This window comes from Salmo trutta, chromosome 19 (genome assembly GCF_901001165.1).
Source record: "Salmo trutta chromosome 19, fSalTru1.1, whole genome shotgun sequence".
NCBI lineage: Eukaryota > Metazoa > Chordata > Actinopteri > Salmoniformes > Salmonidae > Salmo > Salmo trutta.
Genome location: NC_042975.1, coordinates 52269324 through 52341412, shown reverse-complemented (window position 1 = coordinate 52341412; position 72089 = coordinate 52269324). Strand labels below are relative to the sequence as shown.

The window sequence follows — 72089 nt, the reverse complement described above, 5'->3', positions numbered from 1 at the left end:
GGTGACACTCTAGACCCAAACTGTTACAGACCTATATCCATCCTGCCCTGCCTCTCTAAAGTCTTCGAAAGCCAAGTTAATAAACAGATCACTGACCATTTCGAATCCCACCGGTCCTTCTCCGCTGTGCAATCCAGTTTCCGAGCTGGTCACGGGTGCACCTCAACCACGCTCGAGGTACTAAACGATATCATAACCGCCATCGATAAAAGACAGTACTGTGCAGCCATCTTCATCGACCTGGCCAAGGCTTTCGACTCTGTCAATTACCGTATTCTCATCGGCAGACTCAACAGCCTTGGTTTCTCAAATGACTGCCTCGTCTGGTTCACCAACTACTTCTCAGACAGAGTTCAGTGTGTCAAATTGGAGGGCCTGTTGTCCGGACCTCTGGCAGTCTCTATGGGGGTACCACAGAGTTCAATTCTCTGGTCGACTCTTTTCTCTGTATATATCAACGATGTCGCTCTTGCTGCTGGTGATTCCCTGATCCACCTCTACGCAGACGACACCATTCTGTATACATCTGGCCCTTCTTTGGACACTGTGTTAACTAACCTCCAAACGAGCTTCAATGCCATACAACACTCCTTCCGTGGCCTCCAACTGCTCTTAAACACTAGTAAAACCAAATGCGTGCTCTTCAACCGTTCGCTGCCCGCACCCGCCCTCCCGACTAGCATCACTACTCTGGACAGTTCTAACTTAGAATTTGTGGACAACTACAAATACCTAGGTGTCTGGCTAGACTACAAACTCTTCTTCCAGACTCATATTAAACATCTCCAATCCAAAATTAAATCTAGAATCGGCTTCCTATTTCGCAAACAAAGCCTCCTTCACTCATGCCGCCAAACATACCCTCGTAAAACTGACTATCCTACCGATCCTCGACTTCAGCGATGTCATTTACAAAATAGCTTCCAATACTCTACTCAGCAAACTGGATGCAGTCTATCACAGTGCCATCTGTTTTGTCACCAAAGCCCCTTGTACCACCCACCACTGCGACCTGTATGCTCTAGTCGGCTGGCCCTCGCTACATATTCGTCGCCAGACCCACTGGCTCCAGGTCATCTGTAAGTCGATGCTAGGTAAAGCTCCGCCTTATCTCAGCTCACTGGTCACGATAACAACACCCACGCATAGCACGCGCTCCAGCAGGTATATCTCACTGGTCATCCCCAAAGCTAACACCTCCTTTGGCCACCTTTCCTTCCAGTTCTCTGCTGCCAACGACTGGAACGAATTGCAAAAATCGCTGAAGCTGGAGACTTATATTTCCCTCACAAAATTTAAACATCAGCTATCTGAGCAGCTAACCGACCGCTGCAGCTGTACATAGCCCATCTGTAAATAGCCCACCCAATCTACCTACCTCATTCCCATATTGTTTTTATTTACCTTTCTGCTCTTTTGCACACCAGTATTTCTCCTTGCGCATCATCATCTGCTCATCTATCACTCCAGTGTTAATTTGCTAAATTGTAATTACTTCGCTACTGTGGCCTATTTATTGCCTTACCTCCTCACGCCATTTGCACACACTGTATATAGACTTTCTTTTTTTTCTATTGTGTTATTGACTGTACGCTTGTTTATTCCATGTGTAACTCTGTATTGTTGTTTGTGTCGCACTGCTGTGCTTTATCTTGGCCAGGTCGCAGTTATAAATGAGAACTTGTTAAAATAAATAAAAAATAACGCAAAACAAAGTCATAGAATAAAAAAGAAAGCAGAGGGTGAATTTAACCTTCCAGACTTGGAATTGTATTATCTCGCCACCCAGAGTTTTTACTTGCGACATATGCACCAAAGAGGAACAATGGGTTTGTATTGAAGATGCTCATCCCCAGAATCTTTTAACATTTTCATTTTTTAAGAATAGAGCTAAGAACCTTAACAATGTCATAGTTAAGAACACTATAACAATATGGAAGAAAATGAAATGTAATCTACAAGAACATATATCACTCCATAAAAACACAACCCTATGGAACAATCTTTGGATAGCTTTTCAGAATTCACAGCTAAAGTGATATACATGGAAGACTAAAGGCATATAAACCCTAAATAACTTGGTGATAGGAAATAAATGTAATTACATGACAGAATTAAAAATCAATTTTGGACTGACCTATGTAGATATTTGTTAATACGTCCAACTTAAAAGTTTCAGATCAAGAAATGTCTATTTGAAATCTTTTGGACATCAGTGTAATCTCTATTTGGGTCAGAAAAGGATATTCATATGATAGGTAAGATATACAAAACCTTGCAGAGAGCCTATCCAACTTGGAACCAAGACTTAAAGAACTGATATTGGCACAAGATGGAGGGAATGTTGGAACTAACTAAATTACAGTTAACTTAAATGTACGCTTAATCCAGTATAAATGAATGTACAGAATTTATAACACGAGACAACATTCACAAATTCTACAGCACAATGACAGAGTAAAACTAACAATGACTCAATAATCCATTCCTTCATGGAATGCTTTAAAGTCTATAAAGTTGGCTTTCAGAAGTTTTACAATGTAAATTAACTTTTAATCTGTCTGTCTGCATATTTCAAGACATGGCATATGAGGGCAGTGAGATAACCGATGGGTTGGACGATACTTTTGTTGTCAATTATCTTTAAAAAACGTGTACCTAAAAACTGGAAATCAACCAATCCTCCATCGTTAACATAATGGAAAGGTCAAATGCTTTATTATCTAAATGTTGAAAGTGCGTGGGCAATGGAGAGAAACAAAATGGTGCAGTTGGATACTGGAAACAGGAGACACAGGACTGTGAGACATGAGTTTGATCTTAGACACATGAAAAGTGGGATGTATACGGAGGGTACGAGGCAACAGAAGACAAATAGCAGAGGGGCCAATGATCTTGGAGATGGGGAAAGGGATGATAAACCGGGGGGAAAGTTTGCGGGACTCCACCCAAAGGGGCAGATCTCGGGTGGACAGCCATACCTTCTGCCTGAGACAATACCGGGGTGCCGGGGTCCGGTGGCAGTCCGCTTGTCGTTGATACCTGGAGGTGGTCTTGAGAAAAGCCGACCGGGCTCTCTTCCAGGTACGTCGACAGCGGCGGACAAGCATCTTGGCCGAGGGTATGCCAACCTCTTCCTCTTGCTCCGGGAAGAGCAGGGGCTGTTAACCCAGGGAACGCTCAAAGGGCAAGAGACCAGGTACGCTAATGTTTCATCCCTTCTCGACTGAGGTGAATTAATAAGTTATGCTAATTAGTAGCTACCACAGCCAGGTCAGCTCTAGCCTCTAGTTATCTGGCTATTATTACTATCTAACAGCAGTTGTTTGTATGGAAATTTGTTCTAGCCATTGTTTTGTTACGTTTCAGAAGTACATTTGCTGGAAGAAGAAGAAACGGTGTGACCTAGCACACCTAATTAGAAGGTACGGAAGAAATGTCAAGTTATGTACAGTATCACTAGATTTGTTTTAAGATTAAGGGTATACTGTGCAACTTTCATAAGGTCTGGATGCCTTATATGGAATACTGTATAACAAAAGGCGTCTGTATTGAAAACATGCCCGGGGAGATTCCTATTTAATTTTGTTATATAACTAGGGAAGTCAGTTAAGAACAAATTCTTATTTACAATGACGGCCTACACCGGCCAAACCCGGACGACGCTGGGCCAATTGTGCACTGCCGTATGGCACTCCCAATCACGGCCCGTTGAGATACAGCCTGGATTCGAACCAGGGTGTCTGTAGTGACGCCTCTAGCACTGAGTGCCTTAGAATGCTGCACCACTCGGGAGGCAATCCCTAGCTGCTGGGCTGCTCAGTCCTGGACCTGGGGATATGCTGTACTGTTGTCACTCTGGCCTTGGCCTAACACACCTGAAACCCATAATGAATGTTTCACTAAGATTCTAAAGCTGAGTGGGGTGTGTTGGGTTGGGGCACTACAGGGCAGTGGACCCCTATGGGCAGGGCGGGGTGACCCAGATATATTGTGTGCAAGTAAAAATAGCTCTACAGTGCTATTAGGCCTATGATATGAATTATATGGTGGGTGTACTGTTTTTGTGGGCTAATGTGTAGGTGTATGTGTGTTTTCATTCAACTTTTGTTTTCCAAACCTTTCCCTTGAGACATTAAGAAAGATGGGTAGGAAGTTGTGTTGGGGAGAGATTTGACTAGACTAGTGGGGGTCGGGCGTGTAGGCGGCTCAGGTTGGCTGTGTGGTCTGGCTGAAAGACAATCAAAAGTTGTCTTTGTACTTTATTTGTAAGAGTTGTTCAGGCTATTGGTTAAAGGTGCAACACAATATTGATTATTGAATTATCATGGATGTAGTTCAGTCTTATCATTCACTTAAATATATTTAATAATCTCTTACCTAGGTTGATGACTGTGGGCATTTTTGCTTACTTTTTGTCGTTGTAAATAGAGAGGGCTAGAAGGGCCATGGGTCATATTAGATTGTGTAGAAATGCAGGAAATGTGCTTTAGATGCCCCAAAAAATGGGAGGGCCCCCAGACCCCTGCCAAGTTATGTCCCAATCTGCAAATAGCACTGCTGGGTGATTTAATAAGTCATAGTCAATCGATCGAAAATATAATAATAATCTTAGCAAAAATGTTTATATTTAATGTACAATATGTAGAATCTATAAGAATAGAAAGGTTCAGAACTTTTGTGAAACATCACAGCACAGTTGGAAAATAGAAATCTAAACTGGATGGTGTTCAGAGATAGATGGAAGTGGTTGAGTGGAGCTGAAAGATGGGACTAAAAACAAACAAAAGATAACTCTTGTAAAATATACTGTGTCCATAAAATGGATATAAACTCAGAAAAAAAGAAACATCCCTTTTTCAGGACCCTGTCTTTCAAAGATAATTCGTAAAAATCCAAATAACTTCACAGATCTTCATTGTAAAGGGTTTAAACACTGTTTCCCATGCTTGTTCAATGAACCATAAACAATTAATGAACATGCACCTGTGGAATGGTCGTTAATACACTAACAGCTTACAGACGGTAGGCAATTAAAGGTCACAGTTATGAAAACTTATGACACTAAAGAGTCCTTTCTACTGACTCTGAAAACACCAAGAGAAAGATGTCTAGGGCACCTGCTCATCTGCGTGAACATGCCTTAGGCATGCTGCAAGGAGGCATGAGGACTGCAGATGTGGCCAGGGCAATAAATTGCAATGTCTGTACTGTGAGACGCCTAAGAAAGCACTACAGGGAGACAGGATGGACAGCTGATCCTCCTCGCAATGGCAGACCATGTGTAGCAACACCTGCACAGGATCGGTACATCCGAACATCACACCTGCAGGACAGGTACAGGAGGGCAACAACAACTTCCCGAGTTACACCGGGAACGCACAATCCCTCCATCAGTGCTCAGACTGTCCACAATAGGCTGAGAGAGGCTGGACTGAGGGCTTGTAGGCCTGTTGTAAGGAAGGTCCTCACCAGACATCACCAGCAACAACGTCGCTGGGCACCCACCGTCGCTGGACCAGACAGGACTGGCAAAAAGTGCTCATTACTGACGAGTCGCGGTTTTGTCTCACCAGGGGTGATGGTCGGATTTGCGTTTATTGATGAAGGAATGAGCGTTACACCGAGGCCTGTACTCTGGAGCGGGATTGATTTGGAGGTGGGGGTCCGTCATGGTCTGGAGGGGTGTGTCACAGCATCATCGGACTGAGCTTGTTGTCATTGCAGGCAATCTCAACGCTGCGCGTTACAGTGAAGACATCCTCCTCCCTCACGTGGTACCCTTCTTGCAGGCTCATCCTGACATGACCCTCCAGCATGACAATGCCACCAGACATACTGCTCGTTTTGTGCTTGATTTCCTGCAAGACAGGAATGTCAATGTCAGCCATGGCCAGCAAAAAGCCTGGATCTCAATCCCATTGAGCACGTCTGGGACCTGTTGGATCGGAGGGTGAGGGCTAGGGCCATTCCCCACAGAAATGTCTGGGAACTTGCAGGTGCCTTGGTGGAAGAGTGGGGTAACATCTCACCGCAAGAACTGGCAAATCTGGTGTAGTCCATGAGAAGGCGATGCACTGCAGTATTTATTCTTAGGGCTAGGCCCTTTTTTCTCCACTTCCTGCCTGAATGACGTGCCCAATGTAACCTGCCGTAGCTCAGGCCCTGAAGCCAGTATATGCATATAATTGGTACCATTGGAAAGAAAACACCTCGACGTTTGTAGAAATGTAAAAAATTATGTTGGAGAATATAACACAATAGATATGGTAGGAGAAAATCCAAAGAAAAACCAACCAGATTTTTTGTTGTTGAGAGAGACCATCCTCTTAGAAATGCAAGAGAAATGTCATATTGAGAATTAGCTCCCTGGATGCAATTCCTATGGCTTCCAGAGAGTGTCAGCAGTCTATGTTCCAAGTTTCAGGCCTGTAACTTCAAAAACGAATAAGAAAAATCAGTTTAGCAGAAGGACACAGTCTTGGAAATTCGTGTTTGCGTGCATCATGAAGACATTACGCATCTCCTAAAATCGGTTTCCTATTGAACATACTTCTTTCCATAAAAAATATTCTAGTTTGATTACATTTTAGGGTATCTGAGGAGTAAATAGAAACTAATTTTGACTTGTTGAAAAACAAGGTTTAAGGGTAGATTTTCAGATTCCTTTCTCTGCACATCGATTACTTAAATCGATGGCGCCAACTAAACTGACTTTTTGGGATATAAAGAGGTAGATTTTCAAAAAGTAAGTGAATATTATATATACTGCTCAAAAAAATAAAGGGAACACTTAAACAACACATCCTAGATCTGAATGAAAGAAATAATCTTATTAAATACTTTTTTCTTTACATAGTTGAATGTGCTGACAACAAAATCATACAAAAATAATCAATGGAAATCCAATTTATCAACCCATGGAGGTCTGGATTTGGAGTCACACTCAAAATTAAAGTGGAAAACCACACTACAGGCTGATCCAACTTTGATGTAATGTCCTTAAAACAAGTCAAAATCAGGCTCAGTAGTGTGTGTGGCCTCCACGTGCCTGTATGACCTCCTTACAACGCCTGGGCATGCTCCTGATGTGGTGGCGGATGGTCTCCTGAGGGATCTCCTCCCAGACCTGGACTAAAGCATCCGCCAACTCCTGGACAGTCTGTGGTGCAACGTGGCGTTGGTGGATGGAGCGAGACATGATGTCCCAGATGTGCTCAATTGGATTCAGGTCTGGGGAACGGGCGGGCCAGTCCATAGCATCAATGCCTTCCTCTTGCAGGAACTGCTGACACACTCCAGCCACATGAGGTCTAGCATTGTCTTGCATTAGGAGGAACCCAGGGCCAACCGCACCAGCATATGGTCTCACAAGGGGTCTGAGGATCTCATCTCGGTACCTAATGGCAGTCAGGCTACCTCTGGCGAGCACATGGAGGGCTGTGCGGCCCCCCAAAGAAATGCCACCCCACACCATGACTGACCCACCGCCAAACCGGTCATGCTGGAGGATGTTGCAGTTCTCCACGGCGTCTCTGTCTCGTCTGTCACATGTGCTCAGTGTGAACCTGCTTTCACCTGTGAAGAGCACAGGGCGCCAGTGGCGAATTTGCCAATCTTGGTGTTCTCTGGCAAATGCCAAACGTCCTGCATGGTGTTGGGCTGTAAGCACAACCCCCACCTGTGGACGTCGGGCGCTCATACCACGCTCATGGAGTCTGTTTCTGACCATTTGAGCAGACACATGCACATTTGTGGCCTGCTGGAGGTCATTTTGCAGGGCTCTGGCAGTGCTCCTCCTTGCACAAAGGCGGAGGTAGCGGTCCTGCTGCTGGGTTGTTGCCCTCCTACGACCTCCTCTACGTCTCCTGATGTACTGGCCTGTCTCCTGATAGCTCCTCCTTGCTCTGGACACTACGCTGACAGACACAGCAAACCTTCTTGCCACAGCTCGCATTGATGTGCCATCCTGGATGAGCTGCACTACCTGAGCCACTTGTGTGGGTTGTAGACTCCGTCTCATGCTACCACCAGAGTGAAAGCACCGCCAGCATTCAAAAGTGACCAAAACATTAGCCAGGAAGCATAGGAACTGAGAAGTGGTCTGTGGTCCCCACCTGCAGAACCACTCCTTTATTGGGGGTGTCTTGCTAATATCCTATAATTTCCACCTGTTGTCTATTCCATTTGCACAACAGCATTTGCACTGTCCACTAAGTGGACAGTTTGATTTCACAGAAGTGTGATTGACTTGGAGTTACATTGTGTTGTTTAAGTGTTCCCTTTATTTTTTTCAGCAATGTATTATATATGCATATATATATATATGTGTGTTATATGTGAATTTATGAAACCTGTGCCGGTGGAAAAATATTTTGATGTGGGGCGCCATCCTCAAACAATCGCATGGCTTGTTTTCGCTGTAATAGCTACTGTAAATCAGACAGTGCAGTTATATTACCAAGAATTTAAACTTTCAGCCGATATAAGACACTTATATGTACCTAAATGTTTAAAATCCATAATATGTATGATTATTTATTTGAATTGCTTGCCTCCAGTTTCACCGGACGTTGTCCCTCTAGCGGAACCACACCAGATACTGACTGTTACTTTTGATGACTGTTACCCCCCTTTGTTCAGGGACACATTATTGCATTTCTGTTAGTCACATGTCTGTGGAACTTGTTCAGTTTATGTCTCAGTTGTTGAATCTTTTTATGTTCATATAAATATTTAAACATGTTAAGTTTGCTGAAAATAAACGCAGTTGACAGTGTGAGGATGTTTCTTTTTTGCTGAGTTTAGCACTCTATGTATAAGAAGGATGTAGAAGCCTACAGTTTGTTGTCCATTAGTTTACTCCAATTAGGGGAGGGATGGTAGGGTTAGGGGAAAATAATAACTTATACAGTATACACTACCGTTCAAAAGTTTGGGGTCACTTAGAAATGTCCTTGTTTTTGAAAGAAAAGCACATTTCTTGTCCATTAAAATAACATAACATTGATCAGAAATATAGTGTAGACATTGTTAATGTTGTAAATTACTATTGTATCTGGAAATGGCAGATTTAAAAAAAAAAAAGGAATATCTACATAGGCGTACAGAGGCCCATTATCAGCAAACATCACTCCTGTGTTCCAATGGCAAGTTGTGTTAGCTAATCCAAGTTTATAATTTTAAAAGGCTAATTGATCATTGGAAAATCCTTTAGCAATTATGTTAGCACAGCTGAAAACTGTTGTTCTGATTAAGAAGCAATAAAACTGTCCTTCTTTAGGAATCTGGAGCATCAGCATTTGTGAGTTCGATTACAGGCTCAAAATGGCCAGAAACAAAGACCTTTCTTCTGAAACTCATCAGTCTATTCTTGTGCTGAGAAATGAAGTCTATTCCATGCGAGAAATTGCCCAGAAACTGAAGATCTGAAGAATTGCCAGTAGAAAGGTGCTGTGCAACCAAGTACTAGCAACGGGGTGACAATAATTTTGTCCATGCCATTTGTCTTTATTTTCAAAATTTAAATTGGTAACTTAAGTTTACAAGTATAAATTGGTTCTGCAATGTTGAAAATCCAAAAACAAGGAGTGAAGACCAGACGTCTTTTTCAATTTAAACTTATTTTAGAAGAAATAGGGATTTTTTTAAATTGCAACGGTGCCAATATTTGGCTTCAACTGTACACTTTTTAAGATCTGATCATTTAATCATGTATTCACGTTACTTGATTCATGACATATGCAAAGAAAGAAATAAACAGTAACCCCATGTGTCCAAAGACTAAATATAGAATGATATGGAAATGGCTGTAGTTCACAAAGGAACATTTGTTGAATCATATGGTCTGTGTACATGTGGTTAAAATCAAATCAAATTGTATTTATCACATGCGCCGAATACAACAGGTGTAGACCTCAAAGTGAAATGCTTAATTACAAGCCCATAACCAACAATTAAGTTTTAAGAAAATCCCCCCAAAAAGTAAGAGATAAGAATAACAAATAATTAAAGAGCAGCAGCATATAACAATAGCGGGGCTATATACACGGGGTACCGGTACAGAGTCAATGTGTCAATGTCTGGGGGCACCGGTGTCGAGGTAATTGAGGTAATTATGTACATGTAAGTAGAGTTATTAAAGTGGCTATGCATAGATAATAACAGAGAGTAGCAGCAGCGTGGGGGGGGGACAATGCATAGAGTTTGGGTAGCCATTTGATTAGCTGTTCAGGAGTCTTATAGCTTGGGGGTAGAAGCTGTTTAGAAGCCTCTTGGACCTAGACTTGGCGCTCCGGTACCGCTTGCCATGCGTTAGCAGAAAGAGCAGTCTATGACTAGGGTGGCTGGAGTCGTTGACAATTTTTAGGGCCTTCCTCTGACACCGGTGATGTACTGGGCCATACGCACTAACCTCTGTAGTGCCTTGCGGTCGGAGGCTGAGCAGTTGCCATATCAGGCAGTTATGCAACCCGTCAGGATGCTCTTGATGGTGCAGCTGTAAAGCCTTTTGAAGATCTGAGGACCCATGCCAAATCTTTTCAGTTTCCTGTGGGGGAATAGGTTTTGTCGTGCCCTCTTCACGACTGTCTTGGTGTGCTTGGAACATGTTAGTTTGTTGGTAATGTGGATGCCAAGGTACTTGAAGCTCTCAACCTGCTCCACTACAGGTCCTCATTTTCCTGTAGTCCACAATCATCTCCTTTGTCTTGATCAAGTTGAGGGAGAGGTTGTTGTCCTTGCACCACATAGTCATGTCTCTGACCTCCTCCCAATAGGCTGTCTCAATAGGCTGTCCTCCCAATAGGCTGTCTCAGTGGTAGGCTGTCCCTACCACTGTTGTGTCATCAGCAAACTTTATGATGGTGTTGGAGTCATGCCTGGCCGTGCAGTCATGAGTGAACAGGGAGTACAGGAGGGGACTGAGCACGCACCCCCGCATAGAAGTTTTTTAGCTCGTCTGGTAGGCTCGTGTCACTGGGCAGCTGTCGGCTATGCTTCCTTTGTAGTCTGTAATAGTTTGCAAGCCCTGCCACATCCGACGAGCGTTGGAGTCGGTGTAGTACGATTCGATATTAGTCCTGTATTGTTTGATGGTTCGTCAGAGGGCATAGCGGGACTTATTATAAGCTTCCGGGTTAGAGTCCCGCTCCTTGAAAGCGGAAGCTCTACCTAAAGGGTAGAGCTTCCGTGCTCAGTGCGAATGTTGCCTGTAATCCATGGTTTCTGGTTGGGGTATGTACGCACAGTCACTGTGGGGATGATGTCCTCGATGCACTTACTGATAAAGCCAGTGACTGATGTGTTGTACTCCTCAATGCCATCAGAAGAGTCCCGGAACATATGCCTGTCTGTGCTAGCAAAACAGTCCTGTTGTTTAGCATCTGATTCATCTGACCACTTTTTTATAGACCAAGTCACTGTTGCTTCCTGCTTTCATTTTTGCTTGTAAGCAGGAATCAGGAGGATATAGTTATGGTCAGATTTGCCAAATGGAGGGCGAGGGAGAGCTTTGTACTCGTCTCTGTTTGTGGAGTAAAGGTGGTCTAGAATTGTTTTCCCTCTGGTTGCACATTTATCATGCTGATAGAAATTAGGTAAAACTGATTTAAGTTTCCCTGCATTAAAGTCCCCGGCCACTAGGAGCGCCACCTCTGGGTGAGCATTTTCCTGTTTGCTTATGGCGGAATTACAGCTCATTGAGTGCGGTTTTAATGCCAGCCTCGGTCAGTGGTGGTATGTAGACAGCTACGAAAAATACAGATGAAAACTCTCTAGGTAGATAGTGTGGTCTACAGCTTATCATGTGATACTCTACCTCAGGCGAGCAAAACCTTGAGACTTCCTTAGATATAATGCACCAGCTGTTGTTTACAAATATGTATAGGCCCCCGCCCCGTGTCTTACCAGAGGCTGCTGTTCTACATTTACATTTTAATCATTTAGCAGACGCTCTTATCCAGAGCGACTTACAGTAGTGAATGCATACATTTCATTTCATTCATTTATTTTTTTTTTTGTACTGGCCCCCTATGGGAATCGAACCCACAACCCTGGCGTTGCACACACCATGCTGGCGTTGCAAACACCATGTTCTGTCCTGACGATAGTGTATAACCCTCCAGCTGTATGTTCTTAATGTTGTCGTTAAGCCATGACTCAAGGGTGGCAGGTAGCCTAGTGGTTAGAGCGTTGGGCCAGTAACTGAAAGGTTTCTAGTTCAAATCCTGAGCTGACAAGGTAAAATTCTGTCATTCTGCCTCTGAACAAGGCGATCATTGTAAATAATAATTTCTTCTTAACTGACTTGCCTAATTAAATAAACATACAATATTACAGTTTTAATGTCCCGTTGGTAGGATATGTGCTTTCAGTTCGTCCCATTTATTTTCAAGCGTTTGAACGTTAGCTAGCAGAACGGAAGGCAAGGGCAGATCAACCACTCGTCACCTGATCCTCACAAGGCATCATGATCTCTTTCCGCGAAACCTACGTTTCCTTTTCCAGCGAATAACTGGGATCTGGGCCTGGTTGGGTGTCTGTAGTATATCTCTCACGTCTGACTCATTGAAGAAGAACTCCTCGTCCAATTTGAGGTGAGTAATCCCAGTTCTGATGTCCAGAAGTTCTTTTCGGTCATAAGAAGCGGTAGCTGCAACATTATGTACAAAACAAGTTACGAACAACGCGAGAAATTTTTTGGAAATAGCATGGTTGGTTAAGAGCTGATAAGACTGCAGCCCTACCCTCCGGCGCCATCTTGTAGATCTTTAATTCCTTTTCTGTGTTAAAACAGAGCAATCGGCAACATGAAAACAACCCTTTTTTAATCAGATTTTTTATGGAAAAATGTAAAATGGTTAGATTTTTTGTTGTTGTGTCATTTTTGCATATAAACCGAAAAACAACTTAATAGTTTGACTTTCACAAGTGGGCAGGTTTAAATGTGGAATGCCTGTCATTGGCTAAATGCACAGCCAACACTTCCTGTCCTTTCAAAATAGAGGTTCACCCTTTTAACTTCATTCTATTCATTTAATATCTATTCATTTATTAATGCCAAGATAAAGTGATATTTTTCAATTTCTACATTAGATTTAAGATTATAAGCTAGTCACAGCATTGATAGTGTTAATTAACTTATTAATGAACCACTGGTGCTGTAAATGGTTAGTTAACTGATATCCTAGCTACCTAGTTAAACATTGGTAATCTGAGCATTTTAGACCATATCATTTCTGACGAGGTACCATTTCAGAATGAGGGGTGCTGTAGCTCTGCTGGTGTTGCTATTCTGTCTGTCGAGGGCATGGGCTCAGGAAAGGAGGAGTCAGAGAATGACATCACAGAGTGACAGTAAAGAGGTAGAGAGCAGGGTGAGAGTTTCAGATTAAGAGCCAAAGGCCTGAGGCTACAGAAACAACCCACAAATGACTGGCCAGGCCACCACACACACACATGCAGAACACTCATCCCCCTCCCAACCTGCCAGTTACTCATTCACATTTAGGGAAGATCTAGGCCTGTGTTCACAAAGTGTCTCAGGGTAGCAATGATGATCTAGGATTACTAGTCAGGTTCCAAATCAAATCAAATCAAAATCAAATCAAATTTATTTATATAGCCCTTCGTACATCAGCTGAAATCTCAAAGTGCTGTACAGAAACCCAGCCTAAAACCCCAAACAGCAAGCAATGCATGTGAAAGAAGCACGGTGGCTGGGAAAAACTCCCTAGGAAAAACTCCTGAGAAAGGCCAAAAACCTAGGAAGAAACCTAGAGAGGAACCAGGCTATGAGGGGTGGCCAGTCCTCTTCTGGCTGTGCCGGGTGGATATTATAACAGAACATGGTCAAGATGTTAAAATGTTCGTAAATGACCAGCATGGTCAAATAATAATAATCATAGTAGTTGTCGAGGGTGCAACAAGCACGTCCGGTGAACAGGTCAGGGTTCCGTAGCCGCAGGCAGAACAGTTGAAACTGGAGCAGCAGCATGGCCAGGTGGACTGGGGACAGCAAGGAGTCATCATGCCAGGTAGTCCTGAGGCATGGTCCTAGGGCTCAGGTCCTCCGAGAGAAAGAAAGAAAGAGAGAAAGAGAGAATTAGAGAGAACATATTTACATTCACACAGGACACCGGATAAGACAAGAGAATACTACAGATGTAACAGACTGACCCTAGCCCCCCGACACATAACCTACTGCAGCATAAATACTGGAGGCTGAGACAGGAGGGATCAGATTGTCCATTTAATCAGCAGATGCAGCTGCTATCTCAGCACTGTTCAGCACTGACCGGTCCCCTGATTGAGTTATCATTATAGGAAAAGGCACATTTAACAAATGGTTGTGTAGATGATTTCTCTTTATATTGCGTTGTTATGTCCATGTTTGACGTTTTATTACAGGGAAAATCATGGAACGTAGCCTATATTTAATGTTGTACAACATTTGCAACCACAGTGTTTTCATGAGACAAGTGCACGTGTCTCTCCCCACTATTCTATCAAGGGACACATCCTGTTATCCTGATTCAGACTCTTCACACCTTTTTCTTTATACCACAGTGCACAAAATTATTCTAGAAATGTCCAATATTTTTCATGCCCTAACCTATGCACACCTAAAACTCAGATATCAGATATGTGCTTTAATGGATAGAAACAATGGTTTTGGGGGGTTCTTATTAATAATTTCAGAAAAAGGCCTATTTAATCCATTTAAATTGTATTTAGTAGCCTGTTAAATGCCACTAGATGGCAGTAAGAGGCAGCAAATTAACCCTGGAGTTTAGTTTAACTGGTAGTTTAGCTTTATTTTTTATTTTATTTATTTCACCTTTATTTAACCAGGTAGGCAAGTTGAGAACAAGTTCTCATTTACAATTGCGACCTAGCCAAGATAAAGCAAAGCAAATGTATGTTTATGTTGGTAGCTTGAATATGTTACATTCAATACAATGATAAGTAGGAGTGACACACAAGGACACACTCCAATCCTGGAGTGTCTTAACAAAATTAAACCAACATTTTTAGGTTGACTTCATCCAGTGTCCAGAAGAATGTATTTGGTTAATACCATTTTTTGAAATATTGTAATAAAATATGCAAACGAGGCAAAATCTCATTATAAAAATACATTCTTCTATCTTTGGATTGGAGATGTTTAATGTGAGTCTGGAAGGAGAGTTTACAGTCTAACCAGACACCTAGGTATTTGTAGTTGTCCACATATTCTAAGTCAGAACCGTCCAGAGTAGTGATGCTGGACGGGCGGGCAGGTGCAGGCAGCGATCGGTTGAAGAGCATGCATTTAGTTTTACTTGTATTTAAGAGCAGTTGGAGGCCACGGAAGGAGAGTTGTATGGCATTGAAGCTCGTCTGGAGGGTTGTTAACACAGTGACCAAAGAAGGGCCAGAAGTATACAGAATGGTGTCGTCTGCGTAGAGGTGGATAAGAGACTCACCAGCAGCAAGAGCGACATCATTGACATATACAGAGAAGAGAGTCGGCCCAAGAATTGAACCCTGTGGCACCCCCATAGAGACTGTCAGAGGCCCGGACAACAGGCCCTCAGATTTGACAAACTGAACTCTGTCGGAGAAGTAATTGGTGAACCAGTCGAGGCAATCATTTGAAAAACCAAGGCTGTTGAGTCTGCTGATGAGGATGTGGTGATTGACAGAGTCGAAAGCCTTGGCCAGGTCAATGAATACGGCTGCACAGTACTGTTTCTTATCGATTGCGGTTAAGATATCGTTTAGGACCTTGAGCGTGGCTGAGGTGCACCCATGACCAGCTCTGAAACCAGATTGCATAGCGGAGGAGGTACGGTGGGATTCAAAATGGTCAGTGATCTGTTTGTTAACTTGACTTTTGAAGACCTTAGAAAGGCAGGGTAGGATAGATATAGGTCTGTAGCAGTTTGGGTCAAGAGTGTCCCCCACTTTGAAGAGGGGATGACCGCAGCTGTTTTCCAATCTTTGGGAATCTCAGACGACATGAAAGAGAGGTTGAACAGGCTAGTAATAGGGGTTGCAACAATTTCGGCAGATAATTTTAGAAAGAGAGGGTCCAGATTGTCTAGCCCGGCTGATTTGTGGGGGTCCAGATTTTGCAGCTCTTTCAGAACATCAGCTGACTGGATTTGGGAGAAGGATAAATGGGGAAGGCTTGGGCGAGTTACTGTGGGGGGTACAGTGCTGTTGACCGGGGTAAGGGTGGCCAGGTGGAAAGCATGGCCAGCCGTAGAAAAATGCTTATTGAAATTCTCAATTATAGTGGATTTATCGGTGGTGACAGAGTTTCCTATCCTCAGTGCAGTGGGCAGCTGGGAGGAGGTGCTCTTATTCTCCATGGACTTTACAATGTCCCAGAACCTTTTTCAGTTTGTGTTGCAGGAAGCAAATTTCTGCTTGAAAAAGCTAGCCTTGGCTTTTCTAACTGCCTGTGTGTATTGGTTTCTAACTTCCCTAAAAAGTTGCATTTCACGGGGGCTGTTTGATGCTAATGCAGAACGCCACAGGATGTTTTTGTGTTGGTTAAGGGCAGTCAGCTCTGGAGAGAACCAAGGGCTATATCTATTCCTGGTTGTAAATTTATTGAATGGGGCACGCTTATTTAAGATGGTGAGGAAGGCATTTAAAAAAAATAACCTGGCATCCTCTACTGACGGGATGAGGTCGATATCCTTCCAGGATACCCGGGCCAGGTCGATTAGAAAGGCCTGCTCGCTGAAGTGTTTCAGGGAGTGTTTGACAGTGATGAGTGGAGGTCGTTCGACCGCTGACCCATTACGGATGCAGGCAATTAAGCAGTGATCGCTGAGATCTTGGCTGAAAACAGCAGAGGTGTATTTAGAGGGCAAGTTGGTTAGGATGATATCTATGAGGGTGCCCGTGTTTACGGCATTGGGGTTGTACCTGGTAGGTTCATTGATAATTTGTGTGAGATTGAGGGCATCAAGCTTAGATTGTAGGATGGCCGGGGTGTTAAGTATGTCACAGTTTAGGTCACCTAGTAGCACGAGCTCTGAAGATAGATGTGGGGCAATCAGTTCACATACGGTATCCAGAGCACAGCTGGGGGAGGAGGGTGGTCTATAGCAGGCGGCAACGGTGAGAGCAACTTGTTTTTAGAGAGGTGGATTTTTAAAAGTAGAAGTTCAAATTGTTTGGGTGCAGACCTGGATAGGCTGCAGAGTTCTGTCCTACTATCTCTGCAGTAGATTGCAACACTGCCCCCTTTGGCCGTTCTATCTTGTCTGAAAATGTTGTAGTTAAGGATGGAGATTTCAGAGTTATTGATGGTCTTCCTAAGCCAGGATTCAGACACCCGGGTTGGCAGAGTGTGCTAAAGCAGTGAATAAAACAAACTTAGGGAGGAGGCTTCTAATGTTAACATGCATGAAACCAAGGCTTTTACGATTACAGAAGTCATCAAAAGAGAGTGCCTGGGGAATAGGAGTGGAGCTAGGCACTACAGGGCCTGGATTCACCTCTACATCGTCAAAGGAGGAGTAGGATAAGAGCAAGAAGATTGTTCGATAGACCTGTTCAGATAGCAGCCGATATGCTCAAGACAGCTAACGATTAGCGGGCCGCAGTTAGCAGATGGGCGTTCGGGTTACGTCACGATGGAGGGGCCAGTTGAATAACTCCCTCGGGCAGATAACGTCGGAATTCCAGTCGTGAAGGCCCGGTGGGGCTCCACATTGGCAGTAAAACGGGTCCGGATAGGTGATTGTAGCCCAGGAGTGGCTGATGGAACTTTTCAGCTGGCTAACTCCGGGATAATTGGTGTTTGCTCCGGAATCGACGTTAGCCAATAGTCACTCGGATAGCAACTAGTTAGCTGCAAGATCCAGGTGTAAATGTGCAGAGCTTGCGGTAGAAATTCGGGGATATGGAGAGAAAATAGGTCCGGTATGCTCTGGTCTGAGTCGCGTTGTACAAAACTGCCGATAGCTTTACGAGGTGAATATTACTTAAAAAAAAACCCGAAAAGATCAGCACCACATTTGTTGAGGCGGGTTGCAGGAGAATGTTTTGAAGTTGAGTTTCCAGAAAAAATATACAAAAAGATATGCGAAGAAAAAGACAAAAAGACATAAAATACATACACACGGGACAAGACGAGGACAAAGGACGTCTGACTGCTACGCCATCTTGGAAACCTTGAAGAAGCTATAGAAACGCGTTGTTTCTTGTACTATTGTCTCTTGTGTCTTTAGAGATAAAAAAATGCACGTTTAAAATGAAAGCATTACATGCATAATTGTGTTTGCGTCACTTTTGATAATGGTGTTTTCCGCTAATGGAATATTTGCGTTTATAACCTACTACCATGTGCGCATTGCTGCGTTTATAATGTGAAGAAGTAGCCAAATAGTTTATCAACATTTTAAGCTAAACGTTCTGCTATGTTGCGTCTGCTCTGTTGCTAGTGGTTGTATTAATTTGAGATCTATCCTATCCCACAACTGTCCCAGACTATGTTTGGAATATTTATTTATCGCACAGAATAGAATTTGGCGACCTTTGTACTATGGGGGATAGTAGAATGAGATAGGCTAGTGCTTTTGCTGTTCATTAGGCCTACTCGTCTTGTTGGCTGATGAAAAGTAAATATGGACAGTATTTCCAATATCTTCAATATGCACCTCGGAATTGGATAGAGAGAAAGATCCGATCACGTGATGGAGAGCCATGTGAGTGAGAGGTGACTCGGCACTTAAGAAGAAGGGCACAACTGCCACTGGCCGCAAAAGGCATGGATTTTTTATGGGATGCCACCGTGAAATTCTAGGCATTATCAAATGCTTGTCAAATTATGAATGAGTGAATGATGCAGTGTACAGCCTGCGCAAAAAACAAACCAGAGCTCATGCCTTTCAAGCAACTCTTTTCAAATCATCATTAGAGTCGCATCATGCAGATCAGGACCTAACATAAGGACAACTCAGAGTATGCTATTCTGTTCATCTGAAATAGACTACATTTTCTTCATATCATGTTTCTTTAGACCTGTCTAAAATAAATAATGGATTTATTGTGAAGGTGTAGGCTATATTAAATGGATTTTTTAGACTTTTTAAAATATAGATGTTCCAAAGGTCTGCGTCAGTGGCAGCCAGGAGATGCTAAATGTGTTTATGTTTATTAACGGTCAATTACCGTAAGACCGACAGTTATTTACTTGACAATCACCGGCTGATGAAATGTTGTGACCGCCACAGCCGTAGCTGTGGGGATGTTTTTCAGTGGCAGGGGCTGGGAGACTGTTCAGGATCGAGGGAAAGATGAAAGGAGCAAAGTTCAGAGAGATTTTTGATGAACGCCTTCCTACAGGACAACAACCCTAAGCACACAGCCAAGACAATGGAAGAGTGGCTTCGGGACAAGTCTATGTCTATGTCCTTGAGTGGCCCAGCCAGAGCCCAGACTTGAACCCAATCAAAAATCTCTGGAGAGACCTTAAAATAGCTGTGCAGCAACGCTCCCAATCGAAACTGACAGAGCTTGAGAGGATCTGCAGAGAAGAATGGGAGAAACTTCCCAAATACAGGTGTGCCGAGTTTGTAGCGTCATACCCAAGAAGACTCGAGGCTGTAATCCCTGCCAAAAGGTGCTTCAACTAAGTACTGAGTAAAGGGATGGAATACTTATGTAAATGTAATATTTCAGTTATTTTTTTAAATAGATTTGCATAATGTCTAATAACCTGTTTCTGCTTTGTCATTATGGGGTATTGTGTCTAGATTGATGAGGGAAAAAACTATTTAATACATTTTACAATAAGACTGTAATGTAAACATTTTGGGAAAAAGTCAAGGGGTCTGAATACTTTCCAATGCACTGTATATGGCAAATTATGGCTGGCCTGGCATTGGTTACAATATGCCACAATAGCAATGTTGCCAGTTATATGAGGGAATAGTAAAACTATTTGGACAAGGCTATCTTAAGGTGCACATGATGGATGTTAGAGGTAAATCAGAATTATTTCATGGAGAAAAATAAATGACTAAAATGAATGTCACTAAAACTAGACTAAAATTGTGCAGAGTTTTAGTCGACTGATAATAACCAAAACTACGAAGGATGAAATGACTAAAATAGGACTAAGTCTAAAAGGTATTTTAGTCAAAAGACTAAAACTTCATCTAAAATAGCTATCAAAATTAACACTGTTTAGCATGTCATTTGAGGCATTGGTTGAATATTTCATTCCATTTCTTGACACACACACTACACCATATTAGACTGATAGTGAAGCAGAGCAGCTCTGGATCCACCTCAGAGTATTGTTGTGAATAGCTGGAGATCTGCTGTAAACAGTGAAAGGACATAGCTAGTAGCATATCTGTAGTCTAGCAATAGATACTGTTCTTTTGGCTGTATGCCATCATTGAATATGATTACTAAGGGTTAGCTAGGTAGCTGGGATATATCAGTTAGCAGCTAACCATTTACAGTAACAGTAGTTCATTAATAAATCAATTAACACTATCATTGTTGTGGCTAGTTTACATAACTAACCTTAAATCTGAAAGTAGAAATTGAGAATGAATCAACTTATCTTGGCATTAAAGCTAGAATCTGTAGTTGAAACAATACCATAGTGACACCCCGCCTCTGTTTTGGTAAAACGCTGAGGGATGTGCCTGGAAAGATTTAACCACTATCACATTCATAGACAGAGCTATGGATGCAAGGACTGACCATCCATGATATCAAAATGATAGTTTTAACCATGTTTTGACTCTATACGGTGTTGTTGTTTACATTTACATTGTTTTCAAACATTGGAGTTAAACAATGTTCTGATGGGGTACGACAGTTGAACTAAGATCATGAGGCATCAGTTATATTCTTCAAGAATCAATGGGTATATTTAATTTAGAAGTACAACTAAGGATTTTAGCTTTACTAGATTCATTAATAGCTGGTTGTTTGTTCTATCGGTACGGTTGCTAGAGAAGCAACCCAGTCGTTCAGTTTTTTTGTTCTGTATCTATGGACCCAGTTGTTCATTCTAAATGTTCCATTGCCATACTGGCTGGCAACGTTCTTATCCCTTGCTAGCTAGCCAACTACGAGTAATTTACAGTCACGTCAAAAAGTGCAGCCAGAATAACAGCAAAGTAGCCACATTTGCATTTGTTTAAGCTGTTTTCTAGTTACATTTATTTGGATACACCCATAACAATGAGCTAATGAGGCGTGATTTCGCCGGGCATAGAAAATGTGCTCACTCAACAGGACACTGTTGTTCAGAGGAGCTACCCAACAACACAGCTAACACAATCAATAAAAAATATGCCTGCTGATTCATGATTTTGACTGGCTGAGAAACGTTGCCTGCCTGTCTGTTTCGTCCCAACTCCCGACACATTCATTACTATGGGGCAGCTGGAATCAAATTTGAACATTGAAACAATGTTGCAAATGTCGGAGAGACACACAGCAAGGTTTATATAAATCTCAGCTGTTGAAGACTAAATGTTAGTTTAAAAGAAATGTGAGATATAGTCTTGATTCTTTTTATAGTGGAGATCAAATTTATAAAGTGCCTGGCTGGGTTGATGAGACAGTGGATTGCGCAGTCAGATGGAACAGAGTAAATAGGCATTTTAACGTCATAGATTTAGCCGGTGGCAACTTGTGGAATAGATACCGGCTGGAATGCGGTTCTAACCAATCAGTATTCAGGATTAGACCCACCCGTTGTATAATAGATAATAGTTTAGTAGAGCGAAGTTAGATGGGTGAACCTTTATTTTGAAGGGACAGGAAGTGTTGGCTGTTTTTTGGTTGTTCTTTATTTGCAAAAATGAGATTAAAAAAAACAAGCAAAAACACTAAAACCCCCGAAATAATAGATTGTGATAACATTGCCGATTGCTCTGTTTTAACACAGAAAAGGAATGAACCACACGTACATGGACCTCATATATTTGGTATATTTGGTATTAGAACACGTCAAATAACAATACTATATGCTTTTAAACAATTTAATTCTGAAATGTATTTCAAAATATATACACTGATGTCATTTTATTGATTTTTTTTCACATTTTCTCAAAATCGCAAATTTGTTTGACACTGGAAGTATGATAGATAATGACAATTTTAAAATGTCAATGTGGCCTGCCTAGACACTTGTACTAACTTTGTTGACACCGCATTTTATGCATTTACATCAAACAGAATTTGTTCTGTGGCACATTTTGATATATACTTAATATAGTACAACCAAATATTAAAATAAGTTTCTTATTGAAAGATGGGAATCTGTAGGATTACCCATTGAGCACAAATTATGACCACATTTCCACTATCTTTCTTAAACTATCAGTATTTATTTATTCTATATAGCTGAGCATCTCTCTATCGTCTTCTTGAAATGCACTTTGAAGTAAATCTCAACTATTTTATTGACCACCAATATTAGACCACTATACAAAAAGCCCTAAAATTGCTGAAATAAGTAGTCAATGAGAGAATATTAGATTAACTGATAACTGACACAGACATGGTGGCGTAGCAGGAAGTTTGGAATGACGTGAACTAAGCGGTTCAAATCCCAGGTGAGGATATGCTAAATAAGAAATTCTGTATAAATTAACATGCACAATGTTATCATGTACACTGAGTATACCAAACATTAGGAACACCCTCCTAATATTGAGTTGCACCCCCCTCCCTTTTGCCGTCAGAACAGCCTCAATTCTTCAGGGCATGGACTCTACAATGTGTCAAAAGTGTTTCACAGGGATGCTGGCCCATGTTGACTCCAATGCTTCCCACAGTTGTATCAAGTTGGCTGGATGTCCTTTGGGTGGTGGACCATTCTTGATACACAAGCGAAACTGTTGAGTATGAAAAACCCAGCAGCATTTCAGTTAAGTGATGCCAGAGAAGCCGGTGTTTGGAGAATATATTGGCATGGGTGCTGTTAGGCCCGAAACGAAGTGGCAACACTGGCAACCATGTTCTGTATATTTTTTTGTGTCCTAACCCTCAGAAAACTAAATTGGTTCTCAGGAGGTTTTTATAACAGACATGTTCCCCTAACTAACGTAAAACTGGACACTCAAACATCTGGGGAACATTATGGGCTACATTACGTAAATGTTCTCTCACCCTAGAATTGTTAGCTGGGATGCCTGGAATGTTTCATGCCAGGCGTCCTTGTGGTTAGTGGAACAGCGGGGGATTGAACACAGGTTCTGTTATATTGCCATGCTGGCATTCTCTCTCTTTACGTCCTGGATTAGTGAGCTTTCTCTTGGAGTTGGAGATTTGTGTATAATGATTTATTTGACATAGGCTACGGCCATACAGTAACCTGTTTGAGTTGCATAATAAACCGTTTAATTCGAGAACACGATCCACTGTCCTGGATATTCTTTTATTCATGATATATCGAGGTCATTACATTGGTGTCAGAAGCAGAAACAAAAATGGAGGTAGTTAGCTGACTAACATTATGGTGGCTAGGTAGCTACGTGGATTACGGTAGCTGAGAAAAAGGACTGATAATACTTTGTGGTAGTCTGAGAGTAAAGGAGGAGGAGAAGGCACATTGGGAAGCTTTTCATGCCCAGTTTCAACTGTTAGCTCAATCACGCGAGTGGTCAGTTGAAGATTAGGCACTTCAGCTAGCTTTGTGCCTCATGGACGATGCTCTGTTCTGTTTGATATTAATTAGCCCGGAGGACAGACGTGATTATGGGGCTTTAGTTAGAGCACTGAAGAGGCGTTTTGGACATTGTTTACAACCCGGGCTGCTGTGCTCCGAACTGACTAATAGACACATGCAGCCAGGGGAGCCACTATGTGTGGTAGCTAATGATTACAGAATGCCTTGGAGATGTATATGAAGAGGGAGATTGTGTGGGCTGGGGTTTCAGTGGGGGTGTGTGGAGATACACCCACTTTCCACCCATGCAGAGCCGTAAAAGCCTGTATGGGTGGCTGAAATAACTTAACTCATTCGTGCTGTAGCACTACAGATGGCATGCAACACACAAACCGCACGCAACACACGCTCTGGCCCCATGGTCTGTTGGGGTTGTGGAAAAGTCAGGCCATCTGCACAGGGATTGCCCCATGTCCCCCAGGGCCCAAGGAAACGGCGCAGGGTCCGTATAGATAGTGCAGTGTGGACCCCTGGCTCTCTTTCCCAATCCCCACCATTGTCAGGAGGAGCCCAGTGGCACAGACAGGGGAGCAAGGCTCCACTTCCCCCAGATGTGTGCTGGACCTGTGTTGGGGACTTTTTTCACGTCCCTGCCACTGTGGAGGGAGTGCCCTGCTCTGCCCTGGTGGACACTGGGTCCACAGTCACCCTGGTGAGGCCAACATTGTACCAGGTTGGACACAGTTCAAGCCCACAACTGTGCAGCTCCACATAGTCACAGGTAAGCTGGCACCCATGAAAGGGAAGGGGATAATGACTCTGACACTAGGGGGCTGGACTGTGCATCATCCTGTGTGGGTAGTACCCCTGTATCCCTGGGGTTGGACTTTCTTAAGAGCACAGACTTCCAGCTAGACCTAGACAGGGGCACATTGAGCTTCCAGGGAGGGCCTGCAGTCACTATGCCCCCCCCCCCATGTCACATCCCAATAGCCCTCTAACGCAGGCAGTAAAAGCAGCAGAGACCAATGGCCCCCCCCATATCTGTGTGTGACTTTCCCCCAGCCCCTCTGTCACCTGCCCACCATAGCTGTCCCTCTCCCCCAGAGAGGGGGACAGGTGTCCTTCTTAGGGCACAAAGTGGGGGGAGAGAGCATCAGCACCATGGAGGACAAAGTGTGGGCTGTCCGAGATTGGCTCACCCCCACTGACCAGCAGCAGCTGAAGAACTTCCTGGGCGTGGCCTCATAGTACAGGAGGTTTGTAAAGGGATTATCTGGTGTCACTGCTCCATTAAACCACCTGCTGTCAAAGAACAAGACCTTCAGCATGCACTGGTCAAGGCCCTTGTGCTGCAGCCCCCCCCCCCCCCAGACCCCACCTTGCCCTTTATCTTGGAAGTAGACACAAGCAATGTTGGCATGGGTGGGGTGCTGGCCTAGGTGGGGCCAGAGGAGGAGAGAGGGTTGGTCCTGCCGTACATACCTACACGTACGCTACGGTCACAAGACGCAGGCCTCCTAATTGTCCCTAGAATTTCTAAGCAAACGGCTGGAGGTAGGGCTTTCTCCTATAGAGCTCCATTTTTATGGAATGGTCTGCCTACCCATGTGAGAGACGCAGACTCAGTCTCAACCTTTAAGTCTTTACTGAAGACTTATCTCTTCAGTAGGTCCTATGATTAAGTATAGTCTGGCCCAGGAGTGTGAAGATGAACGGAAAGGCTGGAGCAACGAACCGCCCTTGCTGTCTCTGCCTTGTCGGTTCCCCTCTTCCCACTGGGATTCTCTGCCTCTAACCCTTTTACAGGGGCTGAGTCACTGACTTACTGGTGTTCTTCCATGCCGTCCATGGGAGGGGTGCGTCACTTGAGTAGGTTGAGCCACTGACGTGGTCTTCCTGTCTGGGTTGGCGCCCCCCCCTTGGGTTGTGCCGTGGCGGAGATCTTTGTGGGCTATACTCGGCCTTGTCTTCGGACGGTAAGTTGGTGGTTGTAGATATCCCTCTAGTGGTGTGGGGGCTGTGCTTTGGCAAAGTGGGTGGGGTTATATCCTGCCTGTTTGGCCCTGTCCGGGGGTATCATCGGATGGGGCCACAGTGTCTTCTGATCCCTCCTGTCTCAGCCTCCAGTATTTATGCTGCCGTAGTTTATGTGTCGGGGGGCTAGGGTCAGTCTGTTACATCTGGAGTATTCTCTTGTCTTATCCGGTGTCCTGTGTGAATGTAAATAGGCTCTCTCTAATTCTCTCTTTCTCTCTTTCTTTCTTTCTCTCGGAGGACCTGAGCCCTAGGACCATGCCTCAGGACTACCTGGCATGATGACTCCTTGCTGTCCCCAGTCCACCTGGCCATGCTGCTGCTCCAGTTTCAACTGTTCTGCCTGCGGCTACGGAACCCTGACCTGTTCACCGGACGTGCTTGTTGCACCCTCGAAAATTACTATGATTATTATTATTTGACCATGCTGGTCATTTACGAACATTTTAACATCTTGACCATGTTCTGTTATAATATCCACCCGGCACAGCCAGAAGAGGACTGGCCACCCCTCATAGCCTGGTTCCTCTCTAGGTTTCTTCCTAGGTTTTTGGCCTTTCTCAGGAGTTTTTCCTAGGGAGTTTTTCCCAGCCACCGTGCTTCTTTCACATGCATTGCTTGCTGTTTGGGGTTTTAGGCTGGGTTTCTGTACAGCACTTTGAGATTTCAGCTGATGTACGAAGGGCTATATAAATAAATTTGATTTGATTTGATTTGGTTGTGGTGTACTTCAGCAAGACATTCAACAAACACGAGCGCCGCTGCTGTGCCACCCGGCGGGAGCTCCTTGCTGTGGAGGGGTCCGTCAGACACTTCAAGTACTACCTGGGTGGCCTGCACTTCACGGTAAGGACTGACAAGTCTGCTCTACAGTGTCTCATGTCTTTCAAAGAGCCAGAGGGGCAGGTTGCACGCTGGTTGGAGGAGTTTCAGCCATACAACTTCACAGTGTGCAACAGGCACACCACTCCAACACCGACACCATGTCCCGCAGTGCCTGTAGTACAGATGGGTGCCGCAGCTGTGAGCTGAGAGAGGCCCGTGAGAGAGAGCTGTGTGCAGAGGAGGCATTCTATGCCTCAGTATGCAATGTGTGCGTGCCTGTCTGTTGTGAGCTGCAGGCTGTAAACGTGGCTGAATGGAGGCAGGAGTAGGTCACAGGCCTACAGAATGTGCTACAGTGGGTGGAGGCTCAGCAGAGGCCACCATTGTCCCAAAAACCCTCCGCCGACTCCGAAAACGGACCTCGGCGATGGCGTTCGAGCGGCCCTCTAGTTGCCCTGCTGTTCCCCTGGGCCAGAGTACGGCAGAAGACACCAGGACCGTCTGGAGATAGCTCACACCTTCGACACAGAGCAGCTGGTAGATGCAGGTTTGAGGCAGAAAAGGAACTATGATGTGAACATCCAGGGAAGACACTTTAAGGCTGGGGAGCTGGTCTGGGTCTACAGCCCCCTGAGAAAGAAAGGCCGATGCCCCAAGCTTGACTGTCACTGGGCGGGGCTCTGCAGGGTCTTGGAGAGGATGGGGGAGGTGGTGTACGGGGTCTAGCTATCTCCCAGGGTGAGAAATATGGCACTGCACCGGGACAGGTTAGCCCATACAGAGGGGCTGCTTCTCCTCCACAAACCCCAGGGACCGCCACAACCCCTCCCTCTGGCAATGACATTCCCCAAACTCCCACACCCAGGCCCCAATGACAGGTTTCCAGATGGCCCACTCCACCCAGTCTCCACTGTGCCACTGCATGGTTCCCAAGAGCCACGGACTGTATCCCATGTTCCGACTGTAGCCCCTGTTCCCTTATCCTTTTCTCCCATGTCCCTGCCTCCACCCCCTGTGCCCCAGAGGGACAACCCCCTACATTCTGTTGTTGTGTGGTTATCAGGGCACATTTACGAGTTACTCAAGGTTTCGCAGGGTCCAGCAACCCAGACCCCTGCTGTCGGCCAATCAAAAGAATACCTGGAATGTTTTGTGCCAGTGTCACGCTCTGACCTAGGAGAGCTGTGTTTTCTCTGTTTAGCTAGGCCAGGGTGTGATAGGTGGGTGGGCATTCTATGTTTTTGTGTTCTATGTTTTGGCCGGGTATGGTTTCCAATCAGAGGCAGCTGTCATTCGTTGTCTCTGATTGGAAGCCATACTTAGGTAGCCTGTTTTTCCCTGTGTTTTCGTGGGATCTTGTTTTTGTGCAGCTGTGTTTATGCAGCCCCAGAACGCCACGTTTGTTTCAGTTTCACCTGTTCTTGTTTTGTTCGGGTTCACTAATAAAATATGTGGAACTACCGGCACGCTGTGCCTTGGCTGATTTATGACAGGGAATTCGAAGACAGCACGCATGACAGCCAGGCGTCCTTGTGGTTGGTGCAACAGCGGGGGGCTGGACAGGGGGCTAGACACAAGTTTGGTTATATTGCCATGCCGGTCATTGTTCTATCTTTCCATCCTGGATCAGTGAGATGGCTCTCAGAGTTGGTAATTTGTGATTTGTGTATAGTGATTTATTATAGCCTGTTCGAGTTGCGTAATAAACCGTTTGATTCGAGAATGCGATCCACTGTTCTGGACATTCTTTTATTCATAATCTATTGAGGTCATTACAGTATGTAATAATTTAAGATAACTATTTTGCCTGTTCATGCTCTGGTCTGAATAGTTGCCTACCCAGGGAGATAGACATTTTTTGCAATGTTACCCGTAATGTTCCCCTAATGTTTGAGTGTCCAGTTTTCCCTTAGTTAGGGGAACATCCTATCTATGTTAGAAAAACCTTCTGAGAACCTTTTTAGCATGTTTTGGTGTTAAAGTTAGGAGAACATTCCCTTAATTAAAGGAAAACTCCCCCCAAAAACGATATTTTGGTAGTTGTTTCATTAGTCCATGGTTGATATAGTCCCAAAATGTTTTGTATGTCAGCAATCAAGTTTTTAAGACATATAACTTTCAAAATACAGAAATAAAAGTGGAATGATGCATCTTGCATTATATGATGCTGTGCATTTGATCAGAAATGTGTATATTTACAGTAGCATGTCTGCACATTATTACATTTGCCATTTAAGCAATGATGATGCCAGTTATACCAAAACAATACACAAAACAGTGTTCCAAGTTTTATTGTGGAAAAATAGACAAATTGTTAAATAATGATAATGAATAATTACTTAGTTTTATACATTTTATGAGTAACAGAGTAATATAACGAGTTACTGTCTTCAAATATTGTAATATTTTTATTACGATATTGTAATATACACTGCTCAAAAAAATAAAGGGAACACTTAAACAACACAATGTAACTCCAAGTCAATCACACTTCTGTGAAATCAAACTGTCTACTTAGGAAGCAACACTGATTGACAATAAATTTCACATGCTGTTGTGCAAATGGAATAGACAACAGGTGGAAATTATAGGCAATTAGCAAGACACCCCCAATAAAGGAGTGGTTCTGCAGGTGGGGACCACAGACCACTTCTCAGTTCCTATGCTTCCTGGCTGATATTTTGGTCATTTTTGAATGCTGGCGGTGCTTTCACTCTAGTGGTAGCATGAGACGGAGTCTACAACTCACACAAGTGGCTCAGGTAGTGCAGCTCATCCAGGATGGCACATCAATGCGAGCTGTGGCAAGAAGGTTTGCTGTGTCTGTCAGCGTAGTGTCCAGAGCATGGAGGCGCTACCAGGAGACAGGCCAGTACATCAGGAGACGTGGAGGAGGCTGTAGGAGGGCAACAACCCAGCAGCAGGACCGCTACCTCCGCCTTTGTGCAAGGAGGAGCAGGAGGAGCACTGCCAGAGCCCTGCAAAATGACCTCCAGCAGGCCACAAATGTGCATGTGTCTGCTCAAACGGTCAGAAACAGACTCCATGAGGGTGGTATGAGGGTCCGACGTCCACAGGTGGGGGTTGTGCTTACAGCCCAACACTGTGCAGGACATTTGGCATTTGCCAGAGAACACCAAGATTGGCAAATTCGCCACTGGCGCCCTGTGCTCTTCACAGATGAAAGCAGGTTCACACTGAGCACGTGACAGACGTGACAGAGTCTGGAGACGCCGTGGAGAACGTTCTGCTGCCTGCAACATCCTCCAGCATGATGCTATGGACTGGCCCGCCCGTTCCCCAGACCTGAATCCAATTGAGCACATCTGGGACATCATGTCTCGCTCCATCCACCAACGCCACGTTGTACCACAGACTGTCCAGGAGTTGGCGGATGCTTTAGTCCAGGTCTGGGAGGAGATCCCTCAGGAGACCATCCGCTACCTCATCAGGAGCATGCCCAGGCGTTGTAGGGAGGTCATACAGGCACGTGGAGGCCACACACACTACTGAGCCTCATTTTGACTTGTTTTAAGGACATTACATAAAAGTTGGATCAGCCTGTAGTGGGGTTTCCACTTTAATTTTGAGTGTGACTCCAAATCCAGACCTCCATGGGTTGATAAATTGGATTTCCATTGATTATTTTTGTGTGATTTTGTTGTCAGCACATTCAACTATGTAAAGAAAAAAGTATTTAATAAGATTATTTATTTCATTCAGATCTAGGATGCGTTGTTTAAGTGTTCCCTTTATTTTTTGAGCTGTATATTATTATTATCCATATATTACATTGGTTCTTCCTTTAAAAGTTTTGAGCTTATGCCACAACCGTTTGTGGTAGATGGTGGCAGATTGTGGTAAATTGAGTCATTCTGGCAACAATGGCTGACACTTAAATAGCATGCCATAGAATTCCTCGGCACCCCGCGAGCTGTGCCGCAGTGCACCGCAACTTTTAAAGGACCTCTGTACTTTCAGAAGCATATCTTTATCTTTATGCGTGTTATATATTTTCTAAGTCTGAATTCATGCTATAGTAGACCAAGGTGGAATCCTCCAGCGGCGGCCTGCAGCCCGGATCCTTCAGCGGCGGCCTGCAGCCCAGATCATCCAGCGGTGGTCTACAGCACAGAGCTTCCGGTAACGATCTACAGTCCGATTCCTCCGAAAAGGATCCACAGGCCAGGGTTACAGAAGCGGAGGGATCTGCGGGCGGAACGGGGGTTACGCCCTGAGCCGGAGCCACCTCTGTTGCTGGAGGATCGGAGGGAGAGGAAGGGTGTAGCACGAGCCGCCATAGACGTTTGTCACCCTCCCTTCCCTCCCTTTGTGTTTGAGGTTGTTTTTGTTGTTTTTTGTTTGGGTGCAGTCGGGGTCTGCACCTTGGGGGGGGGACCTTGTAAGAGGTCATTTTCCATAGTAGAGTGGTCAGGGCGTGACAGGTGGTTGTTTTGGGTGGTTTTGGGTTTTCTGTTTATATGTGGGGTTTTTCTAGATTTCTATTTCTATGTTTTGTTTTCTATGTTTTGGCAGGGTATGGTTTCCAATCAGAGGCAGGTGTCTTTCGTTGTCTCTGATTGGAAGCCATACTTAGGCAGCCTGTTTTTCCTTTGGGTTTTGTGGGTAGTTGTTTTCCGTTTTGTCAGAGTGTACCTTACAGAACTGTTGTTGGTTGTTTTATTGTTTTGGTTCAAGTGTCTTCATTAAAAGTTTAAAAATGAGCACCATACACGCTGCACCTTGGTCTACTCATTTCGACGCCTGTTACAGAAAGGCACTATTCCCAATATGTTAATCCCAAATCAATGTAGTTCTCATCATATTTGTGCCTCTTCGATGGTCCAACGTCCCTGTCTGTTGTTCGGTGCTTTCTGGGGTAAGGGGGCAGTAGCTCTACGGCTGCATCAGATTCACAACTGTCAGTGTCCATAATAGCTGAGCTAACAACAAATGTAGAATTACTGATGCTAGCATTGGATGTGCTCGTGGAAGCAGAACAACTTGTGTCGTCGACAGGTGCAGGTGTAGTACTGCTGGTAGTAGCAGCACTACCAGTAGAGCTGGTATGTGTCCCTATGGACACAGGCCTTACTGTTCTTAACTATTTATCAATTTTCGAGCAAACAGAATGAGCAGCAGCTACGTTTGGCTACATACGGACTGTTAGTGGAATTCCTGTGAAAGAGTAACTGTTAATGTGATTGGATGTTAATTATTTAACTAGGCTACCTGTGTTTGACATTGTGTTGTTCTTTTGCTGAAACGAGGCTACTCAGGCGAGGAAAAAAAACTCACCCAAATGTATAGCCCGTTAGAAAATATAAAGGACTGTTTGAAAATGTGAAGAATTTCTTATTATTTTTTAAATAACTTTTTTTTTGTATTTGATATTTTTTTTTAAATGTGAATCACATTTTTATTTGGCGTACCTCCGACGGCATTGCGCGTACGTACCCCAGTTTGGGAATACCTGCTGTAGGCTAACTTGTTTCCAATAGTCTATCGTAAAGCCGAAAATCAAAGAAAGATGGCATCTGTGTTGTTACACTGCTTAAGGTTTTCCTTGTGGTAATGCTCCCATTATTTTGAGTTAAACGAGAAAAAATATCTCTTTGTCCAGAAACACCACATCAAACCTGAAAAAACATCTGGAGGTCACTCACAAAGGCACAATGCTGAAAGCCAAAGTTCTAGAAGTGGATGAAATAGGAGAAATCTATGCACACTATGGTAATAAACAAATATTATTTCCAAGTGTTCTAACGAAATTTCCATATGAACAGTTGAAATGTCTGATAAATGCTATTCAAACAGCAATAATGACATTAACAAATATTGCTAAAAATGTGAGAGTAGGGTGACTCCTCTAGCCAGTCTCACACCCAGGCCACCAGCACCAATGACAAACACCCTAACCACTGTCCCAATAAGGAATATCCCCAGGGTATGTGCTTATTAGGCCCTGTCCAGAAAACAATCTGTCCAGAAGTAAATCTCAGCCCTGTTAAAATATTTGATTGATCATAGTGATACAGGAGTATCATTAAAACAGCCTAATTAACATGCCACACCAACATTAGACAACTATACAGAAAGCCCTTCAATTGCTGAAATAAGTAAATAAAATCAATAATGAGAGAATAGTCAGATTAACTGATACCTGACAAAGACATGGTTGCGTAGCAGGAAGATCGGAGTCCCGCGAACTAAGATGTTGTGAGTTCAAATCCCAGGTGAGGACATGTTGAATAAGAATTACTGTATAAATGAACATGTCTGTCAAATATGTATGGTGAAAGCACTGAATTTTAAAAGCACTGTGTGCGTGAGTATCCTGAACCTTGCCAACAGGCAAAGAGCAATGAGTGGATCAGTGGTTCACCAATCAGGGCCTCGGCAAAAGACATGATGTGTAATTATTTGTTTTGCACACATAAATGTTCATGCAACGTTCCATAAAAATGTGTCTATTACTGATGCTAGCATTGGATGTGCACTATATATATAAAAGTATGTGGACACCCCTTCAAATTAGTGGATTCGGCTAGTTCAGCCACACCCGTTACTGACAGGTGTATAGAATTGAGCACACAGCCATGCAATCTCCATAGACAAACATTGGCAGTAGAATGACTTTACTGAAGAGCACAGTGGCTTTTAACACATTTATGCCCTGCTAGAGCTGCTATAAGTGCTGTTATTGTGAAGTGGAAACGTCTAGGTACAACAACGGCTCAGCCAAGATGTGTTAGTCCACATTAGCTCACAGAATGGGAGTGCTGATGCATGTAGCGTGTAAAAATCATCAATCCTTGTTTGCAACACTCACTAAGGAGTTTCAAACTGCCTCCGAAAGCAACGCCAGCACAAGAACTGTTCATCGGGAGCTTCATGAAATGGGTTTCCATGGCCGAGCAGACGCACACAAGCCTAAGATCACCATGTGCAATGCCATGGGTCGGCTGGAGTGGTGTAAAGCTTGCCACCATTGGACTCTGGAGCAGTGGACACGGGTTCTCTGGAGTGATGAATCACGCTTCACCATCTGGCAGTCCAACGGACAAATCTGGGTTTGGCGGATGCCAGGAGAACGCTACCTGCCCGAATGCTTAGGGCCAACTGTAAATGTTGGTGGGGCTGTTTTTCATGGTTCAGGCTAGGCCCGTTAGTTCCAGTGAAGGGAAATCTTAACGTTACAGCACATTATAGACGATTGACATTATAGACGATTCTGTGCTTCCAACTTTGTGGCAACAGTTCGGGGAAGGCCCTTTCCTGTTTCAGCATGACAATGTCTCTGTGCACAAGCGAGGTCCAAAAATAAATTGTTTGTCGAGATCAGTGTGGAAGAACTTGACTGGCCTGCACAGAGCCCTGACCTCAACCCCATCGAACACCTTTGGAATTAATTGAAATGCTGACTGAAAGCCAGGCCTTAGTCGCCCAACATCAGTGCCTGACCTCACTAATGCTCTTGTGGCTAAATGGAAGCAAGTCCCCTTAGCAAAGTTCCAACATCTAGTGGAAAGCCTTCCCAGAAGTGTGGAGGCTCTTATAGCAACAAAGGGGGGAACAACTCCAATTTAATGCCCATGATTCTGAAATGAGATTTTTGACGAGCAGGTGTCCACATACTTTTGGTAATGGAGTGTCCATATCCAGGCTATCTGCAACGACGTTCGAACCTACCTATCTGTTCATTTTTAAATGCCAAATCAGAACAGAACCGAACCATAAAAAGTGAACCAGTATTGTACGGTACAGTTCAGTACCCAGGTCAAAAAAACTATGATTATCCCAAGGTTGGGAAATTCATTTGGTCCACTATGTATATGTATATATACAGTACCAGTCAAAAGTTTGGACACACCTATCTTGCTCTATAGAATGTCCTTCCAAGGTCGTAATTACATGGCTTTCAGAGTGTTTCGTATCGGAAAATACCATGTATTTTATATACACAGTACCAGTCAAAGGTTTGGACACACCACCTCATTCAAGGTTTATTTTTTATTTTTACTATGTTCTAAATTGTAGAATAATAGTGAAGACATCAAAACTATGAAATAACACATATGGAATCATGTAGTAACCAAAAAAGTGTTAAACAAACCAAAATATATTTTATATTCTTCAAAGTAGCCACCCTTTGTCTTAATGACAGCTTTGCACACTCTTTTCATTCTCTCAACCAGCTTCATGAGGAATGCTTTTCCAACTGTCTTGAAGGAGTTCGCACATATGCTGAGCTCTTGTTGGCTGCTTTTTCTTCAGTCTGCGGTCCAACTCATCCCAAACCATCTCAATTGGGTTGAGGTCGGGTGATTGTGGAGGCCAGGTCATCTGATGCAGCACTACATCACTCTCCTTCTTGGTCAAATAGCCCTTAGACAGCCTAGAGGTGTGTTTTGGGTCATTGTCCTGTTGGAAAAACAAATGATAGTCCCACTAAGCGCAAACCAGATGGGATGACGTATCGTTGCATAATGCTGTGGTAGCCATGCTGGTTAAGTGTGCCTTGAATTCTAAATAAATCACTGACAGTGTCACCAGCAAAGCACCCCCACACCCTCACACCTCCTCTCCCATGCTTCATGGTGGGAACCACACATGCAGAGATCATCCGTTCACCTACTCTGCTTCTCACATAGACATAGCGGTTGGAACCAAAAATCTCAAATTTGGATTTATCACACCAAAGGACAGATTTCCACCGGTCTAATGTCCATTGCTCGTATTTCTTGGTCCAAGCAAGTCTCTTCTTCTGGGTCTGCCTTTCTTGTGGCGGTCCTCACGAGGGACAGTTTCATCATAGTGCTTGATGGTTTTTGCGACTGCACTTGAAGAAACTTTCAAAGTCTGTGAATTTTTTCGCATTGACTGACCTTCATGTCTTAAAGTCATGATGGACTGTCATTTCTCTTTGCTTATTTGAGTTGTTCTTGTCAAAATATGGACTTGGTCTTTTACAAAATAGGGCTGTCTTCTGTATACCCCCCTACCTTGTCACAACACAACTGATTGACTCAAACACATTAAAAGGAAAGACATTCCACAAATTACATTTTAACAAGGCACACCTGTTAATTAAAATGCATTCCAGGTGACTATCTCATGAATCTGGTTGAGAGAATACCAAGAGTGTGCAAACCTGTTAAAGGGTAGCTACTTTGAATAATCTCAAATATAAAATATATTTTGATTTGTTTAACAGTTTTTTGGTTACTATATGATTCCATATATGTTATTTCGTAGTTTTGATGTCTTCACTATTATTCTAACATGTAGAACATAGTAAAAATAAAAAATAAACTTGAATGAGTAGGTGTGTCCAAACTTGACTGGTAGTGTATATATAATTTATTTATTTTTAAAAGAAAACATTTTCAGGCCTCAAAATATGGACAATGAGGCTTGCAAGACAAGGGAATCCTCTTGTGTTGAAGAACTAATTGAACAAGACAGACCCAACAAAAGTGTTTCAGTCAAGAGACATCTTTATTATTAAATTATGAATCAGTCTAATTTCTTACAATTGAGGAAGACAGACAGCAGCAACGTAAAGATGAAACTGTAGTAATTAGTCTGAAAGTATTAAAAAATAAATAGCTTTGTAGGGGAGCTATAACAATAGCATTGTAAAGACCTTCATTGAAGGGATAGAATGCTTTGAAATCAGTTCTACATCTTTTTTCCTTTAAATACATTCTGGAATGCTCTATCATTACATACCTAGTGAGAGGAAATCTGAAAACAAAGCTGTTTTCAACTAACAACACATAATGGGTGGCGTAATAGCTAACTCCCCCCTTTTACTTTGTCACCAACAGCATCTTCAATTAAATAAAGCATAACACTCAGGGATTTACCTGGCAGAAATATAATCATTTTAAAATACAGTTGAAGTTGGAAGTTTACATACACTTAGGTTGGAGTCATTAAAACTCGTTTATCAACCGCTCCACAAATGTCTTGTTAACAAACTATAGTTTTGGTAAGTCGGTTAGGACATGTACTATGTGCATGACACAAGTCATTTTTCCAACAATTGTTTACAGACAGAGTATTTCACGTATAATTCACTATATCACAATTCCAGTGGGTCAGAATTGTACATATATTAAGTTGACTGTGCCTTTAAACAGCTTGGAAAATTCCAGAAAATGATGTCATGGCTTTAGTAGCTTCTGATAGGCTAATTGACATAATTTGAGTCAATTGGAGGTGTACCTGTGGATGAATTTCAAGGCCTACCTTCAAACTCAGTGCCTCTTTGCTTGACATCATGGGAAAATCTAAAGAAATCAGCCAAGACCTCAGAAAAAAGTGTAGACCTCCACAGGTCTGGTTCATCCTTGGAAGCAATTTCCAAACGCTTGAAGGTATCACATTCATCTGTACAAACAATAGTATGCAAGTATAAACACCATGGGACCACACAGCCATCATGCCGCTCAAGAAGGAGACGGGTTCTGTCTCCTAGAGATGAACATACTTTGGTGCGAAAAGTCCAAACCAATCCCAGAACAACAGCAAAGGACCTTGTGAAGATGCTGGAGGAAACAGGTACAAAAGTATCTATATCCACAGTAAAACGAGTCCTATATTGGCATAACCTGAAAGGCCGCTCAGCAAGGAAGAAGCCACTGCTCAAAAACCGCCATAAAAAAGCTAGACTATGGTTTGCAACTGCACATGGAGATAAAGATCGTACTTTTTGGAGAAATGTCCTCTGGTCTGATGAAACAAAAATATAACTGTTTGGCCATAATGACCATCGTTATGTTTGGAGGAAAAAGGTGGAGGCTTGCAAGCCAAAGAACACCATCCCAACCATGAAGCACAGGGGTGGCAGCATCATGTTGTGGGGGTGCTTTGCTGCAGGAGGGAATGGTGCACTTCACAAAACAGATGGCATCATGAGGATGGAAAATGATGTGGATATATTGAAGCAACATCTCAAGACATCAGTCAGGAAGTTAAAGCTTGGTCGCAAATGGGTCTTCCAAATGGACAATGACCCCAAGCATACTTCCAAAGTTGTGGCAAAATGGCTTAAGGACAACAAAGTCAAGGTATTGGAGTGGCCATCACAAAGCCCTGACCTCAATCCCATAGAACATTTGTGGGCAGAACTGATAAAGCGTTTGCGAGCAAGGAGGCCTACAAACTTGACTCAGTTACAACAGCTCTGTCAGGAGGAATGGGCCAAAATTCACCCAATTTATTAAAGGCAATGCTACCAAATGCACTCAATTAGTATGTAAACTTCTGACCCAGTGGGAATGTGATGAAAGAAATAAAAGCTGAAATAAATAATTCTCTCTACTATTATTTAGACATTTCACATTCTTAAAATAAAGTGGTGATCCTAACTGACAGGGAATTTTTACTAGGATTAAATGTCAGGAATTGTGAAAAACTGAGTTTAATTGTATTTGGCTGAAGTGTATGTAAACTTCCCACTTCAACTGTAGCTATTAATTATTAACTAAAATGACCGTTAAACAGTTTCAGTTGTTGCCGTGTCTTACAAACTTCTGTTCTCATTCTACCCAGAGAGTGGAAATGACTCTTAGCTCAAATATACAATATATTTTATTTCTACTTAACAGAGGACATGGAAACCATTACCTCTTTCTCTGTTACTCTGAGTTGTACAGTCTTAGAAAAAAGGTGCCATCTAGAACCTAAAATGGTTATTTGGCTACCCACATAGGAGAACCCTTTGGAGAACACTTTTTGGTTCCAGGTAGAGCCCTTTTGATTCCAGGTACAACCCTTTCGGGTTCCTCTACATGGAACCCAAAAGGGTTCTGGTTTACTCTACATGGAACCAAAAAGAGTTATCCTATGGGGACAGCTGATGAACCCTTTTGGAACCCTTTTTTCTAAGAGTGTATGGATTAGACTTGATCCACATTAGGAGTGTATCTGCTATCTACGTAAATTACTTCTCATTTCTTATTTCACTTCCAAAAGAAGCTGCAATTCTACATGCTATTTAACACAAATTAATGAATGACATCTAGGTTGTGGCATCATAAAGTACATTTACACTATTTCAATAGCTGCTATGCTCGTTTCAGTTGAGCTCAAAAGTATTATTCTTCAGCTAACCTTTCAATATGCCATATTTTCTGGGACAGCATATTTAAAATGAAGCATATACATGTTTTACATTAGATACAGATATTCCATTGTTTTCCTTGTCATTAGTTGATGAAAAAACATAACTCATAAAATGTTTATCTACAGCATTCACCATGGCCAAGAATAATAACGAACACAAAGTTAAGAAAATAAATACAATCTCCTTGTTATTAACATGACAGACATTTGTTTTAAAAGAATGCCACAAAACCATTCCAACTAGCTGTGGATACAAAATTAAGTCTAAAGAACTAGTACTTCTATCATGAATATGCATATTTCAGCAAGCTATAAATAGTCAAGCAAATTGAAAAGGTTATGTGGGTTTGTTTCAATCATCCCTACTTGATTAAATAGCTCTGATTTATGTGAGAAATATGATAGTGTGAGTTTAACTCTGTGGCCAGAGACTTGACATCAAAAACATGCTCCAGTGTTCCAGAAATACAGACAGAATGGAACAGGGTTTCAGATGTTCCGATATCGCTCCTCAACACGGGGACCCCTCAGGTGTGCGTGCTCAGTCCCCTCCTGTACTCCCTGTTCACTCATGACTGCAGGGCCAGGCACGACTCCAACACCATTGTTAAGTTTTCTGATGACGCAACAGTGGTTGGCCTGATCACCAAAAACGATGAGATAGCCTATAGTGAGGAGGTCAGAGACATGACCATGCAGTGCAAGGTCAACAACCTCTCCCTCAATGCGATCAAGACAAAGGAGATGATTTTGGACTACAGGAAAAGGAGGACCAAGCACGCCCCCATTCTCATTGACGGGGCTGTAGTGGAGCAGGTTGAGAGCTTCAAGTTCCTTGGCGTCCACATCCCCAACAAACTAACCTGGTCCAAGCACACCAAGATAGTCGTGAAGAGGGCACAACAAAACCTATTCCGCCTGAGGAGATTGAAAAGATTTGTCTTGGGTCCTCAGATCCTCAAAAGGTTTTACAGTAGCACCATCGAGAGCATCCTGATGGGTTGCATCACTGCCTGGTATGGCAACTGCTCGGCCTCTGACCGCAAGGCACTACAGAGGGTAGTGCGTACGGCCCAGTACATCACCGGGGCCAAACTTCCTGCCATCCAGGACCTCTATACAAGGCGGTGTCTTAGGAAGTCCCTAAAAATTGTCAGACTCCAGCCACCCTAGTCATAGACTGTTCTCTCTGCTACCGCACGGCAAGTGGTACCGGAGCGCCAAGTCTAGGTCCAAGAGGCTTCGAAACAGTTTCTACCCCAAAGCCATAAGACTCCTGAACAGCTACTCCAGACTATTTGCATTGCCCCTCCCCCCTCTTCTACGCTGCTGCTACTCTCTGTTATTATCTATGCATAGTCACTTTAATAACTCTACCTACGTGTGCATATTACCTCAATTACCTCGACACCGGTGCCCCCGCACATTGACTCTGTGCCGGTACCCCTTGAATACAGCCTTGCTATTGTTATTTACTGCTGCTATATTGTTATTTACTGCTCTTTCATTATTTGTTATTCTTATTTCACTTTTTTTTTGTATTTTCTTAAATCTGCACTGTTGGTTAAGGGCTTTTAAGTAAGCATTTCACTGTAAGGTGTTGTACACCTGTTGTATTCGGCACATGTGAGAAATAACATTTTATTTGATTTGAGCTATTGTCTCTATTCATATGAAAAAGGTTTTTCTTTATTCCCTAAAATATTGAATGTCACTTGATGTGATTAAGTAGTATACTTTGAATTGATTTGAGGGCATATGTGTTCAAAAGGGGAGCATGTGGCCCGCCAAAAATGAATGATAGTGGTATTCAACCACTCCAGCGGAAGATCAGCAGCATTTGTGGAAAGGTAAGATGTGCCTTTGATAATGTGTTAAGCAAGATGCAAACAGAAACTTCAGGTTAAGAAGTGATAGTTGATTATTTTTTACATCCTTTGAGGTAGATCTCTGTTGGAAAACAAACCGTCAATAGTCGTTTTGAAGCTATGACATCTTTATCAGCACAGACTCAGCAGTCCTGGTAGCTGCACTGTGAAGAAACCACCTCTGGCCTCTTGGCAAGGTTACATTTCCCTAGCTCCACCATCTTACCGGTGTAGTCAATACACAGCACGCTTCGATGGCGCACCCCCACACCACATGTCCTCGAGCATGCCGACCAGGGACCCATCTGCCAGACAGGGCAGGGCAGGTCCCCACACGGCCGGATGTCTGCCGGCCGCAGGTCCTCATCACAGGAGAAGGACAGGGTGCCTGCCCCGTCTCGGCACTCTACGTTCCGTCTCGACCAACCTGAGCCGCAGCTCTTGGAGCACTCGGACCACTCCCCCAGAGCCCACTCTGAGCCCCCTAGTGGCAGAATCGCATGTAGCGAAGCTCTGCCCTCAGCTCCAGGCTTGGTGAAGGGGACATCCCTGGGGAGGAAAAAGGTGTACTTGACCCTAGGGGGAGAGGCGTCTCCGGCTGTGGACAGGAGTTGGACAGTGACTGCCTGTCGGAGCTTCTGGTAACTCAAGACCCTCTCCAGAGTGGTGGAGGAACCACTGTACCGGAGTACGGCGCCCAGGACTGGGATGTCCTGCTCTGCTGTGGACACAGAGAAATTTCCGTTCAGGATGTAGGAAACCTCTGTCTTCAAGGCCAGGTAGTTGCCGTCGTGTTTGATCCCGCGGTGGCTCTTTTGCTTGATGTCGATGTTGGTGGCCCCGGCCGGAATGGTCACAATGTCGTTGTAGCCGAATCTGTGTTGAATTAAATTAAGACAGAGGAAAGTTTCAGTTGAAAGCTTATACTTGTCTACAGGATGTATGCTAATGGTTTCCATTACCAGCATTGTAATGCTGTCTATGACATCAGAATCATCTTGAAAAGACGGGAATCAGTCAATCATTTTCACGATTTTAGAGAGACAACTCTGCCCTCAAAGGAATTTAATCCTAAATATCTTTATTTTACTCACATGGCTTTATTCATCGATCCAGTGATCTTCCTGCAGGTTGTTCCATCACCCCCACACATGCCACATTTGTCCAGCTTCACACTGGAGCCGATCACCTGGTCGCAGCCAGCTTTGACGCACTGTCCTTGGACACAGATGGAGGTGGTGTCTGGGCCACAGGTGGTGCCATCAACAACCTGAAACAACATAGAAAAATATGCAAAGTATTAGCCTAAACTCCTAGAGCACTGTAAATCAAGCGGGTTAATGAGTTGGAAATGAATCAACCCAGTGATCAAAACTAGGCAAAACTGGTTTCTGGTTATAATGATGTAATTTCAACCAGCTGGGAACTATTTGAAATTTGAGTAGTGTTATAGCTACCTTGGCCTCGAAGACTTTGAATTCATTGCTGTCTCTTGCTCTGCAGAACAGTTTGCACCTGTCCCTTGGTGAGACACCGTTGTACTTGGGGATCCACTGCTTGATGTTCCCATGGATGTCCAGATATCGGTCGCTGTTGTACTTCTCACACTGCTCATCTCTGAAGCTCTTTCCTGGGAGAATGAACATGGCACATCATTATCAATCCTATCTCTACTGATGACATTCGAGCATGTCAAGGAAACTCTTATACTATTAATTAAACTAGCCTTGTATCTATACTGTATGTGATAATGCCAACTGTATACATTTGAAATGCTATCATTGCCATGCACCATATGGAAGATGTATTTGTATTTATTAAGGATCCCCATTAGCTGCTGCCAAAGCAACATTAACTTCTTATGGATGGTGGCAGTATTGAGTAGCTTGGATGACTGACGTGCCCAGAGTAAACTGCCTGCTACTCACTCCCAGAAACTAAGATATGCATATTATTAGTAGTTTTGGATAGAAAACACTCTGAAGTTTCTAAAACTGTTTGAATGATGTCTGTGAGTATAACAGAACTCATATGGCAGGCAAAAACCTGAGAAAAAATCCAAACAGGAAGTGGTCTGTAGGACTTCAATTAATTCCCTATTCAAACTACAGTGTCTGTGGGGTCATGTTGCACTTTCTAAGGCTTCCACTGGATGTCAACAGTCTTTAGAACCTTGTTTGAGGCTTCTACTGTAAAGTGATGATGAATAAGAGCTACTGGAGTCAGAACACTGCCAGCAGGGCATGAGCCTCAGGCATGCGCGCTCATGTGAGAGGTACCTCAGTTCCATTGCATTTCTGAAGACAAAGGATTTCTCCGGTTTAAACTTTATTGCGGATTTATGATAAAAACATCCTAAAGATTGATTCTACACATTGTTTGACATGTTTCTACGAACTGTAATGGACATTTTTGAGTTTTCGTCTGACATGCGCGTCCTGAATTTGGATTTGTGAACTGAAGGCGCGAACAAAAAGGAGGTATTTGGACATAAAGGATGGACTTTATCAAACAAAACAAACATTTATTGTGGACCTGGGATTTCTTGGAGTGCATTCTGATGAAGGTCACCAAAGGTAAGTGAATATTTATAATGCTATTTCTGACTATTGTTGACTCCAACATGGCAGATATATTGTATGGCATGTTTTTGTGTCTGAGCGCCGTACTCAGATTATTGCTTTTTTGGTAAAGCTTTTATAAAATCTGACACAGCGGTTGCATTAAGGAGAAGTTTATTTAAAGTTCCATGTATAACACTTGTATTTTCATGAACATTTATGATGAGTATTTCTGTAAATTGATGTGGCTCTCTGCAAAATCACCGGATGTTTTTGGAGGCAAAAGATTACTGAACATAACACGCCAATGTAAATTGAGATTTTTGGATATAAATATGAACTTTATCGAACAAAACATACATGTATTGTGTAACATGAAGTCATATGAGTGTCATCTGATGAAGATCATCAAAGGTTAGTGATTCATTTTCCCTCTATTTCTGCTTTTTGTGACTCCTCTCTTTGGCTGGAAAATGGCTGTGTTTTTGTGTGTGTTGGCGCTGACCTAACATAATCATATTGTTTGCTTTCATCGTAAAGCCTATTTGAAATCAGACACTGTGGCTGGATTAACAAGAAGTAAAGCTTTAAAATGGTGTATAATACTTGTATGTTTGAGGAATTTTAATTATGAGATTTTTGTTGTTTTGAATTTGTCGCCCTGCACTTTCACTGGCTGTCATCATATCGATCCCGCTAACGGGATCAAGCCATAACAGGTTTTAAGGCAGTTATATACAATTAAAAATATTACATGACATTACATTTCATAACACTTTTCACAACACATTAAGTGTGTGCCACTACTTTACTACCTCATATCTACAATACAAAATCCATGTGTACGTGTGTGTAGAGTGCGTCTGTTCACATGTGTGTGTCTGTGCTTGGGTGCCCGCCCAATGTGATTGTTGAGGTGTGGATATATTGGTCATTTATTGATTTGGATATAGTGATTAATTGTTGGTGTTAATTTACCATGCTCATCTTGGCAGGCCTGTATGTTACAGGCCTGGTACTTGGCTCTCTGTCCCGCACAGTATGCTCCTCCGTTCTGTGGCTTGGGATCAGTGCATTCTCTCTCGGAAAACTCCACCCCTCCGCCACATGACCTGGAGCACGACCCCCAGGGGCCCCACACACCCCACCCTCCGTCCACAGGCTCCTACAAGATACAACCAGACAGATCAATCAGTAATTAAATCAATGAAATTGTGTTTAGAACCCTTCAACAGTTGTCACAAAGTTTACAGGCCTTGAGTGAACATGTGAAATTCAATTATTCACACTACAAAAATGTAATCTCTATGCTCAGTAATGATATTCCCTACCCTTGTCAATTGAAAACAATTACTACATGGCAGTCTTGATAAGAGTTTTTCTTTGCTTGGTTAGGGTTTTTAGTTTGGCATCTCTTGTGGCATGTAGTGGCCTGGCCTGCAGTCTGCCACGCGTGTAACTGCCTCTTGTGCGTACTCACAGCTCCTGGCATGTGCTACTAAGACACAGCATTTCATTTCTCTGGGGTTTTTACGAGTTGGCTGCAACAACTCCTCTAACAGCCAGAGTGTCTGGAATCACAAGCTAGTCCCTTGGAATAGGCCTGGCTGTTTTTAAATATACTTACTTTTTAAAGGCCTGCACCAAATATACTAAGCCGGGCCCTCAGACTGACATTTGGGGGTCTGAATAAGGGAGGGATTTATTATTTTCAGCTGCCACGCGACAGGGCTGGTGCTGGGGCCGGGCATAGGGCCAGGGCCGGATGGGGGCACATGACGAAATGAGACTACATTATATTTCTGAAGATGAAGTATTGAAACAGACGGGAGCCAGAAACTGTCTCTCACCAAAGCAGTGAAAATAAATAACACCTGTCATGGTCAAGTGTAGACGATGAGAGAAACAGAGCGCAAGAGAGAGAAAGACCGCAAGAGAGAAATCCTGTAGGTTATGACATAAACACTGCATACAAAAAGCAGAAGTAGGTAGTAAATCGTTGAGGTAGCCTATTTAAACATGTTTTTTCAGGCAGGTAAGAGGGTTCATAAATCACACAATCAGAGACTGGAGGAGTTAGTGCCTCAGACGCAATCATCCGATCCCTATGCAGAAGGATGGAGGATTTAGCCAGTCACTCAGACAGACAGAGAATCAGAATGGTTCAGAATACAGTTGAAGTCAGAAGTTTACATACACCTTAGCCTAATACATTTAAACTAAGTTTTTCCCAATTCCTGACATTTAATCCTAGTAAAAATTCCCTGTCTTAGGTCAGTTAGGACCACCACTTTATTTTAATGATGTGAAATGTCAGAATAATAGTAGAGAGTGATTTATTTCAGTTTTTATTTCTTTCATCACATTCCCAGTGGGTCAGAAGTTTACATACACTCAATTAGTATTTGATAGCATTGCCTTTAAATTGTTTAACTTGGGTCAAACTTTTCAGTTAGCCTTCCACAAGCTTCCCACAATAAGTTGGGTGAATTTTGGCCCATTCCTCCTGACAGTGCTGGTGTAACTGAGTCAGGTTTGTAGGCCTCCTTGCTTGCACAGACTTTTCAGTTCTGCCCACAAATGTTATATAGGATTGAGGTAAGGGCTATGTGATGGCCACTCCAATACCTTGACTTTGTTGTCCTTAAGCCATTTTGCCACAACTTTGGAAGTATGCTTGGGGTCATTGTCCATTTGGAAGACCCATTTGCGACAAAGCTTTAACTTCCTGACTGATGTTTTGAGATGTTGCTTCAAAATATCCACATAATTTTCCATCCTCATGATGCCATCTATTTTGTGAAGTGCACCAGTCCCTCCTGCAGCAAAACACCCCCACAACATGATGCTGCCACCCCCGGGCATCACGGTTGGGATGGTGTTCTTTGGCTTGCAAGCCTCCCCCTTTTTCCTCCAAACATAACGATTGTCATTATGGCCAAACAGTTCTATTTTTGTTTCATCAGACCAGAGAACATTTCTCCAAAAAGTACGATCTTTGTTCCCATGTGCAGTTGCAAACTGTAGTCTGGCTTTTTGATGGCGGTTTTTGAGCAGTGACTTCTTCCTTGCTGAGCGGCCTTTCAGGTTATGTCAATATAGGACTCATTTTACTGCGGATGTAGATACTTTTGCACCTGTTTCTTCCAGCATCTTCACAAGGTCCTTTGCTGTTGTTCTGGGATTGATTTGCACTTTTCGCAACAAAGTACATTCATTCATTCAGAACGCATCTCCTTCCTGAGTGGTATGACGGCTGCGTGGTCCCATGGTGTTTATACTTGCGTACTATTATTTGTACAGATGAATGTGGTACATTCAGGCGTTTGGAAATTGCTCTTAAGGATGAACCAGACTTGTGGGGGTCTACACTTTTTTTTCTGAGGTCTTGGCTGATTTCTTTTGATTTCCCCATGATGTCAAGCAAAGAGGCACTGAGTTTGAATGTAGGCCTTGAAATACATCCACAGGTACACCTCCAATTGACTCAAATTATGTAAATTAGCCTATCAGAAGCTTCTAAAGCCATGACTTCATTTTCTGAAATTTTCCAAGCTGTTTAAAGGCACAGTCAACTTAGTGTATGTAACTTCTGACCCACTGGAATTGTGATACAGTGAATTAGAAGTGAAATAATCTGTCTGTAAACAATTGTTGGAAAAATTACTTGTGTCATGCACAAAGTAGATGTCTTAACTGACTTGCCAAAACTATAGTTTGTTAACAAGAAATTTGTGGAGTGGTTGAAAAACTAGTTTTAATGACTCCAACCTAAGTGTATGTAAACTTCCGACTTCAACTCTACATATAGTACCTCTCTTTTCTGCTGATCAGTCACTGCAGCACAGACACCTCCCTGACAGGTGGTGTTGGCCCCAGCTCCAGCCCCGGCCCCAGCCCAGCAGAGCGTGCCATCAGCCCAGGGCAGGCTGCCGTTCCGGGTGGTGCAGTGTGGCTGGCCCTCCTCCCGGCACCATAGCTGGCTGCAAGTCTGGTCATCTGGGGTGTCTGGACACAGGGTGAACTCCTCCCCGAAGGCCTGCTGGCACTGACGGTCCAGGTTGTAGGAGACACCAGGGGGATCAACAGGGAGAGGGAGTGTCTGCTCTGGAGGATCCAACAGACAGTCACCTGGGAGAGAGGAACATAAGCAGGCACAAATCAGTCAATTTATAAAGCCCTTTCTAGATCAGCCGACAGTCACCTGGAAAAAGACACATTTTTATTGAATTAGTCAGTTGAGAATAAATTATTGTATGGTCTAGCTACATAAACAAACAGGCCCAGACACATCAACAGGCGTGAAAGTTCCAGTAAACTCAGGGGTGACAAAATGTCAATAAGATCTGGAGGACGTGTTAGTCATTGACTGACATTTGGGAGACCTGTACATACTGTATTATACTGAAGGTGTTAAGAAGACCTAGGGGGGCTAAAGCTCTGATAAAGGTGGGAACACACGTTCCTCTTCTATCAATCACCAGGAAACGACAACTGCAACTGGGTGCCAGTCCGCCTGAAGCACGTGAATTTGACTGTTATGTTTATTTTTTTGCAAACCTAAAACAGGTGTACAACAGTTTTAGCTTGAGGGGGCTATTTTCATAGCAGAATGGAATGACCAAATACACAAAGATGTGTTTGCCTCTAAAGATTTTGTTGCCAGAAGGTAACATCATATCCAGTGGCTGAATCAGGTGATAGAAATGGTTATAGGTCATTGCCAAACATTACATTTAACTTTAGACTTTTGAAGCAGCTTTTCTTCATAAACTCTATGTAGAAAAATATACTTTAACTCTTGGCATTGATGTGCATGTCGGACAGAAGAGTTACTGCCTCTCTGCCCTGGTACAGTATGTTGCTTAATCCTATTTTGTTAGATATTTTTAGTGGTATGGCCCCTTTAACAGAGGAGAATTCTGCAACATCAGTTCACTATATATCTGTGGCAAGGCCGGTAAAGACAACATGTGCTTGGCTACACTCGTTTTCTCTTCTCTGTGAGGGAAAACAGTTGTTAAAGCTGGAATGTGTGACTCACTAGCAGATGAGTCAGAGAAGCAGAGAGAGAGAGAGAGAGAGAGAAAGAGAGATTATTTTATTACAATGTATATTATATATATTGTTGCTTTGGCAATATTGATGCAATGGTTTTTTCATGCCAATAAAGCAGCTTGAATTTGAGAGAGAAATCAAAGTGGAGACTGAAATATCGATGGGGGATAAAACATTGACTGAGAAAAATGTATGCTATTTCGCAACACAAATATCTGCTTTGCCTTAGATTTGCTATATTCCATTCTAGGAGCAGGAACATCAATCTTGAGATGCCTTCTCCCAGCAATCTCAGGCATGTCTGCTGTGTGTGTGTGTCATCTGAATTATTACAGTGCTGTCTGTGTCTCTGCCCTGCCATGAGCAGACAGAAGTGAAGAGAAGAGCCTCACTGCGAAGAGCGAGGAGCTTACTCTCCAAGGACTGTTAGTTTGGACACTCAGCAAAATTACAAATAGTGGTTTTCACAGACCATAAATAGTGGTTGATGGAGTGAGTTTAGGCAGAATGAGCTTTTTAAAAAGAGAGAGAAATAAAATAAACTTGTGAAATGTTAGGGGTTCATATTATATAGGGATTTCTCCCCACTCTCTGAGTCCTAAATTACATAGCACACTCTCTGTGGCAGGTGTCTATTAATTGCATAATAACAGCCTATGGTCGTTTAGGACAAATGTCTCAAAACTGTTATTCAAACTTAATGAAACCGCAAACTGTTTTTACTCAGATTCAGTTTGTCTGGAATAATACCTCATGACCAAAACCAAATGAAAGCTGGGAACCACATGTTAACCAATAAGAACTAACTGTCGATACAATTATGTTTGTGTGTAGTAAGTAGTGCATCGGGGAATCATGATTCCAGCCAATACATCCTACTCAATACATTAACCCTTGATACAGTGGTTAGAGAGAATAGAACAGAATAAAAGAGAAAGAGAGGAAAGCACTTGGATAAAGGTTTAAAAGGGTAAGTTATCCTACCATATCCATTGTCGAAGAACTCTGTGACATAGCGGGCGCTACATGGCGACCATGGCAAAGTCTTGTTGAGGCTAAAAAACACAGACGCCATCATGTGGGGCCCATCCAGGTGTCCGAACCATCTGATACAGTTATTAGAGTCGTCATGAGGCATGCTGAGTACATGACCTGAGGAGAGAAAGAAGAAGATGCTGCTGAGAGCTGACGTATGGCTTACATCATGCACTTTTCTAACTTTATTCTCATTTAAACAAGAGGCAAAGCAGTACAGCCATGACAGGTGACTCAGGAGAAGTACTGAACATCCATCCACATTGGCCTTTACTAAAGTTTCATACCTTGTGAGATAGGAAACACACAAGTATGCATTTTGTTCCATAGTGTGTTACTGTAACATACCAAGCTCATATTTCTATAGCGTATTAACATACCTAGCTCGTGTGTCACGGTGTAGGCGGCCTGCAGACCGTTATCCTCTATTACAGAGCAGCTTCTCTTAGGGTCACACATGGTGCCCACGTCAGCCACCCCCAGGGTGTCACAGCTCCTCTGACCACAGATGTCCTGCATAGGGGGTACAGGGAGAGAGGGCATGAGGACTTTATCACAACGGGAAAGACGACAAGATGAGTGAAAAAGGGCTAGAGGAGTAGGGATCTCACAACTCATCTGCCCATAGATGTCCTACATGGAGTAGAGGGAGAGGAGAGGAGAGAAGAGGAGAGGAAAAGGGCTAGGGGAGTAGGGAGAGTAGGAAGAGGAGGGACACATTTCAGACACTGATATCCAGACATTGCTACGTTTGTTCCAGACAGAGGGGGTTTTCCCCCTAAAAGTGAGGCTCTTGCCAGCAAAACATATTTGTCAGTGTTTCCATCGTAAAATGAAGCAAATACATGGCAGCCAGTAGATTTGGGGAGAAAGGAAATTTAACTGTGTGGTATCTAAAGCACACAGTGAAGGGGGATTCAGTATTAACAAGGCCATTGAAGCTCTAGTTTGTTACACTTACAGACAGGCATTCCCCCCAAAATATACCACAATCCAAAAGGGTACTTTGGAGACTGGAAGGGCAAAGGGGCATGTGCTCTGCACAACACAGGAGGTTGATGGCACCTTAATTTGCGAGAACGGGCTGGTGGTAATGGCTGGAGCGGAATAGGTGGAATGGTATCAAATACATCAAACATATGGTTTCCATGTGTTTGATGCCATTCAATTTGCACCGTTCCGGCCATTATTATGAGCCGTTCTCCCCTCAGGAGCCTCCTGTGCTGCACAGGTGGAGCCCTATCTGTGCACGTGCCACCCTATCTGTGCACGTGCCTGCTTTTCACACTAAACAGAGCCAAACCAAGCTGTACCGAGCATGGCCTGGTTCTGCATCCACCATAGTTGCTGGAACCATACTGAAAAGGACAATGTTAAAATACAATATTTGAGCTAGTACTGTTTGGTCAGCACAAGAGAGTAAAAGGGTAATAGGGTTCATCTCACCTGTCTGGTGAATTGGATAGTTGTGTCGTAGTGTGCTGGGTGATTGAGGTGGAATGTCTAATGTTCTAAGTTCTCACCTGTCTGGTGAATAAGATGGCTGTATCGTAGTGTTCCAGGTGCCTCTGGCTAGAGGGGTTGAAGAGCTGCTGCCAGTTACAGAAGTTCCTGAGGGCCATTCCTCCGTTGCTGGACACCTGTGGCCCTACATCTTCGTCCTCCACCACCAGCATCTTCACAACCACCAGGCTCACTGAGTTCTTCAGACTGGGGTGGCGGTAGATCCGCGCCGCCACTGCCATCAGAGTCAGTAGGTAGTGCTGGAGAGGGAAGAGAGAGATATGCCTTGTAATATGGTCATTTAGTAGAACTGTCAGCATTGACAGTGACACATATATTACGGAAATGTGGCTCATGCGGGAATCGAACCCTGGTGTTGCCAGCACCATGTTTTAACCAAATGAGCGACTGGAAGCACATGTGGAAGCATGGGCAACAATGACCTGACCAATGATCTGTAACACTCAACAGTTCACTAACAGTTCACTTTTAGCTAAAGGCAAAACGTTTTCTGCAATGACATGGTGAGCAAGGCAACATGAACTCATCAACTCAATGCATGTACTGAATATTATGACCATACAGTACAAACCAAGCAAACCTAAATTGATTCTGGTTCCCAGGACATTCGTTAGGTCACGGCTAATGTTCTCATAACACAAAAACTGTCCAGTCGTGTTTATATAAAACATTCACCTGATGTTGCAAGAACGTTCCTAGAACACATTTAATCTGTTCTTTAAAGGTTCCCGGAATGTTTCATTAGGTTGTGGGAAGAGAGCATCCTGACCGGTTGCATCACCGCCTGGTATGGCAACAGCTCGGCCTTCGACTGCATGGCACAACAGAGGGTAGTGCGTATGGCCCAGTACATCTCTGGGGCCAAGCTTCCTGTCATCTAGGACCTCTATACCAGGCAGTGTCAGAGGAAGGCCCTAAAAATTGCCAAAGACTCCAGCCACCCTAGTCATAGTTCTCTCTGCTACCGCACGCTTCCTAACAGATTATACCCCCAAGCCATTAGACTCCTGAACAGCTAATCAAATGGCTACCCTTTTACGCTGCTGCTACTCTCTGTTTATTATCCATGCATAGTCTGTTTATCATCCATGCATGAGGTTTATTATCCATGCATGTACCTATTACCTCAATTACCTCGACAAACCTGTGTCCCCGCACATTGACTCTGTACCCCCTGTATATAGCCTCGCTACTGTTATTTTATTGTTGCTCTTTAATTATTTGTTATTTGTTATTTTTCTTATTTTTTTACTTCAGTTTATTTAGTAAATCCTTTCTTAACACTTATTTTTCTTAAAACTGCATTGTTGGTTAAGGGCTTGTAGGTAAGCATTTCACTGTAAGGTTGTATTCACCATAAGTGACAAATACAATTTGATTTGATTTGATTACAATATTTCTATTAGGTTGCAAAACACATTTGTTGGTGTTGCAAGAACATTCCCACAACACATTTTATGTTCTTTAAAAATTCCTAAAATATGTATTTAGGTTGTGGGAACATTGTGGGGATATGACAGGAGATTCTGTATGTTCCCAAAACACAAAAACGGTCCAGTTGTGCTGACATTTAGATAATGTTTGTATCAGGGTGCACAAAACATTCCTTTGATGTTGCAAGAAAGTTGACAGAACAGACTTTCTGAGTTGTTTAAAGGTTCCCAGAATATTTAATTAAGTTGTGGGAACAGTGTGGGTACATTACAAGAGATAAGTTCTCAAAACAGAAAATATGCTCAGTTGTGATGACATTCTTACAATGTTTAAGTTGCGTTGCACAGGACATTCCCTTAATGTTGTAAGAATGAAATAAGTCAATTTTTATGACGTTCATAGCACATTTATTTTAGGTTTAATATAATATTCCTTTGATGTTCACATAATATACATTGTACCTTGTCTTTGAGGTTGAGAAAAATGACATTTATGTTTTATCTAATATTAACAAAACATTCTCAGCATGCAAAGGTGTAGCTCCTTAAAGCATATTGGAAAACATTCCAATTATGTTCCTCTCCAGATGTAATGCCAAATTACATTTGAAGACTATATAGTATAACTATATAATTCGAGCAAGGGTTGCCTTCCAGAGAGACATCAGAGATTGTAACATTCTCTGCTTCACGGAAACATGGCTCACTCGTGATACGTTATCAGAGTCGGTACAGTCACCCGGTTTCGTCACACATCACACTGACAGAAACAAACATCTCTCTGGTAAGAAGAAGGGCGGGGATGTATGCCTTATGATTAACGAGTCGTAGTGTGATCATAACATCATACAGGAACTCAAGTCCTTTTGTTCACCTGACCTAGAATTCCTTACAATCAAATGCCGACCGCATTATCTACCAAGAGAATTCTCTTTGATTATAATCACAGCCGTGTATATCTCTCCCAAGCAGACACCTTGACGGCCCTGAAGAACTTCATTGGACTCTATGTAAACTGGAAACCACATATCCTGAGGCTGCATTTATTGTAGTTGGTGATTTTAACAGGGCTAATCTGAAAACAAGGCTCCCTAAATTCTATCAGCATATCGAATGCGCAACCTGGGCTGGCAGCATTCTGGATCATTGCTACTCTAACTTCCGCGATGCATACAAAGCTCTCCCCCGCCCTCCTTTCGGCAAATCTGACCACGACTCCATTTTGTTGCTCCCAGCCTATAGACAGAAAATAAAATAGAAAACGCCCATGCTCGGGTCTGTTCAACGCTGGTCCGACCAATCTGATTATATGCTTAAAGATTGCTTCGATCACGTGGACTGGGATATGTTCCGGATAGCCTCAGACAACAACATTGATGCATACGCTGATTCAGTGAGCGAGTTTATCAGCAAGTGCATCGGTGATGTTGTACCCACGGTGACTATTAAAACCTTCCCCAACCAGAAACCGTGGATTGATGGATGCATTCGCGTGAAACTGAAAGCGCGAACCACTGCTTTTAATCATGGCAAGGCGACCGGAAACATGACCGAATACAAACAGTGTAGCTATTCCCTCCGCAAGGCAATCAAACAAGCTAAGCGTCAGTATAGAGACAAAGTAGAGTCGCAATTCAATGGCTCAGACACGAGACGTATGTGGCAGGGTCTACAGTCAATCACGGATTACAAAAAGAAAACCATCCCTGTCGTGGACACCGAAGTCTTGCTCCCAGATGAACTAAAAAACTTCTTTGCTCGCTTTGGGGACAATACAGTGCCACTGACACGGCCCGCTACCAAAACCTGCAGGCTCTCCTTCAACGTGAGTAAAACATTTAAACGTGTTAACCCTCGCAAGGTTGCCGGCCCAGACGGCATCCCTAGCCGCGTCCTCAGAGCATACACAGACCAGCTGGCTGGTGTGTTTACGGACATATTCAATCAATCCCTATCCCAGTCTGCTGTTCCCACATGCTTCAATAGGGCCACCATTGTTCCTGTTCCCAAGAAAGCTAAGGTAACTGAGCTAAACTATTATCGCCCCGTAGCACTCACTTCTGTCATCATGAAGTGCTTTGAGAGACTAGTCAAGGATCTTATCACCTCCATCCTACCTGACACCCTAGACCCACTCCAATTTGCTTACCGCCCCAATAGGTCCACAGATGACGTAATTGCAATCACATTGCACACTGCCCTAAGAATGCTGTTCATCGATTACAGCTCAGCATTTAACACCATAGTACCTTCCAAACTCGTCATTAAGCTCGAGACCCTGGGTCTCGACCCCGCCCTGTGCAACTGGTTCCTGGACTTTCTGACGGGCCGCCCCCAGGTGGTGAGGGTAGGAAACAACATCTCCACCCTGCTGATCCTCAACACTGGGGCCCCACAAGGGTGCATTCTCAGCCCTCTCCTGTACTCCCTGTTCACCCATGACTGCGTGGCCATGCACGCCTCCAACTCAATCATCAAGTTTGCAGACGACACAACAGTGGTAGGCTTGATTACCAACAACGACGAGACGGCCTACAGGGAGGAGGTGAGTGCCCTCGGAGTGTGGTGTCAGGAAAATAACCTCACACTCAACGTCAACAAAACAAAGGAGATGATCGTGGACTTCAGGAAACAGCAGAGGGAGCACCCCCTATCCACATTGACGCGACAGTAGTGGAGAAGGTGGAAAGTTTTACGTTCCTCTGCTTACACATCACGGACAAAATGAAATGTTCCACCCACACAGACAGCGTGGTGAAGAAGGCACCTACACTGGAGTTGCTTACATACAAATCATTCAAATCCAGACGGAAAATATTTACACAAGAAGCAACCTAATATCACACAGTCAAACTCTCAGTCATTTAGTAAGTTCACCATTCTGCCGTTCTCACTGTTAAACATCGCACAGTGAGACATCGCACAGGCGCCTCTTCAACCTTGTCCCCGAAAACACTCACAAACTTTTACAGATGCACAATCAAGAGCATCCTGTCGGGCTGTATCACCGCCTGGTACGGCAACTTCTTCGCCCACAACCGTTAGGCTCTCCAGAGGGAAGTGAGGTCTGCACAACGCATCACTGGGGGCAAACTACCTGCCCTCCAGGACACCTACACCACCCGATGTCACAGGAAGGACAAAAAGATCATCAAGGACAACAACCACCCGAGCCACTGCCTGTTCACCCCGCTATCATCCAGAAGGCGAGGTCAGTATAGGTGCATCAATGCTGGGACCGAGAGACTGAAAAACAGGTTCTATCTCAGGGCTATCAGACTATTAAACAGCCATCACTAATATCGAGTGGCTGCTGCCAACATACTGACTCAAATCTCTATCCACTTTAATAATTAAAAATTGGATGTAATAAATGTATCACTAGTCACTTTAAGCTATGCCACTTTATATAATGTTTACATACCCTACATTACTCATCTCATATGTATATACTGTACTCTATACCATCTACTGCATCTTGCCTATGCCGCACGGCCATCGCTCATCCATATATTTATATGTACATATTCTTATTCATTCCTTTACACTTGTGTGTATAAGGTAGTTGTTGTGAAATTGTTAGATTACTTGTTAGATATTACTGCACGGTCGGAACTAGAAGCACAAGCATTTCGCTACACTCGCATTAACATCTGCTAACCATGTATATGTGACCAATCAAATTTGATGATATAGAGACACATGGCATTTTAATTTAATTCACAGGACATTTGAACTGCATTTAATCATACAAACACAACTATCTGTATTACTCTTCATTTGCTGACAAACTGCACATGTGGGGTTTGAACTTTCAATGTTTTCCAACTAGATAATCCAACTAGATCCAACTAGGTTTTCCAACTAGATAATTAACCATCTGAGCCACCAGGGGATAGCCTTGTGGCTTTGTTCAGCAAAATATGGTCAATCAGGACACAGAACACATAAAAATGTACCCATCCTCTTCATATGCTGTGTACTTGTAACACTGTATTTCATGATTTTCTTTCTACATCACGTGTTGAAAGTCTTATTATTCACACCCCTTGACTTATTCAAAATGTTGTGGTGTCACAGCCTGAATTTAAAATTGATTAAATGTAGATGTTTTTGTCACTGGCCTACACACAATAACTTGTAATGTCAAAATGAGATGGGTTTTTTTAAAACATTTTTACAAGAAAATTGAAAATGAACAGCTGAAATGTATTGAGTCAGTAAGTATTCAACCCCTTTGTTATGGCAAGCCTAAATAGGTTAGGGAGTAAAAATGTGCTTACCCAGTCACATATGTGTGCAATAATAGTGTTCAACATGATTTTTTAATGACTGTCTCATCTCAGTACCCCCACACATACAGTTATCTGTAAGGTCCTTCAGTAATGCAAACAGAGATTCAACCACGAAGACCAGGGAGGTTTTCCAATGCCTAGCAAAGAAGGGCACCTATTGGTAGATGGGTAAAAATAAAAAAGCAGACATTGAATATCCCTTTGAGCATGGTGAGGTTATTAATTACACTTTGGATGGTGTGTCAATACACCCAGTCACTACTGGCGTCCTTCCTAACTCAGTTGCCGGAGAGGAAGGAAACCACTCAGGGATTTCACCATTAGGTCAATGGTGACTTTAAAATAATTACAGAGTTTAATGGCTGTGATAAGAGAAAACTGAGGATGGATCAACAGCATTGTAGTTACTCCACAATAATAACCACATTGACAGAGGGAAAATAAGGAAGCCTGTACAGAAGAAAAATATTCCAAAACATGCATCCTGTTTCTAACAAGGCACTAAAGTAATATTGCAAAAAATGTGGGAAAGTAATGTACCTCTTGTCCTGAATACGAAGCGTTGTTTTGGGCAAATTGAATACAACACATTACTGACTACCCTTCTCCATATTTTCAACCATAGTGGTGGCTGCAATATGTTAAGGGTAAGCTTGTAATCGTTAAGGACTGGGGAGTTTTTCAGGATAAAAAATAAATGGATAAGCACAGGCAAAATCCTAGAGGAAAACCTGGATCAGTCTGCTTTTACACACTGAGAGATGAATTCCCCTTTCAGCAGGACAATAACCTAAAACACAAGACCAAATCTACACTGGAGTTGCTTACCAAGAAGACAGTGAATGTTCTTGAATGGCCGAGTTACAGTTTTGACTTATATCTACTTGAAAATCTATGGCAAGTCCTGAAAATGGTTGTTTAGCAATGATCACCAACCAATTTGACAGAGCTTGAAGAATTGTTACTAATGGGCAAATGTTGCACAATCCTGCTGTGGAAAACTCTTAGAGACTTACCCAGAAAGACTCATAGCTGTAAGCGCTGCCAAAGGTTCTTCTACAAAGTATTTTCTCAGGGGTGTGAATACTTACGTAAATTAGATATTTCTGTATTTGATTTTCAATAAATTTGCAAAATGTTCTAAAAACATGTATTAACTTTGTCATTATGGAGTATTGTGTGTAGATGGGTGAGAAAAAAAGGCTGTTACACAACAAATGTGGAAAAAGTCAAGGGGAATGAATATAGAATAATGTGGTTTCTGAAGGCACTGTATGAAGTGCAAAATACATGTTTATTTTTATTTTTATGATTAAATGCTTTTCAAATTTCCTATTCATAAAATTCGATGCAGATTGTTTACATAGGAAGTGTAAAAAAATCTGGTTGTGTTTGTATGATTAAATGTTCAAATTCAAATGTCCTATGAATGAAATTATATACAGATTGTCAACATATGAAGTGTTAAAAATATGGATGTGCTTGTATGATTAAATGCTGTTCGCCCCAGTCTGAGGTCCTGAGCACTCTGGAGTAGGTTTTCATCAAGGATGTCTCTGTACTTTGCTCCGTTCTTCTTTCCCTCGATCCTGACTAGTCTCCCTGATGCTAAAACACATAACCACAGCAGGATGCTGCCACCACCATGCTTCACCATAGGGATGGTGCCAGGTTTCCTCGAGACGTGACACTTGGCATTCAGGCCAAAGAGTTCAATCTTGGTTTCATCAGAGCAGAGGATCTTGTTTAGAGGATCTTGTTTCTCATGGTCTGAGAGTCTATAGGTTCCTTTTGGCAAACTCCAAGCAGGCTATCATGTGCATTTTTCTGAGGAATGGCTTCCGTCTGGACACTCTACCATAAGGACCTGAAAGGTGGAGCGCTAAAGAGATGGTTGTCCTTCTGGAAGGTTCTCCCATCTCCACAGAGGAACTCTGGAGCTCTTTCAGAATGACCATCGGGTTCTTGGTCACATCCCTGACGAAAGCCCTTCTCCCCGATTGCTCAGTTTGACCGTGTGGCCAGCTCTACGACGTCTTGGTGGTTCCAAAATTCCTCTATTTGAGAATGATGGAGGCCACTGTTTTTTTGGGGACCTTCAATGATGCACATATTTTTTGGTACCCTTCCCCAGATCTGTGCCTCGACACAATGCTCAATCGGAGCTCTACAGACAATTCCTTTGACCTCGTGGCTTGGTTTTTGCTCTGACATGCATTGTCAACTGTGGGACCTTATATAGACAGTTGGGTGCCTTTTCAAAATATGTCCAATTAATTGAATTTACCACAGGTGGACTCCAGTCAAGTTTTAGAAACATCTCAAGGATGATCAATGTAAACAGCTCAATTTTGAGTCTCATAGCAAAGGGTCTGAATACTTATGTAAATAAGGTATTTCTGTTTTTTATTTGCAAAAATGTCTATAAACCTGTTTTCGCTTTGTCATTATGGGGTACTGTGCGTAGATTAATGAGGAAAAACATAACGTAACAAAATGTGGAAAAAGTCAAGGGGTCTGAATACTTTCCGAATGCACTATTTCTTAAATGCAGTCCTCAAATGTGAATTGCCATTAAATCCGGAGAGAAACATAATGTGGATGCATTCCAATCTGCTTTCCTATGCTTTAATTTGCATGCTAAGTATGTTGTGGTAATATTAGGTCAAACGTAAATACACCATTTTCTAAATGCTCTTGAATGCTGTGAAGACCTCCAACACAAGGTAAAATGTATATTGAGTGAACATAAATGGAATATTATGTTAAATTTAAAAGAAATATGCTATGAACTTCATAAAAACTGACATTTCATTCTTACAACATCAAGGAAATGTCCTGTGCAACCTAACTTAAACATTGTATGAATGTCATCACAACTGAGCATATTTTGTGTTTTGGTAACCTATCGTAATTTACCCATATTGTTCCCACAACCTAATTACATGTTCTTGGAACCTTTAAAGAACTCAGAAACACTGTTTTGTCAACATTCTTGCAACATCAAAGAAATGTTTTGTACAAGCTGATAGAAACGTATTCTGAATGTCAAAATAACTGGACAGTTTTTGAGTTTTGGGAGTATGCTGTGTCTCTTGTTATGTCCCAACAATGTTCCCACAACCTAATGAAATTTGTGGGAATCAACAGATGAAATGTGTTGTGGGAACGTTCTTGTAACATCAGGTGAATGTTTTTTGCACCCTAAAAGAAACATTGTGAAATCATCTGCACAACTGGACAGTTTTGGTGTTTTGGGAACATATACTTTGTCCCCACAATGTTCCCACCAGACTCTCTCACAAGCTAATGAAACATTCTGGGAACCTTTAAAGAACAGATTAAATGTGTTATAGGAACATTCTTGCAACATCAGGCAAATGATTTATACAAACATACAAACTTTTGGGGAATGTTCTGTGGTCGTTGTTACAGATGTTGTGCACAACATTTTTGTGAATGTTAGAACATTCCAAGGATATTTAATATAAAACATTTATGATAAATACATAGATTTTATCAAAACAATTCTCTGAATGTTTTTGGTATGTTATATTCTTAGTGTTAGATAAATCCCTAACTAGAACTTAATGTGAATCTAGGTTAATGTTATGGGAATGTTCCTGGGAAGGCACTATCAATTGTGCACTACCTAGTTGTTGTCAATAAACATTGAATCCTGGATTCATTTCACTGCTTAATTAATTGCAAAGAGATCTGACAACACACGCTCTGCAGGCAGTCAGAGAAGGGACCCAAATCCATAAGCCAATTGGAATCAAATGTTTAAACATTTGTGTTTTTCTTTCCATCAATAAAATGGGTGGAAGGACCACAAAAACAAACTCCTCTTGGCTTCCTCTCATTCCCAGATGGTTTAAACTCAAACACAAGACTCTGTGCCAAAATTGTTATTTACCGTTTCAGATTGACACAAACTTAGTCGGATTGTATAACATCACACGATATATTAAGACCAGAATGTCTCCATCTTTTCTGAGGTTATTAGGTATTGACAGAGATATATAGTGAGCTCCAAGAGTATTGGTACAGTGACATTTTTTGTTTTGTTTTGGCTCTGTACTCCAGTACTTTGGTTTGGAAATTATAAAATGACTATGAGTGCAGACTGTCAGCCTTAATTTGAGGATATTTTCATCCACATCGGGGGAAATATTAGAAATTACAACACTTTTTGTACATAGTTCCCCCATTTTAGGGGACCAAAAGTTTTGGGTCAAATTCACTTACATTACTGTTCAAAAGTTTGGGGTCACTTAGAAATGTCCTTGTTTTTGAAAGAATTAAAACATTAAAACAACATCAAATTGATCAGAAATACAGTGTAGACATTGTTAATGTTGTAAATGACTATTGTAGCTGGAAACATAGGCGTACAGAGTTCCATTATCAGCAACCATCACTCCTGTGCTCCAATGGCACGTTGTGTTGGCTAATCCAAGTTTATAATTTTAAAAGGCTAATTAATTGATCATTAGAAAACCCTTTTGCAATTATGTTAGCACAGCTGAAAACTGTTGTTCTGATTAAAGAAGCAATAAAACTGGCCTTCTTTAGACTAATTGAGTATCTGGAGCATCAGAATTTGTGGGTTCGATTACATGCTCAAAATGGCCAGAAACAAAGAACTTTCTTCTGAAACTCGTCAGTCTATTCTCGTTCTGAGAAATGAAGGCTATTCCATGTGAGAAATTGCCAAGAAACTGAAGATCTCGTACAATGCTGTGTACTACTCCCTTCACAGAACAGCGCAAACTGTCTCTAACCAGAATAGAAAGAGGAGTGGGAGGCCCCGGTGCACAACTGAGCAAGAGGACAACCCAACCAAATATCAACATTTGAAAGAGATGTATCTTTGGCTTGGATAGTTTATTTGATTTAGTCCTATTTTTTTTACTTAGATTGTGCGTTGAAATGGAGACGTGAATCCAACATATCAATTATTCATTTGTAGACAACTATCCAAGCAGAAGATGCATCTCCTTCAAATGTTGATATTTGGTCGCTAAATATAATTACATTTGAAATCGACCAGAGTTTGAAACCGTAGGCCTATACTCCGAGTCGGTATTCATGTAATAAGCAGGAATTCCCCTCGACCACACCCATAAATTGGGGAAGACAAACATCACCGACAACGATGAGACAGCCTATAGGGAGGAGGTCAGAGACCTGACCGTGTGGTGCGAAGACAACAACCTCTCCCTCAACGTGATCAAGACAAAGGAGATGATTGTGGACTACAGGAAAAGGAGAACCGAGCACGCCCCCATTCTCATCGATGGGGCTGTAGTGGAGCAGGTTGAGAGATTCAAGTTCCTTGGCGTCCACATCACCAACAAAATAACAAGGTCCAAGCACAGAAAGACAGTTGTGAAGAGGGCACGACAAAACCTATTCTCCCTCAGGAGACTGAAAAGATTTGGCATTGGTCCTCAGATCCTGAAAGTGTTCTACAGCTGCACCATCAAGAGCATCCTGACCTGTTGCATCACTGCCTGGTATGGCAACTGCTCGGCCTCTGAAGAGGGTAGTGCGTACGGTCCAGTACACCACCGGGGCCAAGCTTCCCGCCATCCAGGACCTCTATACTAGGCGGTGTCAGAGGAAAGCCCTAAACATTTTCAAAGACTCCAGCCACCCTAGTCATAGACTGTTCTCTCTGCTACTGCACACAAAGCGGTACCGGAGCGCCAAGTCTAGGTTCAAGAGGCTTCTAAACAGATTCTACCCCAAGACTCCTGAACATCTAATCAAATGGCTACCCAGACTATTTGCATTGCCCCCCCACACCCCTTCTACGCTGCTGCTACCCTCTTATTATCTATGCATAGTCACTTTAATAACTCTACTTACATGTGCATATTACCTCAATTACCTCGACCAACCGGTGCCCCCACACATTGACACACTGACCCCCTATCCCATCTGGACAAGAGGAATACCTATGGAAGAATGCTGTTCAGTGACTATAGCTCAGCATTCAACACCATAGTACCCATCCAAGCTCATCATTAAGCTCGAGGCCCTGGGTCTGAACCCCGCCCTGTGCTAATGGGTCCTGGACTTCCTGACGGGCCACTCCCAGGTGGTGAAGGTAGGAAACAACACCTCCACTTCACTGATCTTCAACACAGGGGCCCCACAAGAGTGCATGCTCAGCCCCTTGCTGTACTCCCTGTTCAACCATTACTGCATGGTCACTCACGCCTCCAACTCAATCATCAAGTTTTCAGAAGACACAACAGTAGTAGGCTTGATTACCAACAGTGACGAGACAGCCTACAGGGAGGAGGTGAGGGCCCTGGGAGTGTGGTGCCAGAAAAGTAACCTCTCACTCAACATCAAAAAAACAAAGGAGCTGATTGTGGACTTCATGAAACAGCAGAGGGAGCATCCCCCTATCCACATCGATGGGACCTCAGTGGAGAAGGTGGAAAGCTTCAAGTTCCTCGTCGTACACATCACTGACAAACTGAAATGGTCCACCCACACAGACAGTGTGGTGAAAAAGGTGCAACAGCACCTCTTCAACCTCAGGAGGCTGAAGAAATTTGGCTTGGCACCTAAAAAACTCAAACTTTTACAGATGCACAATTGAGAGAATGCTGTCATGCTGTATCACCGCCTGGTACAGCAACTGCACTGCCCACAACCACAGGGCTCTCCAGAGGGTGGTGCAGTATGCCCAATGCAACTACCAGCCCTCCAGGACACCTACACCACCTGATGTCACAGGAAGGCTAAAAAGATCATCAAGGATAATAACCAAGATCATCAAGGATAACAAAGGCGAGGTCAGTACAGGTGCATCAAAGCTGGGACCGAGAGACTGAATGACAGCTTCTATCTCAAGGCCATCAGACTGTTAAATAGCCATCACAAGCACATTAGAGACTGCTGCATATGTATATAGACTTGAAATCACTGGCCACTTCAATAATGGAACACTAGTCACTTAAATAATGTTTACATATTTTGTATTACTCATCTCATATGTACAGTATATACTGTATTCTATTCTACTGTATCTTAGTCTATGCCACTCTGACATTGCTCGTCTATATATTTATATATTCTTAATTCCATTCCTTTACTTAGATTTGTGTGTATTGTGGGTATTTTTGTGAAATTGTTAGATATTACTTGTTAGATATTACTGCACTGTTGGAGCTTAAACACAAGCATTTCGCTACACCCGCAATAACATCTGCTAAACACGCGTATGTGACTAATAAAATTGTATTTTATTTGAAGGAAGGCTTGCTAATTAAAGTTTTTTAGCAAGCGTCTATGACAAATCAGTACAGGTCGTTTCACTGAGAAGCCATTATGAACACAGGCTGTAAAACAATGATCGATAAGGTCATTACAGAAAACACCAGACTGATACCTACCAGGATTATTTGTGATGATAACATCAAGGAAAGTAGCCTTTTCTGAGTGTTTGGAGACATACCTTGTGGAATTGTTAATAATCTGAGAAAGAGTTAGTGAGTCCCATTGCTTTAGGACTTGGTCAGGTGGTTTAAGCATCTGCCAGTTTAGGTCACCTAGCAGGACAAATTCAGACATATGGCATTTAGGGAACAGGCCAGTGCTGATGGTGGACAATAACACCCAGCAACAGTCAACAAAGAGCGATTTGAAAGTTTAATGCTTAAAACCAGAAAATCGAATTGTTTGGGGACAGACTTGGTGGAGACAACCGAGCACTGAAGGTGTTCCTTGTTAAAGATTGCTACTCCACCACCTTTGGAAGATCTGTCTTACCGAAAAAGGTTATGACCAGAAAGGTTAACATCAGTGTTCAAAACACTTCTTATTAACCACGTCTCAGTAATGACCAACACATCTGGATTGGAGCTGTGAACCGACACTTTCAATTTTAGGCAATAAGCTTCTAGGATTAACGTGTAGAAAACCCAGGCTTTTACGAGAGCAGAAATCAGTGAAGCAGATATCAGAGCAGATATCAAGTCTGAATTGCAGCTAGCAAAAGTAGATGGTCCAGGTTAGATAGTCCAGTAATACATTCAGGGCACAGCAGAGAATAGAGAGAGCTCTGCAGTGTTGATTTATGACATTTGAATGTGCATTAAATGGCAACAAGATCATATTGTACAGCAATTTCATCAGGTAACATGAATACAAAGCCGGCAAGAGGTACAAAGCCAGCAATAGGATGGGAGGACAAGAGTCTGTATAACCAATAGAGAGTCAGAGTCCCGAGTGTGGAAACAAACAAAGTCTGTCCTACTATGAAATACGAAATAACACATATGGAATCATGCAGTAACCAAAAAAGTGTTAAACAAATCAATTATATTTTATACTTGATATTTTTCAAAGTAGCCACCCTTTGCCTTGATGACAGATTTGCACACTCTTGGCATTCTCTCAACCAGCTTCATGAGGTAGTGTCCTGGAATGCATTTCAATTAACAGGTGTTCCTTGTTAAAAGTTAATTTGTGGAATTTCTTTCCTTCTTAATGCGTTTGAGCCAATCAGTTGTGTTGTGGCAGGGTAGCAGTAGTATACAGAAGATAGCCCTGTTTAGTAAAAGACCCTGTCCATATTATGGCAAGAATGGCTCAAGTAAGCAAAATAGAAACGACAGTCCATCATTACTTTAACCGCCACAGGAAAGAAAGACCCATAGTTACCTCTAATGCAGAGGATACGTTCATTAGAGTTACCAGCCTCAGAAATTGCTGCCCAAAGAAATGCTTCAGAGACTTCAAGTAACAGACACATCTGAACATCAACTGTTCAGAAGAGACTGCGTAAATCAGGCCTTCATGGTCAATTTGCTGCAAAGAAACCACTACTAAAGAACACCAATAAGAAGAATAGATTTGCTTGGGCCAAGAAACACGAGCAATGGACATTAGACCAGTGGAAATCTGTCCATTGGTCTGATGAGTCCAAATTTGAGATTTTTGGTTCCAACCGCCATGTCTTTGTGAGACACAGAGTAGGTGAATGGATGATCTCTGCATTTGTGGTTCCCACCGTGAAGCATTGAGGAGGAGGTGTGATGGTGCTTTGCAGGTGACACTGTCAGTGATGTATTTCGAATTCAAGTCACACTTAACCTCTTATGGCTAGGGGGCAGTATTTTCACGGCTGGATAAAAAACGTACCCGATTTAATCTGATTATTAGTCCTGCCCAGAAACTAGAATATGCATATAATTATTAGCTTTGGAGAGAAAACACTCCACAGTTTCTGAAACTGTTTGAATGGTGTCTGTGAGTATAACAGAACTCCTATGGCAGGCAAAAACCTGAGATGCTTCTGTTCAGGAAGTACCCTGTCAGACCTTTTATTTTCTTTGTTTGACATCTCTTCCAAAAACTCAGGATCTCTGCTGTTACGTGACACTTCGCACGTCTCCAATGGAGTCTCAGAGCCCGGGAAAAACAGGAATGACGTAATTCAAAGCCCTGGCTGAAACAAAGGAGAGCAAAAGCTAAGTGGTCACTCAGTGGACTAAGCCTTACGCTCGCGACCCGCCCCGCCCCCGGCTTTCGGTTTTTCCCTCAGTATACAGACAGGCAGATTCCCGGTCGGAATATTATCGCTTTTCTACGAGATAAATTGCATAAAAATTGGTTTTAAACAGCGGTTGACATGCTTCGAAGTACGGTAATGGAATATTTAGAATTTTTTTGTCAAATTCTGCGTCATGCTCGTGGCCGAGATTTAGCGTTGGGATAGTGTCTAGAACGCACGAACAAAACGTCTTGATGGAACATAACGATGGATTATTTGGGACCAAACCTACATTTGTTATTGAAGTAGAAGTCCTGGCAGTGTATTCTGACGAAGAACAAGCAAGGTAAGAACATTTTTCTTATAGGAAATGTGATTTTGGTGAAGGCTAAACTGGTTGGGTGTCTAAATAGCTAGCCCTGTGATGCCGGGCTATGTACTTATATTATTGCAAAATGTGCTTCATCCGAAAAGCTATTTTAAAATCGGACATATCGAGTGCATAGAGGAGTTCTGTATCTATAATTCTTAAAATAATTGTTATGCTTTTTGTGAACGTTTATCGTGAGTAATTTAGTAAAATCACCGGAAGTGTTCGGTGGGAATGCTAGTTCTGAACGTCACATGCTAATGTAAAAAGCTGGTTTTTGATATAAATATGAACTTGATTGAACAGACATGCATGTATTGTATAACATAATATCCTAGGTGTGTCATCTGATGAAGATCATAAAAGGTTAGTGCTGCATTTAGCTATGGTTTGGGTTTATGTGACATGATATGCTAGCTTGAAAAATGGGTGTCTGATTATTTCTGGCTGGGTACTCTGCTGACATAATCTAATGTTTTGCTTTCGCTGTAAAGCCTTTTTGAAATCGGACAGTGTGGTTAGATAAAGGAGAGTCTTGTCTTTAAATAGCTGTAAAATAGTCATATGTTTGAAAAATGGAAGTTTTCGGATTTTACAGGAGTTTGTATTTCGCGCCCCGCCCATCATTGGATATTGGAGCAGTAGATTTAAGAGGTTAACCAGCACGGCTACCACAGTATTCTGCAGTGATACGCCATCCCATCTGGTTTGTGCTTAGTGGGACTATCATTTGTATTTCAACAGGACAATGACTCAACACACCTCCAGGCTTTGTAGGGGCTATTTGACCAAGAAGGAGAGTGATGGATTGCTGCATCAGATAACCTGACCTCCAAAATCACCCAAGCTCAACTCATTTGAGATGGTTTGGGATGAGTTGGACTGCAGAGTGAAGGAAAAGCAGCCAACAAGTGCTCAGTATATACTTCAAGAGTATTAGAAAAGCATTCCAGGTGAAGCTGGTTGAGAGAATGCCAAGTGTCCAAAGTTGTCATTAACGCAAAGAGTGGCTACATTGAAAAATCTCAAATATAAAATATATTTTGATTTGTTTAACCTCTCTGGGGTATGTGGGACACACTAATCAACAGCCAGTGAAATAGCAGGGCGGCAAATTCAAAACAACAAAAATCTCATAATTCAAATTTCTCAAACATACAACTATTATATCCCATTTTAAAGATACACTTCTCGTTAATCCAACCACATTGTCTGATTTCAAAAAGGCTTTACGGCGAAAGCATAACATTAGATTATGTTAGGACAGCACCTAAACAAGAAAAACCACACAGCCATTTTCCAAGCAAGGAGAGGCGTCACAAAAACCAGAAATACAGCTAAAATTAACCACTAACCTTTGATGATCTTCATCAGATGGCACTCATAGGACTTCATGTTACACAATACATGTATGTTTTGCTTGATAAAGTTCATATTTATATCCAAAGACCCCATTTTACATTGGCGTGTAATGTTCAGAAATGTTTTGCCTCCCAAAACTTCCAGTGAATGAGCACATCAATTTACAGAAATACTCATCATAAACGTTGATAAAATATTCAACAGTTATTTAAAGAATTATAGATACACTTTTCCTTAATGCAACCGCTGTGTCAGATTTCAAAAAAGCTTTACGGCGAAAGCAAATTTTGCAATAATCTGAGTACAGCGTTCAGACACGAAACCAAACCCGCCATTTTGTGGAGTCAACAAAACTCAGAAATAATATTATAAATATTCACTTACCTTTGATGATCTTCATCAGAATGCACTCCCAGGAATCCCAGGTCCACAAGAAATGTTTGTTTTGTTCAATAAAGTCCATTATTTATGTCCAAATACCTCCTTTTGTTCGCGCGTTCAGTCTACTACTCCAAATGCAGGAAGCGTGCGCAAATGTCACGACGAAAAGTCAAAAAAAGTTATATTTACGTTCGTAGAAATATGTCAAACGATGTATAGCATCAATCTTTAGGACGTTTTTAACATAGATCTTCAGTAATATTCCAACCGGACAATTCCAATGTCTTCAGAAAAGAAAACGAACACAGCTAACTCTCACGTGAGTGCGCGCCTCTGAGCTCATGTCATTTTCTCACTCATCAACTTCCAGGCCCTCTTGTTCACTCCATATTCACAGTAGAAGCATGAAACAACGTTCTAAAGACTGTTGATATCTAGTGGAAGCCTTAGGAAGTGCAAAATGAACCCTAAGATACTGTATACTGGATAGGGAATCACTTGAAAAACTACAAACCTCAGATTTCCACACTTCCTGGTTGGATTTTTCTCAGGTTTTTGCCTGCCATATGAGTTCTGTTATATTCACAGACATCATTCAAACCGTTTTAGAACCTTCAGAGTGTTTTCTATCCAAATCTACTAATAATATGCATATCCTACCTTCTGAGCTTGAGTAGCAGGCAGTTGAATTTGGGCACGCCTTTCATCCGGACGTCAAAATACTGCCCCCTACCCTAGAGAAGTTAACACTTTTTTGCTTACTGCATGCTTCCATATGTGTTATTTCATAGTTTTGATGTCTTCCCTATTATTTTACAATGTAGATTTTTGTTTTACAAATAAAAACCCTGGAATGAGAAGGTGTGTCCAAAGTTTAGACTTTTACTGTATGTGCAATTTGTAAAATATGTTATGTATTTGCGAAATGTACAATATGTTACGAATTTGCAAAATGTATGATATGTTACGAATTCCAATTTTTTGTTGCTAACGTTAGGTAGGTGGCTAATGTTAGCCAGATGGCTAACATTAGCTAGGCTAGGGGATAGGGTTACAGTTAGGAATTAGGTTAAAGGGTTAAGGCTAGGGTTAGCTAAAATGGTTAATAAATAGTTGCAAAGTTGCTAATTAGCTCAAATGCTAAAGTTATCTATGATGAGATTAGAACAAAGATTGCTAGTCATTTGCATTATATGCCAACCCATCCACCCTCCTTTTATTTTTGCCTTAAATAACCTATCTTATGTTTAATATGTTTTTATTTATTTATTTTACCCTTATTTTACCAGGTAACCATACCAAGTAACATATACTAATTTAGTTTTCAGGGATTTACATTTACTATATTACGCCTAGTCTATGAGACCAGGCTGGGCTGTCTTGACAGTTCCACAAATAACTTTCAGGCGCTTATTTTTGTCTGGAAAATTGAACTGCTTTGGAAACCCTTCGTGTGTAATGACGCGTTTGGACATGTGCCCATCACATTGCAGCCAATGCAAATATATATATAATTAGTGTATTGGTTTATAATTTTTGTTAATGATATATTCAGTTTGTGGTTATCAATTTGTGTCAGTTCATGCCCTCACCTTTATTTCGTCTCCATAGAAATGTGTCATTGAAGCGTCGGCTACGACCAGCGTCTCGATATATCTTGGAGAGGAGACAAACCGTCGCTTCCGTCCCGTAGCTATCTCAGCATCATCAACAGGATATGCAGTGCCGTCATCTGTGGCCAGACGGCTCTTATCCTTCACCTGATCAAAAGCTTGGAAAGTCTTGGACAAATTTTGTGCGTCGGTCAAAACTCTCCTTTTTATAATGTGCACCTGCAAGAGTGATCTCTCTGTTTTACCTTGGCCAAGAACTTTGGGTTGAATTAGATACACATCCCCATGCGCTATGAAGAACCCTTGCATCCCGTGGCACAGGCTCACCGCGACAACAGATTCCTGGTCGGTGTCCACATTCCCTGAGAAGAAGCAGCCTTTAAGCTCGTCCCAATTCCCCTCTGTCTTGGTGATACCACCGGTAAAATGCCCTGATCTGGATCCGTTGAAAAGCGCAGCCAGATGTTTCGATTGTATGTGCTGAATGGTTAACTTTGGAGCAACAAACGAGTCATCCGGAGTCAAATTCAATGTGAAGTCCTGGCCGAAAGCTGTCAATCTGAAGCTATGTTGATCCTCGCTCCTTTTCCAGAGCCGACCGCTGGTCTTCACACTGTTTCTGACGGGTATGGTCTCCTCCGAGTGGAACAATTCCGACAGCACAACGTTGTTTAAGGACAGGGTTAATAAAGTGATATGCAAAGTTGAACCCATTTTATTACTATCACAAGCCCCGTTTCTATCAAAGAAACAATGTAAATGTGTGATAAGATATGTTTTCTTCTTAATAGAGAAATTGCTATGAATAAAGAAGAGCGCGTGTATGACAGGTACCATACAGTCTTGAGTGCTCAGCATAAAATTGCGCTATAAATCTTACTCGTAAAAACGAAACAACTACCAATACATCTATAGGAGTTGCAAAACAGTAGGCTATACTAAAAATAAAGAATTATTCTTATAGTTAGTTGAAGTCAGGACTCGAGACCTGTAGCAGACTGAATAAGCGGCGACTTCTCGTGACTGTGGTATTTATACAGCCTTGCTCTTCTAAAACATAGGCCTAAGTGGTTTATTTTTTTTATAACATTTGCTGCTGCTCTCTCCACCCCCTCGTGCTTACAGAAAAAAACACATCAACTAAAATCAAATTGATCCAATGGGACCTCACTGGCACGCCCACTCTTCAATAGTTCCAACAGATATTCTAGACGGGAAAATCTAATCCCTGGGACGTCCGGGGACCGAGTCAGGTCGAAGTAATACCAGCAAACCGTTGGCTCAACTCACTCCATTACGCTTAGCTCTCTATTTCAGCGGCAAACTGCAGCCTAAGTCTGAAAATATAATCAAATCTCTTCCAGAACTGCATGCGCACACTTAAGGCCCGAGTCTCATCTTCACGTTCCATCTGACAAGACTGGACCGAAGACAGTACAGTATTTAGAACCTCTGTGACTGGACTGTTTACCACCAAATATTTGATTTCAGCTCAAAGGAAGCACTTACATAGATTACATAATGCCGTGAATGATACATAGAGGAATGATTTGAGCACATTTTTCTTTCTCTGGAATTATTCTGTAGCCTGTGCTGGTGCTGCTTATTCATTCTCAGTGACTTACTGAGCTCGACACGTGCACATTATTTAGGATCAGTAGGCAGTTTATGGCTATAAATAGACAGTTATAGCCTGGTAGTAGACATGTAAAATGGCTATTTGTTAAACAACAATAATAATGTAATAATTGTGTTTTCGTTAGACACATTAAATGAAGTTAAACACGCCCACATCTAACACACAAATGTGGAGTTAAATAAAAATGGCAAAATTACAATGAAAAAAAAAATGCAATCGCATCACATTCACTTTGGGACTTTTAAAATGCTTCGATGTCTGTTACATATTTTTCTGTTCCCATTATGGCCACATTACAATAGACTACTTTACTTCGAAGTCTCTATCAGGCGTCAGCTAAATTAGCATAATGACCAATGATAGAACAAAAGTATTATTAAATCACCGTCTTTTAACCACGATGTGGCAGTGTTGTTTCACAATTCAAATGTAGGCGCTTCTGGTGATGGAGTTGAAGGCCATGTATGTTACAAAAAAAATGCATTTAAATGGAAAGAAATCAAACAAATGATGCACACAATTAAAACGTAACAGTTAATGGATGATAGCAGCTAATTGTATTCAATTTATTCGATTAGTCTTGTTTAGTGAGACCTTACTTATTTCAAATAGGGGACACAGACATGCAGTATGGAAGCTGTGCACATTATTCTGCCTATTAGCCACAAGATGCCGCACTTGTATCAGCATCCAGAATATTGTATCTAAAAAGGGGACTGGCTGGACACCGCCAGCCATCAATCTAAATTAAATTGTAGTTTTGAACAATCTTGAAAGAGCAAAAAC

General features: G+C 42.5%; 1 protein-coding gene across 1 annotated transcript; it reads right to left on the bottom strand.

The window, feature by feature from the left end:
- Positions 1–40228: 40228 nt before the first annotated feature.
- Positions 40229–70883, bottom strand: adamts8a (ADAM metallopeptidase with thrombospondin type 1 motif, 8a). The gene is made up of 9 exons (XM_029701686.1): positions 69644–70883; positions 50690–50929; positions 49547–49679; positions 49116–49283; positions 46888–47204; positions 44052–44238; positions 41970–42142; positions 41607–41782; positions 40229–41388 (listed from the first exon to the last, which is right to left on the bottom strand). The coding sequence occupies exons 1-9, from the start codon at positions 70520–70522 to the stop codon at positions 40656–40658; spliced, it is 3006 nt and encodes a 1001-aa protein (XP_029557546.1). The 5' UTR covers positions 70523–70883; the 3' UTR covers positions 40229–40655.
- Between the last annotated feature and the right edge of the window lie 1206 nt (positions 70884–72089).

Coding starts and splice junctions, on each gene's coding strand:
- adamts8a (XM_029701686.1), bottom strand. CDS start 70,522: ATGCTGAGCACTCAAGACTGTATGGTACCTGTCATACACGCGCTCTTC. Junction 49,680..50,689: donor CCATCTTATTCACCAGACAG/GTGAGAACTTAG, acceptor CCCCCTATGCAG/GACATCTGTGGTCAGAGGAG. Junction 41,783..41,969: donor TCAAAGTCTTCGAGGCCAAG/GTAGCTATAACA, acceptor ATGTTGTTTCAG/GTTGTTGATGGCACCACCTG.